This window comes from Lemur catta, chromosome X (assembly GCF_020740605.2).
Source record: "Lemur catta isolate mLemCat1 chromosome X, mLemCat1.pri, whole genome shotgun sequence".
NCBI lineage: Eukaryota > Metazoa > Chordata > Mammalia > Primates > Lemuridae > Lemur > Lemur catta.
This window is the reverse complement of record NC_059155.1, coordinates 59629965-59699913: the sequence shown is the minus strand read 5'-3', so window position 1 is coordinate 59699913 and position 69949 is coordinate 59629965. Positions and strand designations below refer to the sequence as shown.

Genomic DNA, 69949 nt, shown 5'->3' with positions numbered 1-69949 from the left:
TGATATTTTACAGCTTTGAATGCTGATAAGGAGATAAATGGGGAAATAGTGAGTACTAATAGGAGTTAAGATGTAGTGAGGCTTTCTTGAGGGTCCTAGTGTGTGCTAATGGCAATCAGGACAGAATGAGGAGGTTTGTGTTTATGGGAGCAGTAGAGTGTGATGACTGAGTTCTTAGTGGTTGGTGTAGTATGGAGTGGCAAGTATCCTTGAGTATGAGAGTAGTCTGAGGATGGTGTGTGTCCTTGGGGATCAGGAAGGGCATGTGCCCTTTTTGAGGTGAAGTTGTACGTCCAGCTTCTTCCTCCCTCCTTATTCCGAAATCCAAAAAACTCAGACAACTGAAATGATAATATTTAAAAATCTTGCTGCATATAAATGTTCAAGTGTCTCTGTTCACAGGGGCTTGGCTGGGCACCCCCTGCCCACTGTGAGTGTTTAGTGGTACACAGATATTATACCCCATTTTCCTAAAATCCCCCCAAACTGAATTCTGGAACACATCCCACCCTTGGAGTTTCCAGTTAGAGATCATGGACCCATGGCTCCTTCTGCTTCTCTCCCCATCTCCCATTCAACTCTACTTACAGTACCCCGCAGCCTCTCCTCCCATTCCTTGTCACAACATGCAAAGCAACTAGGTATCTATGCCATATGGGGGCACAAGGTAATCTTTGGGAGCTGGCCATGCTTCACCTTCCTCAGCCTTAGGTCTAGTGTTCAGCCTCCCAGGTTGGAATTTGTTCTTCTTGTTATTCTGGGTTCTTTGTAGATGACCTCATCCTGTATTTGAGGTCTTTCTGCTATACTGGTCTCTCTACCCCTCCTGGGGGCAGTGAAGCCAGGGGTGGGAACTGCTAGGGTAATCGCCTGATTTCATGGTAACAGATGACCCATTTCTCTCCTCGAATCCAGCCCTAAGCCTCATCCTCGACCTCCTATCTAGCTCTACTTCCCTTGGGCCCAGGGCCATCTTAGGCCCTGCTGTGAGTCCAGATGGTTCCTGGGCCAGGTCTTTCCCCCTCCTTGCTGGCCCAGTGCCCAGGAGGAAGCAGAAGAAGGCCAGCCTAAGCCTTTTAGTGGCCCCATTCCCTCCAGCAGCCCATCTAGGTCATCTTCCCGTTCATGCCAGCATCACTGGGCCACCTTGTTTGGGGTCATTCATGAGTAGCAGGGATTCACCACCTCAGCAGAGGTTAGTCCTAGGTCCTCAGTCCCCTGATTCACTCATTTCTGCCATGAGCATTTTTTGAGCATCTGCTCTGTGTCAGGTCCTCAGGATATAGCTGTGACCTAAACAGAAATCTACCCTGGCAGAGCTGATCTTCTAGTTGTGGCAGTGAGGAGATAGACAGTACAGAATAAAGAAACCAATAAGTAGGTGGTGTCATTTCTGAGGAGGTGATGAGTGCTGGGGGGATAATTGCCAAGGTGAGGGATGGTTGAGTTTTAAATAAGGCTATTTATGGGGACCTCTTAAAAAATGTGACCTTTGAGCAATGGCCTAAAGGGGAAGAGGAGTGAACTATTTTGAAATTTGGGGGAAGGATGTTCCAGGTAGTGGGAATGACCAGTGCAAAGGCCCTGAGGTGGGATTCTGCTGGGTGTGGTTGCATAACAGCAACTAGGAATGATCAAGGGGGAGGTGGGGCTTAGAGGTAAGAGGGGCCAATGGGGTAAAGACCTGTGAGCCACATGAGGACCAGGGCATTTATTTGGGGTAATAAGGGAGATCTGGTACCTTCTCAAGTAAGGAGAAATGTGACCTGGCTTGTAAAAGTCTCGGCTAGACCCTAGGGGTTCTAAGCCAATCAGACCCTTCCAGTAGACCTGAGGACAGCTGATGTGCATTGAGCCCCCCCCACAAATCCCACCCAGTGGTTGGGTCTGGACAGGACCCTCCCCCCGGAACCCCCTACCTGGCTAGACCAGTGGGGTGGTCCACTAGTTGCCACAACGATGGTTACTGGGGAAGTTAAGAGGGTCCTTGTAGGCACTGCTTAAGCAGTTGGGGGTGATGTGGGGCTGGTGCCAGCGGAACGTGCCATTCTATGGCTGTGCCCGGGGCCGTATCAGTCGCCCCACGGTTCTCAGTGAGTCCGCTGTCCCATCTATGGCTGGGCCCATCCGTGTTACACCCAAGAACACCACCTCTGGAGTCCTCTGCTCCCACGGTGAAGCTGCCCCACCAGAAACCAACAATCTACCACCGCCCTTGCCCTCAGCCAGCCACCCAAGTCTGAAGACCCAGGTGGGCTACTTAGGAGCAGGGTCCCAAGGGGCTGGCTATGGGTTTCCAGAAATCCTGAGTGGTTCCAGGGGTCCATAGTGGTTGGGTGGCCCCTGACATAAGTTCATGTCAGTACCCCCCACTAAGTTGTCATGGGTTTTAGGGAACCCATGGTGGTCAAGCAGATGCTCATGTGAGACCCATTCCCATTCATGCCCTTTGATCAGGTCGCCATGGATCGGATGAAGAAGATCAAACGGCAGCTGTCAATGACACTCCGAGGTGGGCGAGGCATAGACAAGACCAATGGTGCCCCTGAGCAGATAGGCCTGGATGAGAGTGGTGGTGGTGGTGGCAGTGACCCTGGAGAGGTCCCCACACGTGTTGCCCCTGGGGACCCTCGCTCTGGACGAGGCCCACTCAGCTCTGCACCAGGTGAGTCCACTAACTGCTCCCTCTCCCCTGCCCCCAGGCTGGTTCCCAGGTGCTACCTCCTGGCCAAGTTCCTTTGACTTAGACTTGTGTTATTTTCATTTTCCTTTATTTTCTTCCCTTCCCTACCCCCCATGTACTCTGTTCTTTCCTTTATCTCCCATGCCCTCTCAATACCCTCTGTCTGTTTGTCCATCTGTGCCCCTTTCCTTGGCTTTATGCCCAGGCCCTAGGGGGAGGAAGGTGCCTTGACTGTCTCAGCTGCCCCAAGGCTCCCTTTGCCCTTCTCCTGTACTCTGCAGGGGTCCCCTCAGGCCTTCCGGGCCTTCCCAGGCCCATTAGCTACCTCTGATACCACCTACCTACTGGCTCTGGGTCAGCTACAGCCTCAGCTTGATCTTGGAATGGGGTGCTCCACTGGGTGCCTTTTGTTGTCTTGAGCTTCCCTGGGCCCCACTATCCTCTCTCTGAGGGACTCCAGGCTGCTCCGGGGGCCATGTGCACACATGTATGTGATGATGGAATGTGTTGTGTGGGGGTGGAGGTGTCCTGGGGTTCCTGACCCCATGTGGCCTGCCCTCCCCCTCTCCCTGCCACCAGAGATTGTGCACGAGGACTTGAAGATTGGGTCTGATGGGGAGAGTGACCAGGCTTCAGCCACATCCTCGGATGAGGTGCAGTCTCCAGTGAGGGTGCGCATGCGCAACCATCCCCCACGCAAGATCTCCACCGAGGTGCTTAACCCCCTGTCCCAGTGGTAGATGAGGTGGAAAAGGGGTTGGACCTGAAGAGTTGGAGCTCATGGTCCTGTTTCTCCTGTCTTGCATGCTAGGACATCAACAAGCGCCTGTCGCTACCAGCTGACATCCGGTTGCCTGAGGGCTACCTTGAGAAGCTGACTCTCAATAGCCCCATCTTTGACAAGCCCCTCAGCCGCCGCCTCCGGCGTGTCAGCCTGGTGAGCATATTCTGTTCCTGTTCTTTCCTCCACCTCTCCCAGTCCCTTCCCCTGAGCCTGCTTCAACCTGCCTCCTTTAATCTACAGTCTGAGATTGGCTTTGGGAAACTGGAGACCTACATCAAGCTGGACAAGCTGGGTGAGGTGAGAGAGATAGCCAGGAGGCCCATGGAGGGAATGGGGGTCAGTAGAAACTCCCTGCAATCTCTTAGCACCTCTCCTGTCATACTTCCTCACACTCTAGGGTACCTATGCCACAGTCTACAAAGGCAAAAGCAAGCTCACAGACAACCTTGTAGCACTCAAGGAGATCAGACTGGAACATGAAGAGGGGGCACCCTGCACCGCCATCCGGGAAGGTATAGACCCATATCCCATGTGCCCCAGGCTTCTCGGACTCTCCCCATGGTGCACACACACATACACACACACACACACACACACACGCACTCCATGGTGAGAATAGAGACTGGGGGTTCTGAGATCCCCCCACCCTCAATACTCTGGCCTTCATGAGAGTGTCTGTCACCCACATATTCAGGTAATGATCAGAGTAACCAGAATTTCATTCCTGTTTGGAGAAAAGGCAGATGAATTGCAAACCAGGTACTCGCTTTGGTTCTGGGAACATCCCTGAAAGTGCTCACCAGTTACTTGCCACAACAGTTTCTAGTCAGAATATCACATGGAATGGATTTGAATTGCACAGAATTTGAGTGTGCCAACCCAATTTCACACAATGCTGCAGGCCCGTGTACTGAAAGTTGGAGCAAGGCCCCTTCCCAGAAACTAAAAACAGACTGAAGATCAGGTGTCACGAGCCTGGGGCTGTAATCCCAGGTTCTTGCTTGATACTCTGAGCCTTATTTTCCACGTGTAGAACACGGAGACACAATTTCTTTCTGGCATAGGGTGGGTTAGAGCCTTTGGCTGTGAGGCAGTACCCCAAAGTGCCTGGGAAAGAAAGAAACCCTGGGCTCATCCCTATTTATGCTGAGGCTGGGACCTTGACTCTTCCCTCATCCCACTCCCATGCTTCCTGTAGTGTCTCTGCTCAAGGACCTCAAACATGCCAACATCGTTACGCTGCATGACATTATCCACACGGAGAAGTCCCTCACCCTTGTCTTTGAGTACCTGGTAAGGTTGGGTAGCAGTGGGTCCCAGGGTGGGAGGTGGCAAGATGGCCAGGAGCCACAGGATGTAACCCTCGTTGCTGTACCACCTCTTCTCTCCTCAGGACAAGGACTTGAAGCAGTACCTGGATGACTGTGGGAATGTCATCAACATGCAGAACGTGAAAGTGGGTATAGGGCAGGGAGCAGGGGCAGAAGGGGGGCCCTCACCCACTCCACCTCACAAATCTCCCAGAAATGGACTTTTCCCATTTGGCTTTTTTTTCTGGGAGCCCTTGGAGGGCACTGGGACCCTGTCCTCTTGTGTGTGTAACAAGGCTCTGGGCTCAGTGTCTGTGTTTGGGAGGGGAGCAGTGCCTGCTGGGGGTTGGGCTCGTGGATACTCTTTGACCTCTGCCTGCCATTCCTGGGTCCCCAGCTGTTCCTGTTCCAGCTGCTCCGTGGCCTGGCCTACTGCCACCGGCAGAAGGTGCTACACCGAGACCTCAAGCCCCAGAACCTGCTTATCAACGAGAGGGGAGAGCTCAAGCTGGCTGACTTCGGTACTGCCAGCCTCCCCCTTCCAGCCTTACTATCCCAGCCTTCCTGCTCCCCGTGACCACTTAGTCTCATTCCCCTCAGCCTTTCCAGACTTTTCCTAGGATGCCCTCAGTCCCAGCTGCACTTTCCCCAGACTTGCCCACAACCTCCTCATTCTGGTTGCCTCTCCTCTCTGCTTCCCAGGCTTGGCACGGGCCAAGTCAATCCCGACAAAGACATACTCCAATGAGGTGGTGACACTGTGGTACCGGCCACCTGACATCCTGCTTGGGTCCACAGACTACTCCACCCAGATTGACATGTGGTGAGGACAGGTGGAAGTATGGCAAGGGATGTGTGATAAAGGGGGTGGTTTGGTCATAACAGCCACGCAGCCAACTGCCTGCCTTTTGACTGTGCCCTCTCTGCCCAGGGGTGTGGGCTGCATCTTCTATGAGATGGCTACAGGCCGGCCGCTCTTCCCAGGCTCCACAGTGGAGGAACAGCTGCACTTCATCTTCCGCATCTTAGGTGAGGAGGCATGAGCCCTAGGAGCTGGGGGTACATGCAGGGAGGACCTGTGACATGTTAACTCCTCTTCCTGCCAGGAACCCCAACTGAGGACACATGGCCAGGCATCCTGTCCAATGAGGAGTTTAAGACATACAACTACCCCAAGTACCGAGCCGAGTCCCTTTTGAGCCATGCACCCCGGTGAGGCTGGTGGGTGGGGCACATGGGCATTAGGGGCCAGAGTGCCCAAACTCAGTTTAAAGCAGGTTCTCCTTGTCCTTGTGGTAGAGTTGATAGCGACGGGGCTGACCTCCTCACCAAGCTGCTGCAGGTGAGACCACCTTCCTGGGTCAGCCTTGGGGGTAAGGGATTCCAGGTGTGGGGGAACAAAGACCCCCCCACCATAGGGTCTGAGATGGGCAGGAAGAGAGACCTACTCCTTGAAGATTCTAATACTCCCCTCCCTCTCAATTCAGTTTGAGGGTCGAAATCGGATCTCTGCGGAGGATGCCATGAAACATACATTCTTCTTCCATCTGGGGGAGCGGATCCACAAACTTCCTGACAGTGAGTGGAGCTAGGGAAAGGACCAGCCAGTGCAGGGACTGTGGGGAACAGGATTGCTGGGGACAGCTGGGTGGGTTGTGTAGGGTTCTGGCTATGCTGTCTCAAGCAGGGGGATATCCTCGATCACATATGTGATGGGTTGTGTTTATTATGAAAAACTTAATTTTTAGTTTTCGTTTCCTTTTACCTTTCATGAAAGTTTTCAAACATACATAAAAATAGATGCAATAGCCCTTTATCTTTTTTTAAGTAGACATTTCCTTATATATGCTAAATACGTACAAATCTTAAGTATACAGTACAGTGAATTTTCCAAACTAAACACACCCATGTAACCAGTACACAGATCAGGAAACAGAACGTTAGAACCCTCCTGCCCCCAAGCTCCCTTGTATCTCCTTTAGTTATTCCTGGTCACCTCAACTACCATTTTGACTTCTAAAAGCATAAATAAGTTTTCCCTGTCCTTGTACTTTATAGGAATAGAATCACACAGAATGTTCTCTTTTTATATCTGGCTTTTAAAAACTTTTTAATATGGATATTTTCAAATTAAATATAATGGACAAAATAATGAGTCCCTAAATACTCTAACAAGTCATCAATTTGTGGCCAATCTGGTTTTATCTATATTCTGATTATTTTGAATCAAATCCAATCCCATATATCATATTTATCCATAAATAATTTCAGCATATACCTCTAATAGATTTTTTAAAACATAACAGTATTATCACACCTAAAAAAATTGGCCCACTTTCCCTGTCTCCCCACTAGATTAATATATAAATCAAATCCCAAAACATCGTCCCTCACCTAGACTTAACAGGTGGTAACTGCAATACCATTAGCATACTTGACAAAATTAATAATGATTTCTTTGTATCATGTAATGGTCCATATTCCATCTTCCCTAGTTGTAGCTGGTTTGTATGTGGAATTATTTGACATATGAAAGTCAAGCCTCTCGAAGGGGCAACTTTTTCTAATTCCCCCAATGGGATCATATGGGGGCTGGTCCTGGATGGCTCCGTGGGTCATTCCACTTCTGTGTCTTCTCCACTCACAGCTACTTCCATATTTGCACTAAAGGAGATTCAGCTACAAAAGGAGGCCAACCTTCGGTCTTCGTCGATGCCTGACTCAGGTAGGTGTGACCCCTTGTCTTCCCCCTGCCCTCTCCACCTACCTGCTTGCCCAACAACAGCCATCCGCTCTGCTTTCCCCCGCAGGCAGGCCAGCTTTCCGCGTGGTGGACACCGAATTCTAAGCTGAGTTCTAAGCCACAGACCGAGGCCCCAGCAAGCAGCAGCTGGAGGGATGCCACACCCCTCACAGGGCAGCCCCCAACTGTATCATCCCTGCTTGCTGCCTGCCTACCTGCCTGAGCCATGTTCGCCTGCCCACTTGTCCCCTGCTGCCCACTCGAACACCCGACCACTGGCCTGTCAACCCACCCATTGGCCTGTCTGCTGGGTGCTAACAAAGCTCTCATCACTCCTTTACCTGGTCTGCCTGTCTGTTTGTCTCTGTCTCAGTAGTTGCCGGCGGACAGCATGGCCGTGCCAGCCTCCCACACTGAGGCCAGGCCTACCCTTCCTCATCAGACCTTACCCAGGACCACTACCCCACGGCCAGCCAGGGTTCCGGAGCTAGCCCAGGCTGGGGATCTCAACTCAGACAAGATGGTGGTGATGCCTTGGGTCTGAGGCATCCCCTGTGCCTGCTTTCCTGCCTGCCCCACCTGCCTCATGTTGTGTGAGCTTTTTTGTTTGTTTGTTTGTTTGTTTGTTTCATTCATTGTTGTTTTTTTTTAATTATTTTAAATGAGGTTTTCATTTTTTTAAATGCAATATCTCTGTATACAGACTGGCTGGGCCCCACCCCCTGCGTGTGGCCCTCCCACAGTATTTTGTGCAATGAAGCCCCGCTCCCAGCCTTTCAGAGGCAGGGACACAGCCCCTATTTGGAACCCTGACCATCACCAGACCCTGGGATCGGCTATGGGAAAGCATGCCACAGCCACTCGCCTTCCTACCCCCGCCTGCCATCCTCAGCTGCAGGGGGATCTGGGGACTACCGGAGACTCTGGGAAATGGACAAGGTGGGGGGCCCCACTCTTTCCCTCCTGCAGTCCCATAGCCGGGGCCTCCTTCCTTCTCAGGGTCTCCCCAGCCCAGCCCTCCTGCTCCCATCCCACTCGGTGCTGTTGAGTAGGGGCCCTGCTAGGAACTGACCAACTCAGTGAGGAGCCATAGTGTATATATGTACACAAGCAGGGTCAGAGGGGTATGTGAGGGGTTGTGCCCAGGTGTTGCTTCCTACCCCTAGGGAGGGTGAGACAGGGCAGGGACAGTCTCTGGGGTCAGTTCCTGGATGGGTGGTTACCTCCCCTTGCTCCACCCTAAGCCCTGGGGCCCTGAAATGGGGTGGGAGGGCAGGGGTGGGAGCCCTCCTAGTGGGGTTTGGTGGGTTGGGTTCCTGAATGCACCATAATCGCTGTATGAAATATTAAAAAGTCTAAAGTGAAAAGCCTGATTGCAAATCCCTGTGGGGGGATGTATTAAGGAGTGTATACTTCAAGCTGGGGTGATTACTGGGACCTTGGAGAATTCATACCTGGTCCCCATTGTCTAGGAGAACACTGGGAATGGGCCCAGGGACACATGAGAAGTATGAAAAAGGCATCCATCCAAGGGATTACACACGTAGCAGTGGAACATCAAGTTGAAGCAGGTAGGGCAGGCTGAATAGTGATGAGCTGAATCAAGCAGAGAGGGAAGTTAGATTTACCTTAGAATATGAGGAAGCCAGATAGAGGGTGTAGAGAGGCTGTTTGAAAGATACCAGAAGGTCTAATAGAACCAGGGGCAGGCAGATGAGGCAAAGAGACTCAGTATGACCACCACATATCTGACCAGAACACCACGAGGAGGTCTGATTGGAGAGGGAATGTGAGAGAAGGGTAGAGGGCAGATTTTGGACCACTTAGTGTAGGTATCCTTTAATGCATAGATCAAATTCAGGAGTGGGGCCATAGATGGAGCTGAAAGTTTGCATTATTGGTGTCTAGGAAGTAATGGAAACCTTGGGTGTGGGTGACATGACCCTGAGAAGGATGGAATAGTTAGTGAGAGACCAGAGGTCAAATGGCACAGCCTAGGACTTTCCCTCAGGTATGAGGATAGTTGAGGCTTTGAGTTCCTTTGTCATAATGAGTTGTAGCCCTAGTTCCACCATCTTGGGCAAAGCCAAGGATAGCCTTCCAGGCAGAAGAAGTGAGGTGTGCAGGGCCAGGCAAATGCTTGAAGTAATAGCAAGCCTAATTAAGTGGCTGTTTACTAAAGCCCCATGGTGGTGGCCCATGGACCTCCAATCACTCTACTGTGTCCCAGTAAGCACTTTGGTGGTGTCTCAGCTTGCAGCCTCATGGTGCCACAATGGCTGCCATGTCTGCAGAGATGGAAAAGCAAGCAGGGAAAACAGGACACCCTTCACGACACCCTCCCTATTTTTTTGTAACAGGGCTAGAACTTTCACAAGCTCCTCAACAGACTTCCCATGCTATATCTTGGCTAGAATCAGATAGTATGGTCACCTCTGGCAGCAAGGGAGGATGGGAAAATGAGGGCCTTGCCAAGGGGAACAAGATTGCCAGGCTGGACTTAGAAGACTAGAATTCGCACAGCTGCTCTGGGAAGTGGTAAGGTCATTAGCCTGGGCAGAGGTTGACCTCTGTAAGGTGAAGAAACAGTCTAGGACTGGGGAGGGAGGCCTCTTGTTGGATTTACCTGGCTGTCCACGTAAATGGGGAGGGGGAGTCTGCAGAGGGGAAATGAGAGTCAATTCAGAGAATCTGATAAGATTCAGCTGGGCTTGAAGAGCAGGTATCTGCCATGTGCCAGACCCAACTCAAATACCACTTTATTTGGGGACTCTTAAGTCAAAGGTCTGTTCCCCTTTTTCCCTCAGGGCTTACACAACTGGGTTGTAACCCCTCATCTGTGCCAGGTCTGGGCTAGGGGCTGGAATCACAGTAATAAAGACACAATCCCTGCCCTGCAGAGGTTAACTGAAAATAAGAGGTAAATTATAAGATTGGGGGCAGGGGAGAAGGGAGGGTTGAAATTATGCAGGGAGAGAGATCTGTGTGTGCATGGGCCTAGGGGTGTGGAAAGGCAAGGTTTGTTCTTGCCTGTGGGCAAAGAACCACTGGGTGGTGATAGCAAATGAAGTCACTGAAACAGCCCCAGAATCATGAGCCTGTCTATGGGTTATAAGGATAGTACCTGAGGCAACTATTTAAGTCCAATAAAACACTTAAACTGGGTGGACTGTTATCTTTGCCCTGACTCAAACACACAGGGCCTGGGGCTGACTTGATTCAACAGGTTTGTGGAGGAAATGAATCTAGTTCTGGAAGGGAAAGAATGGCCTGCAGGCCTAGTTGAGTCTCCCAAGGTAGAAATCGCTTTTTACATTTTTTTTTTGACAGTCTCACTCTGTTGCCCAGGCTAGAGTGCCATGGTGTCAGGCTAGCTCACAGCAACCTCAAACTCCTGGGCTCAAGCGATCCTTCTTTTTTTTTTTTTTTGAGACAGAGTCTCACTTTGTTGCCCGGGCTAGAGTGAGTGCCATGGCGTCAGCCTAGCTCACAGCAACCTCAGACTCCTGGGCTTAAGCGATCCTACTGCCTCAGCCTCCCGAGTAGCTGGGATTACAGGCATGCGGCACCATGCCCGGCTAATTTTTTCTATATATATTTTTAGTTGTCCATATAATTTCTTTCTATTTTTAGTAGAGACAGGGTCTCGCTCTTACTCAGGCTGGTCTCGAACTCCTGACCTCGAGTGACCTTCCCACCTCGGCCTCCCAGAGTGCTAGGATTATAGGCGTGAGCCACCGTGCCTGGCCTGCATTTTTTTTTTTTTCTTATTTCAGCATATTGTGGGGGTACAAAAGTTTGGGTTACGTATATTGTTAGAACCGGTTCCCTGTTCCGCCCCAGGAACAGAATGGCAGAGTCCAAGGCTGCAAAAGGCAAAGGAGTTTATTGGCTGGCTCGAGCCAGGGTCCAAGTCCCAGAGCACCAACGCAGTGGTCTCTTTACGAACTAGGACCCCGCTCAATGGGACATATGCCCTTTTATACTTTTGCTATAGCTTGTTACAAAAGATTGTCCAATATTGATTGCCCAAACCCACACACACACACCCCCTGCACAAGCCGTCTACGTGCGATTAGGAACGTTGTCCTGGCTGTTAGGCTGTTTACGTGCTGATCATGCCTCGGCCCCTTTATCAGTAAGTTGTTTGTAGTCACCCCCCCCAGGGCCTGGGCCTTGTTTACCAAGCATTTGAGTAAGCAAGCACCGCTTCTAGTCACCCCCCCAGGGCCTGGGCCTTGTTTACCAAGCATTTGAGTAAGCAAGCACCGTTCACAGAAGCGGAATTTGGCCGTTAGCTATAAGCAAATTATTTTACTTTTCAACACACTTAGTTCAATGAAATAGCATAACACACTTGAAATAGCACAACACACTTGTAGGAGCTGCAAATTATTTCTGCTCTTCATTCCCCCCTTTTTCTTGTTCATACGAGCACTCCTGCTCGTATTTGGCTTATGGGCCTCTTATGTCTCTCATTTGTAAGCTCTGGTACTGCTGTCGCAAAACCATTAATTGTACAGTGTTAACCCGTTCTTTTACAAAGGCAACCAGCCTATTTAGGATACATGGCCCGAGAGTGAGAATGAGCAGGATTACAATTAGGGGTCCTAGTATAGTGGAAAGCAAAGTAGTTAGCCAAGGGGAGCTATTGAACTATGACTGAAACCATCCTTCTCTTTGTTCATGCTCACGCTTTCGCTTTGCTAGTCCCTCTATGACTACTCCAGTGTGGTTAGCGTAAAAGCAGCACTCTTCTCCAAGGGCCGCACATAGCCCTCCCTGTTGGAGGAATACAAGGTCCAGTCCCCTCCGGTTTTGCAGCACCACCTTAGACAGTGAGCTTAGGGACTTTTCTAAAAGAGAGATGGATTTTTTAATTCTGGTTATGTCTTCATCTACGGCAGCCCTTAGATGGTCAAATCCTCTATGTTGCATGGCTAAGGCTGAGATGCCTGTCCCTGCTCCTATTATAAACTTCATGGGTTTCTAAGTTAGTGATTTCTCAGGTGAGGTTATAAGGCACGTGGGGATTTGGATCAGTCACTAGCGTTCCCACAAGAGTCACAATTATAACAGTCACCACAAGCATCTTTGTTCTAGGTACTTCTATTACTGGGCCACACGAGTCAGTCTGGTCTTTAGAGGATTTGTTGGGTCCATCGAGGCCTTTCACTGGTCGCGCTGCTGCTCTTGTTCGCCCTTGCTGGCAGGTCTCACGTGAGAGTGGTGTATCCAGGTTGCCACACCATCAACCTTTAGGGCAGTGGGGGTGACAAGAATAATCTGAAAAGGTCCCTTCCACCTGGGCTCTAGGGTGTTGTTATTATGCCTTTTCACCCATACCCAGTCTCCCGGCTGGTAGAGGTACCCGGTATCCTCTCCCCCTCTTGGGTTGTCTGGTAAAAAGCTCAGAGCGCAGGCCAAATTTGGCCCTGAACTCCCTGTAGAGCCTGTACAGCCTGTAGCACCTCTCTTGGGGCTTCAGGCGCAGCCCCAAAAGTTATTTTTGGCACTACTGGTGGAGGAGCACCATACACAATCTCAAAGGGGGTTAGGCCTAAATGATAGGGGGTGTTCCGTGCTCGGAACAGGGCGAAGGGAAGGAGGGTCACCCAGTCTCCGCCAGTCTCTAGGACCAATTTAGTCAAAGTCTCCTTTAGAGTTCTGTTCATTCTTTCTACCTGCCCCAAGCTCTGGGGATTATATGCACAATGTAATTTCCAATCTGTCCCCAGCGCCCGGGCTAGTCCCTGACTAACTTGACTTGTGAAGGCTGGTCCATTGTCAGACCCTATGCTCTCTGGCAGCCCATACCTGGGAACTATTTCCTCTAATATTTTCTTTGCCACTATTAAAGCAGTTTCTCCTTTAGTAGGAAAGGCCTCTACCCACCCTGAGAAGGTATCTACCATGACCAGTAAGTATTTGTACCCATTTTTCCCTGGTCTTACCTCTGTAAAATCTATTTCCCAAAACAACCCTGGTTGCCTCCCCCGTTCCCTGGTACCTGTATGGGTCCCTCTGACCTTCCCCGGCTGCATAACCTGGCAGACACGGCAGTTTTTTACAATGTCCTCTGCCGTCTTCTCTTGTGATTTGAATCTGAGTCGTGCCGTGGCCAGCAGCTGTAACATCTTCTTTTTGCCAAGATGCGTTGTCTGGTGCAAGTGCCCTAGTAGGTGATTCCCTAAGGCCTCAGGGACTATCAGGCGATGTTCTCCGTCTTGGAACCAGCTGTCCTTGTTCGGCATCGCCTGCAGCTTTTCTGTGGCCCACCTTATGTCCGTGCTGGAATAGTCCGGTTGGGGGGGCATCTTTCCCATCCCAGGGGGCGGCAAGCTCAGATGCAAAACATCGGTTAGTACCGGCCCTTCCGCAGCCCTTTTTGCCTCAATGTCCGCGGCCCAGTTGCCCCTGGTCTCAAGGGAGTCCCCCCTCTGGTGCCCCGGGGTATGGACTACAGCCACTGCCTTGGGTAGCAGGATGGCTTCCAGTAATTGGAGTATCTCCGATTTGTGCTTAATTTCCTTGCCTTCAGCTGTAATGAAGCCCCTTTCCCTATAGAAGGCTCCGTGTATATGCACTGTCCCGAAGGCATAGTGGCTGTCAGTATACACCGTCAGCCTCTTCCCCTGGGCCCGGCGAAGGGCTTCTGTCAATGCAACCAGTTCAGCCTTCTGGGCCGAGGTCCCCTGTGGAAGGCGTGTGGCCCAGATAAGCCTGCCTTGCTCATCTACTACGGCCGCCCCTGCGTACCTGTGTCCGTCCCGGACGAAGCTGCTCCCATCCGTGAACCAGGTCAGGTCGCTGTTTGTGAGGGGGCGGTCTTGCAGGTCACTCCGGGCTATCTGGGTCTCGGCCAGGATTTCAAGGCAGCTATGTTCAGGCATTGTTGGCACCGGATCTGGCAGAAGCGTGGCTGGGTTCAGGATGGCAGGAGTCCGGAATCCGATGCGAGGGGCGTCTAACAGAAGTCCCTGGTAGTGAGTCAGCCTCGCGTTTGTGATCCATCGTCCCGGCGGCTGCTTCAAGATCCCCTCTATGGCGTGAGGGGTGGTGATGTGCAGACGCTGGCCCAGGGTGAGCTTGTCGGCGTCTTTGACCAGCAAAGCGGTAGCTGCAATGATTCGCAGGCACGCAGGCCACCCTGCTGCCACCGGGTCTAGCTTTTTGGACAGGTACGCTACTGGCCGTTTCCAAGGTCCTAATGTCTGTGTAAGCACCCCCTTGGCTATTCCCTTTCTCTCATCTATAAACAGGTGGAACTCCTTTGTGAGGTCAGGGAGCGCCAAGGCCGGGGCCTCTAACATAGCTTTTTTTAGGGCCTGGAAGGCGTCTTCCATCTGCATAGTCCATTCCCATTTCTGGCCCACTTTACAGCCTTCATATAAGGGCCGAGCTTTTTCTGCAAAACCTGGGATCCAGAGACGGCAGTACCCTACTGACCCCAGGAATTCTCGCACTTCTTGACATGAAGTTGGGGTGGGAATCCCTAACACAGTCTGTTTCATTGCCTCAGTCAGCCATCGCTGACCTCCTTTTATTTTATATCCTAGATAAGTGACTTCTTCTTTGCAGATCTGGGCCTTTTTAGCACTGGCCCGATATCCCCGTTCACTTAGCACCCTAAGCAGGTCCTTAGTGCCTTTCAAGCAGGTCTGTGGGGTTGGGGCAGCTAGTAGCAGATCATCTACATACTGCAGCAAAGTCACTTTTGGGTGGTTGGCACGGTATTCACCCAAGTCGTCATGAAGGGCCTCATTGAACAAGGTGGGTGAGTTCTTAAACCCTTGAGGCAGCCTTGTCCAGGTCAGTTGCCCCTGAATTCCCCTTTCCTCATCTTGCCATTCAAAGGCAAATATTTCCTGGCTGCTCGGGGCTACTGCCAAACTGAAGAAAGCATCCTTTAAATCCAGAACAGTGTACCAGGTTTGTGTCGGGGGAAGGGTGCTTAGCAGGGTATAAGGGTTGGGAACCGTATGGTGGATGTCTAGGACCCGCGCGTTGACCTCCCTGAGGTCCTGCACAGGCCGATAATCTTTCCCACCCGGTTTCCTCACTGGCAACAACGGAGTGTTCCAAGCTGACTGGCACTTTCGGAGGATTCCAGCATCTAGAAGCCTTCGAATGTGGGGCATTATGCCCATCTTGGCCTCCTGGGGCATAGGATATTGCCTGACCCGGGCTGGTTCAGCTCCTGGTTTCAGTTCAATATAGAGAGGCGGCCGATGCTTTGCCCATCCTGCTCCCCCTGTCTCAGCCCAGGCTTCAGGAAACTCATGAAGCCAGTAGCTCATTTCCCCTTCCTGATTGATCTTCATGGGCTGATACAGTCGGTACTCGTCTGCCTGAGCCAAGGTCAGGATTTGAGTAACCCGGGGGCTACTGATAAGATTGCCTTTATTATCAGTTATTATTATTCCTTCTTCTTCAAAGTAGATACGGGCCTTTAATTTTGTGAGTATGTCCCTTCCTAATAATGGGGTGGGGCATTCTGGAATGACCATAAAAGCATGACTCACTTGCCCCGTGCTCAAATCTAACTTTCGTTGAGTGGTCCATTGGTAGGGCTTAGTTCCAGTCGCCCCCTGTACCCAGCTAGTCTTATTGGATAGTTTTCCAGTAGTTTTGGTAATCACCGAGTATTCTGCCCCTGTGTCCACCAGGAAGCTAACTGGGTTCCCCTCCACTTGCAAAGTTACCCTGGGCTCGGGGAGGGGCACCGAACCCCGTCTTCCCTATTCACTATCTTCTTCTTGCCCCACTAGTAAGACTCTCTTAGGCGATGCTCTCCTCCCTGGGCCCCCCTTTTTCTTGGGACATTCTCTAGCCCAATGTCCATGCTCCTTGCAGTGGGCGCACTGATCCTTGCCTAGTCTTTCCCTCCGGGGTCGTTCTTTGCCATCTGCCCCTGACTGTCCCCTTCCCATGGCTGCAAGTAGGATCTTAGCCATCTCCTTATTTGCCTTACGTGCCTCACCCATCTGCAACTTACTATCTTCCTGTCTCATTCTTTCTAACTTCTCTTCCGGCGTCTCCCTATTATTATAGACTTTTTCTGCCACTTCCAACAGGTCCTTTAAAGTTTTCTCACTCAGCCTTTCTATTTTCTGCACTTTACGCCTAATGTCAGGGGCTGCCTGGTTAACAAAAGCCATCATTACTGCCGCCTTGCTCTCTTTTGCAGTAGGATCTATGGGAGTGTACTGTCTGAAAGCCTCCATAATCCTTTTTAGATAAGCCGCTGGACTCTCCTCGGGCCCCTGCCGAATATCCCTTACCTTAGCCAAATTGGTCGGCTTCCGTGCCGCCGCCCGGAGACCGGCCATCAGAGTCTGGCGGTAGACCCGGAGACGCTCCCTACCTTCAGCCTCATTGTAGTCCCATGGCGGCCGTTCCAGGGGAAAAGTCTGGTCGATGACCCGAGGGTTGACAGTAGGCCTGCCGTCCTCTCCAGGAACTAACTTTCGAGCCTCCCCCTGGATTCGCTCCCTCTCCTCCGTGGTAAAGAGAACCTTAAGTAACTGTTGGCAGTCGTCCCATGTGGGCTGATGAGTGAAAAGGACAGAATCTAAAAGGTTAATTAGATCTCTCGGATTATCAGAGAAATTTGCATTTTGAGATTTCCAATTATAAAGATCACTGGTGGAGAAGGGCCAGTACTGATGTGCCTGCTCCCCATCCACTCCCGGGGGTCCCACGGCCCTCAAGGGAAGCGCCCTCACTGGTTCAAGATCTGGAGTTTGTCCAGTCCGTTGTCTAGTGCCGTACGCCGGCCCCCCCGTCGGAGGCCCCGTCTTCCCCTGGGCCGCAGGAGCCGCCTGGGCCCCCTGGGCCACCCTGGGATCATAAGGTGGGGGTGTATGCCACTCTAGGTCTATTAAATCTGGATATAGATTAGAGTCTGGCAGCACAGGTGACCCTGTGGGCTGAGGATCCTGCACCCCACTCTTCTTTATCTCTTTGGTAACTAGGGCTTGTGTCTTCTTCCTTGATGCTGGCAGGAGGGCCCTTAGCCAAGGTGGCGGATCCTGGACCAAGTCTTGCCAGACTATAATATAGGGGGCTTGGTCCAGATGACCGTGATGACCAAAGACTATCCCTTTTATTTTTTCAATAAGCTCAGCATCAAATGTTCCTTCCTGTGGCCATCCTACCCCGAAGGCTGGCCACTCTGCCTCACACAAAGTGATAAATTTATTTTTCTTTATATCCAAGGAAAGACTGTGTGCCCTTTCCTTAACAATTTTGAAATGATCAATGAGGATAGATAGAGGCGTTGTCTGAGTCTGACCCATGCTCACAAGGGTATCAGGGGAGGGAGTTCTTTCAGGTGTCCGCCTGGCTGCGTCCCTCGCGGGAACTTAGGCGCGTCTTGGCTAAGGTGTACCCGTATAGAGCCCGGGCCCGGTCACTCCTTTTTAGGGGAGTGAATCACCGTTATGCCGTACGACGTCGCCACAGAACCGCAGGTTAGGACCCACTCAGATTCCGTAGCCGTGGCCGTGGAACCTCATACAGTCACACTTCATTCACTCAGTCAGACAGACAGACTTTACCTCTTAGAAGGGAGGGTCGATCCGGAGCCACGCTAGGACTCCCACTACGACCCAGTAGAAGAATGTAAATGCACACTTCTGTGGAGTACTCCAAGACTGGGGTGTTACAGTGTATAGACCGACACCAAACACCAGGGCTAGTGAACAGAGGAGGAAGAGCTGCACCCAGAACACTGCACCTTCCAAGACCAGGCGCGTCATAGAAGCGAAAAACACAGACGAGACGACAAAGTAACGACAACGGGGAACAAAGACAAAATGACAGACAGCGGCCCCAGACTTATCCCCGCTTGGGGAGCCTCCCGCTAGTGACAGACAAAAGACAAACAAGGAAACAACAGACAACTTAGCCGGCTACCGTTTGGATTCCTCGTCAAACGGATCCACCTGGTTTCGCCTTTCCAAACACTGTTTCCACCTAGTGGCCCCGGACTTATCTCCCCTCTCGGGAGTGCCTCCCACTGACTACCGAGTGGCCCCGGACTCATCTCCCCTCACGGGAGTGCCTTCCACTGACTGCCGAGTGGCCCCGGACTCATCTCCCCTCTCGGGAGTGCCTCCCACTGACTGGAAACAAAAAGAAGCGAAACCAACCGTGGGGGTGACGGACGTCTCCTGTCACTCCCGACCGGCGACCCACCAGCGCGTCCACCTAAGTCTTCTGCCGGTCTCTTCCCAGGGCCCAATCACCTACACCGTACGGATTTTAAGAGTTCCAACTCCTCCTTGGCTCCGGATTCTGTTCCGGGGGTTTGGGGATCCCGGACGAGCCCCCAAAATGTTAGAACCGGTTCCCCGTTCCGCCCCAGGAACAGAATGGCAGAGTCCAAGGCTGCAAAAGGCAAAGGAGTTTATTGGCTGGCTCTAGCCAGGGTCCAAGTCCCAGAGCACCAACGCAGTGGTCTCTTTACGAACTAGGACCCCGCTCAATGGGACATATGCCCTTTTATACTTTTGCTATAGCTTGTTACAAAAGATTGTCCAATATTGATTGCCCAAACCCACACACACACCCCCTGCACAAGCCGTCTACGTGCGATTAGGAACGTTGTCCTGGCTGTTAGGCTGTTTACGTGCTGATCATGCCTCGGCCCCTTTATCAGTAAGTTGTTTGTAGTCACCCCCCCCAGGGCCTGGGCCTTGTTTACCAAGCATTTGAGTAAGCAAGCACCGTTCACAGAAGCGGAATTTGGCCGTTAGCTATAAGCAAATTATTTTACTTTTCAACACACTTAGTTCAATGAAATAGCATAACACACTTGAAATAGCACAACACACTTGTAGGAGCTGCAAATTATTTCTGCTCTTCAATATTGCCCTTGCTCCCCACCCCTCCGTCAGAGCTTCAAACGTGTCCATCCCCTAGACAGTGCGCATCGCACTCATTATTTATGTATACACTCATCCCCTCCCTCACCCATATCTGCCTGACACCAGATTAATGTTATTCCTAAATGTGTTCTTAGGTGATCATCAGTGAAACCAATTTTATTGTTGAGTACATGTGGTGCTTATTTTTCCATTCTTGGGATACTTCACTTAGTAGAATGGGTTCCAACTCTTTCCAGGAAAATACAAGAGGTGCTATATCACCATTGTTTCTTATAGCTGAGTAGTACTCCATGGTATACATATACCACATTTTATTAATCCACTCATATATTGATGGGCACTTGGGTTGTTTCCACATCTTCGCAATTGTGAATTGTGCTGCTATAAACATTCAGGTGCAGGTATCTTTGTTATAGAATGTCTTTTGTTCTTTTGGGTAGATTCCCAATAATGGGATTGCTGGATCAAATGGTAGGTCTACTTGTATCTGTTTAAGGTATCTCCATAATGCTTTCCACAGAGGTTGCACTAGTTCTGCATTGGGTTTTTTTTCTTTTCTTTTTTTTATTTCAGCTCATTATGGGAGTACAAAAGTTCAGGTTATATATATTGCCCATGCCCTCCCCCCCCCCGCATTGGGTTTTGATGGATAAGAAGGGTACTGCAATGAAGGAAGGGCATTCCGGTCAGGCTAACAAAAACGCTGCTCCCAGTGTAGTGGTTCTCCCCCCTCCCCTCGGGAACCTCAGCCTCCGCTGAGGTTTCCACGCAACCTTTTGCCCTAACTCAACGTAGCGTTAAGATCTCACAAGGCACTTTTGTCTGTCTTAGTTCCCACCGAAGGTCCTACCCCACCTATTAGTCACAGACATCACTGCCCACCACCCGATGGCTGCTTAGCCCTTTGATGCATTTGAGTTCGGGGCCCATTTCCAATATGGCAGCAGCCTCGTGGCTGTTTAGGGGGCTCTGCTTCCGTTTCCGGGACCAGAATCCGGAAGTGGCAGTGGGGGGCGTCTTCATATCTCCAGCTGCGCTGGCTGTGAGAAGAGGTCAGACGGCGATGGCTGCGGTCGCGGTGAATCCAGCCGCTCTTGTGGTTGCGGCTGAGAACAGACAACCACAACGCGAGATGGTGCCAAACCTGGACAACCAGCGGCGCCAGATCGAAAACGGCGAGAGTGGGCGAAAGCGCCCACTGCGGGCTGGCGAGAGCTGGTGAGGCTGGGCTGCAGTGGAGCGTCAGCTTAGGGGACAGTAGGGGCGTTGGCGACGGCAGGGGACTTGTCGGCAGAGGTCTGAGGGGGAGCTACCGTGGGGCTAGGGACCGGTTGGTGGGACCGAGGGCGAGAAGGGCGGGGAAGTCCCTGTGAATGAATCGCAACGACTCGGAAAGAGGTGGGGTCTGTGTGGTGCAGTCTGACGCCGGAGAAGAAAATGGGGTTCGCTGTGATCTCGGGGTGTGGGGCCTGCAAGGAAACTGCCATGGGGATGGGGCCGGGGCCGGTCCTGCATGGTGGAACTTGGAACCTGGGAAAGAGGCGGGGTCTTCGACTTAAGCCGCGGGGCGGGGCCTGCGCTGCGTAGCAGCGTCTGCGACCGGGGCGAGCCTTTTGACGTCAGCAGAAGAGCGGACTGGGAGCCAAACGGCTGTGGGCCGAGGGAGGGCGAAGGGAGCCCACGCGGTGCCGGAGTCTGGCGGCTGGGAACGAGGCTAGGCCGTGACGTAAGGCTGGGGGCGTGGTCTGAGGCTGAGGGAGGATGGCGAAGGCAAGGTGGTTGGTGCCTATGAGACAGAAAATGGCGCCTGCGGATGAGCAAAGTTTGTGAGGCGGCGCGGCTTTGGGCTGTGGCGGAGGCCTTCTTCCCGGGTGGGGAGAAAGTGCAGGTGATTAGCACGGGAGGGGCCTTCAATATTTTGTTTTCTGTTTTAGTACTGTTTTGTTTTTAAAATGAGAAAAAACTCGTTATTTTTAAAAATCAATGCATATTTTGATAAATCGCCTTGTTTTACTGATTTCTTTGCTGACCAGTGCTTCTTGAAATTTATTGCCTCTGGGTTCATTTTATTTCTCGCCGAGTTGCATCTCGTTTTTTAATTGTGAAATAAGTAAGACCTAAAAAGAGTTATAAAACGTTTAAGCTGCCCAGATTGACGGACATCCTATTAAAATAAACGGCCTGTACTCTTCAAAAATGTCAAGGTCGTGAAAGACAAAGGCTGAAGAACTGTTCCAGATTGAAGGATTTAATGCGATTTACCGAGTCATAACTAAATGCAACGTGATCCTCGATTGGATCCTGGAACAGGAAAAAAATAAATTATTTTAAAAATCGGGTTTTTTTCTCGTAAAATTATTATTTTTTTATTTGTTATGAAAAACAATGGAAAATCGGTGAAATTTGACTAAGGGGTAGATTAGATCTTAGTACTGCCAGTTTCTTTATTGTGATCATTGTAGTGTGGTTAAGAAAGAGAATATCCTTGTTTTTAGGAAATACGTACTGAAAAATTTAGGGGTAAGGAAGCATCATATAAGCAACTTATTCTCAAATGGTTGAAAAATTAGCATATGTGAAAATTTACATGGGGGGTGGAAGGGGAGTTTGGGAGATGTTGGTCAAAGGATACAAAATTTCAGTTAGACGGGGAATGAGTTCAGGAAATCTGTTGCACAACATGATGATTATACTTAATATATACTTGAAAATTGCTAAGAGTAGATTTTAAATGTTCTTACCACAAAAAAAGATAAGGACTTGAGGTAATGGGTGTGTTAATTAGCTTGATTTAGTCATTCCATAGTGTATACCTATATCAAAACATGCTGTACATCATAAATACACATAATTTTTGTCAATTTTAAAATAAATAAAAATGCCCAAAAATGCATATTAAAAAACAACAATTGAGCAAATGAGTAAAATGTTTGATTTGGAGAATCTGGATGAAGGACAATATGGGGAAATTCTTTGTATTTTTGTGAGTATTTCAAAGCAAAAAAAATTAAAGAATAATAAAAACGTGTGAATTTCCCACCCAGGTTAAGATATTACCTTAAGAAATTCTTCTGGTACCCCTCTTAGATGGAGATTCCCCTCCCTGCTCCATGGGAAACTGGAAACTGTTATCCTGAATTTTGAGTTAATGGTTTCTTCCTTTTGTTTAATGTTTTACCACCATTGTATGCATCCCTAAATAATATTTGTTGTCTAAACTTTCACTTCATATATATGGAACATGTATATGAAATCATACTTTATATATAAATATGAAATCATACTGGATGTATATATACTGTGAGCCTTTATCATATTAGTTGGTATCTGGTATCCACATGACATGATTGATCACTTGGTTATGGTGATGTCTGCCAGGTTTCTCAACTGTAAAGGTACCATTTTCCTCTTTACATACGCAGTAATTCTTTTTAAAACATAGATCATGTCCATCTATTCCTCAGAACATTCTCACAGTTTCCCGTCTCCTGCTGTGTAAATGCTAAAATCCTTACAGTGAGTGACTAGCAAGGCTTTACGAAGCTGGTCCTGTGCTTCCATTCTGATTTCTTCTCTGATTACCCACTCCCTCCCTCTCTCCATCCTGGGCCAGCCATATTGGACTCTTGTTGTTCCTGAAACACATCAAGCCTTAGAGCCTTGTTGAGTGAGGTTTGCTCACTTTACAGAGTTCTTTAATAACACTACCAGTGAAATGTGTATCCCTGTTACTGGGAAGATAAATTGAGATTCCTCAAATTGGGAATATAAACCCAAGCCATGTTTTTCTACCATTACGTCATAGCTTTCCAGCAAGGAAAAGCCTCATTCCATCCTGAGAATAAACAGTAACTGGAACGTTTTATAGCCCATTGGGAGATATTCAAAAAGGCCTCCAGGCTTTGGTTCTTGCTTTTTCCTACCTTTACAGCCTTGTCATGATTGTATCATTGGTAGATAGGACATGAAATCCTGTCATCCTTGATAGTACCCTTTAAAATTACCCCACCCGTGCTGTTTCCTTTTGGGGTGATGAAAATGTTTTGGAACCAGGTAGAAGTTGTGCTTGTACAACATTGTGAATATACTAAATGCCACTGAATTGTTCACTTTAAAATGGTTAATTTTATGTTATGTGAATTTCACATCATTAGAAAAAATTACCACACCAGTGTTGGTTCAGTACTGAAGCCAGTTTGTCTCTGCTATGGTGGGTATTATCGTGAAGCATTTTTGCTAAACTCTACTTTTTTAATTCTTACCTATTTAGATAAGAGCAAACCATCTCAAGGTTCTTTAATTTGCTGTTCATTTTATAGAGATTTGCTGCAGTGGTCAGGAAATAAATGTTTATAAAGCATTTTGAAGTCACAGACTAACCCCAAATCATATACTTTGTCTCAGTATTAATATTTGCACCGTCTGTCTTTTGTCAGCTGGCAGATCTGGGCAAGGGCAATTAATTAATTTGGTCATCTGAACTGATTTATTAATAATTTCTGGGAGAGGCTTATATTTAAAGAGTAAATTTGAATCTGTGATAATATAGCCTCCTTGGAAATTTTTAGTTTTTATGGATGAATCATCCACAAACATAATTCAAAAACAAAAGCAAAAAATACAAACACAGTTAAATCAGGGAAAGCCAAGGGAGTCTCTAGCCGGTCTGCACAGGATGTGAATAGTTTCCTAACAGAGGTAAACTATCATGGGTTCTCCCTGTTCAGGTAAAGGAAGGAGGGTGGCTGGGTTCAGAGTTCTGCAACAATGGATAAGTGGTATGTGAAGGAGAAGCAAGAATGTGTTGTGGGAGGTTAAACCTAGATGTGTTGAGGAAAGGGATACATATTAGCATATCTAATTATATGTGATTAATCTAGGAAGTTAAACTTTCTTTTTGATTTGTCATGTTTTTTATATTTGAAAAATGAAAGTTCTTAGAAAAATCTTAGACTAGCTAAAATTTGGAGAATTTTGGGTAAATGTGATCATTTCTATTGTCCTTTTATGGGTGAAGGAGCAAATCTCCAAAAAATAGTTTAGGCATGAAAGACCATTTTAGCAGTGTTATCCTGAATTTGAGGCCTGAATTTAGAAGACAAATCAAGAATGGTTAGAAGAGACAAGATGTAAGTTGTTAGTAAAGACGAGACATTTATAGTGAACTTTGTAAAAATAAAAACACAGCAGTAAACAACAAAGGTTATTAGGACTTTTAAAGCAAGAAATCCCTTCAAAAATGAGTTAAGATATTTTAAACAATTAGTTAAGAGTATATCAAAAAGCACCAAGGATTAACAGAATAGAATAATTCGGTGACAAAAAAGGAGCATAGTCATTTTAGAGAAAAAGACCCAAATTCTAATTATCCTCCTTTGGTACATAATTCATGTAACAATTTACAGTAAAGGATTTACTAATATGTGTTTAGGCTTATATAGATATATAAATAATAAATTTAATAAAACATTGTTATATTACATTTACTATCTGACCTGACAACCTTTTAATAAACAAGTAGGAAATCATATTTCCTAACTTCTACCCATATTTCTATTTCTCTATAATTGTACGTGGTATAATTAATCATTTGTGTGAATTATTAGCATAATCAAAATAACCAGTTTTCTCCAGACACAAGAGAAAAACTATAGAAGACAGAAAATAATTGTTTAGTAACTACTTTCCATAAGCCCATATTTCATATCATTTTAACAAATTTGAGGAAGCGCAAATGTAAGTGACTTTATCAAGATCAGTTGTGTTTCTATATGGTAGCGACAAGAAATTAGAAAATTATATTTTAAGATACCACTTATGATAGTATCCAAAAAATTGAATACCTAGGAGTAAATATAATAACCTAGGTGTTCTTGGTAGAGACAGTGGCAATTTTTTCATGACTGCCACCTAACAGAGACTGTGAGACATCTTGATTTCTGAGATAGTACAATGTTTTGGCTTTTTAAAAGTATCTTTGGGCTGGGGAGCAGTGGGTCATGCCTGTAATCCTAGCACACTTGAATACAGGCAGGAAGATCGCTTGAGGTTAAGAGTTCAAGACCAGCCTAAGCAAGAGCAAGACCCAGTCTCTACTAAAAATAGAAAAAATATTACCCAGGTTCAGTGGTGTGCAGTAGTCCCAGCTGCTCAGGAGGCTGAAGAAGGAGGATTGCTTGAGCCCAGGAGTTTGAAGTTGCAAACCTCAATGACAACGCCACTGCACTCTACCCAGGGCAACAGAGTGAGACTCTGTCTCAATAAAACCCAGAAAGTGTCTTTGAATTTGAAGCAATATTGTAATAATATTTTGTGAAAATTTGTGTAAAATTCAGTTCTCCCTGAAATCTTTAGAAATTCAGGTTGTAACCAGGTCTGGACGTTTTATCACTATATAGGGTAATGTTAATGTTAATTTTTATTAAAAATCTGCTCTTAAAAAGAAATGGAGCAGTACCTCCCTTTGCATTGAAGGTACCATTAACTATGAATTAGCTTTACTGAATAAATTAACATCATAGACTGGCTATGAAGGCAAGTATAGCCACCAAGGGGAAGGAAGGTGTGTTTGGTTGCAGGGCAGGACTGGTGATGAGGGGCAGTGGTGTAGCAGGGTCTGTGGGGGTCAGTGCAGCCAAAAACAAGCAACCAGCAAAACCCCTGCAGAAATGTGTGCCTATTCAGGTGACTTGTGACTACTCAAGATTTTTCTATGCGTCCATCCTCCCACCTCTGATCCTTTTATGAATGAGGGAAAGTTGACATTTTAAAGAGTTAATGTTTATGAGGTTAAATTGGTGGAAAACCAACCAGTAGGATGTTATGTATATTTCATCAATTCAGTTATTTTTTTAATGTTTATTTGAAGTACTTAAATAATTGGGACAGCCTTTTATTTGTCAGAAATACCATAGCGGAACGGGTTTGTATGTGTGAGAGGCAGGGGGTCGTGTGTATGTGAGCTTTTGTGTCCAAGCCCTAGGATCAGAACAATAACAGGCAACATACGTTTAGCACTTACTGTATGTTGAGTATTTTCCAGACTAAGAATTTCTCAACCTTTTACAAAGGCATAGTCCTAAATGTTTATCCTTGGAGTACATACGTTTCTCCTTTAAAAGAGGGCTAGTTGAACTGTATGCTAAAAAATGGTTAAGAGAGTCAGAAGCTCAGAAATCTATTATAAAGCCAAAACAAATTCTAAATACAAAAATGGTGGAAAATGGTGATAATGCAGTTTTTGAAGGAAAATCTTATGATTCTTTTTAGCATTTTGAATTCTTATAAAATCCAATTTTTAGCTGAAGAATTATGCCTCCATTGATATATGCTTTAGAAATGGTGCTCGCTTAATGAATGGCTAAAGCCTTTTAACAGCTGCAGGTGACAGATACCATGAGCCTGATTTAACTGTGTTATCTGATAGACTAATACAAATAAATTATTTTTTATTCTGTAATAAAACCTCATGTTTCTTAGCACTGTGGGTGTGGGTTTTTTGTTTGCTTGCCATTGTTGAGCACATTTTCTGTTTTTAATCGAGTCTCTTACAGTAACCTAATATACAAATCTGAGTTTCAATGAATCAATTTTGCTTCTAATTTATTTATTTTTATATGATGCTGAAATTTTTCATCTTGAATTATAACGTATTGATACTTTTAGTCTCAGATAACAACGTAACACTTGTGTTACTTGTCTGGGCCCCAGGTTCCTTGTGGAGCAGCGCTGGTATAAACAGTGGGAGGTGTACGTGCAGGGAGTGGACCAGGATTCCAGCACTTTCCCTGGCTGCATCAACAATGCTGCGCTCTTCGAAGGTATCGGGCCTCTGCCTCCCCACATCAACCTAGCCCTTGAGTTCTTGTCTCCTCTGTCCCTACAAATGGTCATAAGCCCGTTCTCTGTGCTAGGTCATTGGGGGGATGGCCAGAGTTATTCATCACTTTCTTTCTCTGATTCTTCCTCTGCCACCCCCACCCCTTCCCCACAGATCAGATAAACTGGCGCCTCAGGAAGGGACTGGTGGAAGGCAAAGATTATGTGCTGCTCCCAGCAGCTGCCTGGCATTATCTGGTCAGCTGGTATGGTCTAGAACATGGCCAGCCACCCATTGAACGCAAGGTACAGTGGGTGGGGAGGGTGCTGGGCAGTGTAGATTCCATGAGCTGTTGGGTGAGGTCAGGTAGGAGGAAAGCTTTGTAGGCCCAGAATGGGTCCAGATCCGTGTATACACGTGTCTCCGTGTGTGCTGGGTAGATACGCCTATGTCTCTGTTCCTCCCCACTCACAGCTCATTATACAGGTATCTTGTGTGTTCACGTGTGTGGCTCCTTTTACAAGTCATTGTTTGTGTGGCTTTGTATGCTATGTGTGTTAGCCAGTGTGTGTGCTCCTCTAATCTCAGAGGTCATAGTGCCTGTGTCTGTGTGAGTATACCTGTGTATGCACCCCTCTGCCCTTACAGGTCGTTAATCTGCCCAGCTTCCATAAGGTTGAGGTGTACCCAATAGAACTGCTGCTTGTCCAGCACGGTGATATGGACACACCTCACACTGCTCAATTCAGCCGCACAGATTCACTTGGTGAGTCTGAGGGTCATGGAATGAGTTGGTGTTCCCAGCAATGGGTCACAGCTCAGCGACCTGAGGATGCATGGGATTGGGCTTTGGCCGGCTGCAAAGGCATCAGCCAAGTTGTGCAGAGGCACTGAGGGTGTATGTGAGCTGCATTCCAATAGCTTCGATGGTGTGGCAGAGGATGTTTGTTGGAGGGCTTAAGTCCTGAGTGCAGGTCAGTCATTTGGAGATTGATTGGGAATACAGGTGTTGACCAAGTATGTGAGGTCTGTGGGGATGAGTCAGGGATACCAAGATGGGTCGATCATTTTGAGCCTCAAGAAGACCTTGAATGTGCTCCATCACCCTCCACAGGCCTAGTATTGCGCACGGCTCGGGAGCAGTTTCAGGTGGACCCCAAGGAAGACACACGGCTTTGGAGCAAGAACTCAATAGGCTCTTTGTATCGCTTGTGTGACATACACATCACAGTGCGTGACGCCGGCCTGGAGAGTGGGCAGGTGAGGGTGGGAAGGGTTTTTTTGCTAAGGTGGACTGGCAGTAGTCAGGTTGGGGGAAGTGAAGTCTAGGTGCCCATAAGGCCCTCAGGTAATGCCTTTCCTTCTCTTCTTTCTCTTCCTCCAACCCAGGTGGTCATCATGGAGACCCGAAACAGAGATGGCACTTGGCCCAGCACACAGCTGCATGCCGTGTGAGCCTTTGGGGTATCTGGTCCAGGGTTGGGGTATCCCACAGTAGGCAAAATGAGCCTATGAGCACATCACACCCACTTGTATTTTATAGTAGGCCCTCAGCTAATAGTTTCTCATCCAACTCTAGGAACAACAACATGTCAGAAAAGGATGAGGACTTCAAGGGCCAGCCGGGCATCTGTGGCCTCACCAATCTGGGCAACACATGCTTCATGAACTCGGCTCTGCAGGTTGGGCCATTAGAGCTGTGTCTGGTAGAGATGCGGGGATGGGCTTGAAGAGCTGTGGATTGGGGACAGACCCAGGGGACCTGGGGGGACTGCAGGGCAAGGGGTTGGGTAGAAAGCTAAGGCCCCACAAGTCTGAAATGACATGCTCACATTCATTCCTGAAATATCAATACCTTCTCCCTCTGCTTGCCTTCACTTTCCCTCTTCACTCCTCTGCTTCCACATTCTTTCTTATCATGAAATACTAATACTGTCTCTTCCCCACTCTGCTGATCTTTTCTCTTCTGCTTCCCTCTTCTCTCCCCCATTTTACTTTCTCTTCTTTCCTCGATTCCTTTTCTCTGTCTGTCCTCACTTTGGCCACTTTCTCTCTCTCCTTCTCTGCCCCGTTCACCTGGCCCCTGCCCCGTGCAGTGCCTCAGCAATGTGCCGCAGCTCACCGAGTATTTCCTCAACAACCGCTACCTGGAGGAGCTCAACTTCCGCAACCCACTGGGTATGAAGGGTGAGATCGCAGAGGCCTATGCAGACCTGGTGAAGCAGGCGTGGTCTGGCCACCACCGCTCCATCGTGCCTCACGTGTTCAAGGTGTGACTCAACCCTGGGCACTCCCATGACCCCCACTTCTCTTGGTTCTCCTAACCCCCTCTCACTCTGACGGCCCTGCCCATCTTCTCAGACCAAGGTCGGCCATTTTGCGTCCCAGTTTCTGGGCTACCAGCAGCATGACGCACAGGAGCTGCTGTCATTTCTCCTGGATGGGCTGCACGAGGACCTCAATCGGGTCAAGAAGAAGGAGTATGTGGAGCTGTGTGATGCCGCTGGGCGGCCAGATCAGGTGGGTTGCTCATGAGAGTCCTACTGAGACCACTAAGGCCTTAGGGATTCTCTGGCTACCTTGGATATCCAACACCCAATTTTCTGTTAAGTTCCTCTCACCTCCAGCCTCAGTCCCAACCTTAGCTCCAGTACCACATCTGCCCCCACACCCAACCCAGTGAATCGTAGCCCAGTGTCCTGCCCACATAAACCCCAGTCCTGACAGTGAACATAGTCTCCAGGTATCCCTAGCTGTCACTGTGCCTCTGGACTTAACCCCATATGAACCCACCCCAAACCATAGTTTCCCCCTGCCCTGGGCAAGCCCCACCCCCACCCATGACACTGTCTGTCAACAGGAGGTGGCTCAGGAGGCCTGGCAAAACCACAAACGGCGGAATGATTCTGTGATCGTGGACACTTTCCATGGCCTCTTCAAGTCCACGCTGGTATGTCCCGATTGTGGCAACGTGTCTGTGACCTTTGACCCCTTCTGCTACCTCAGCGTCCCACTGCCTGTCAGCCACAAGAGGGTCTTAGAGGTCTTCTTTATTCCCATGGATCCCCGCCGCAAGCCAGAGCAGGTATGAGGGGAATGGGGACATAAGTGAGGGACATGTAGTCAGAGTTTGATTACTCTGGCATACCTCAAAGTTTCCTGCATTAACTCACTGCAAGCCCTTTTGATCTTTTGTGGATGCTGTTTCTCCCTCAGCACCGGCTTGTGGTCCCCAAGAAAGGCAAAATCTCGGATCTGTGTGTGGCTCTGTCCAAACACACGGGGATCTCTCCAGAAAGGGTGAGACTCTGTTGATGGAGGCTGGGTGGGATTCAGGGGCTGGGGAGACCTTGCAGACTGACCAGCCCCCTCTCTGGATCCTGTTCCCAGATGATGGTGGCTGATGTCTTCAGTCACCGCTTCTATAAGCTCTACCAGCTGGAGGAGGCTTTGAGCACCATCTTGGACCGTGATGACATCTTTGTGTGAGTGAAGGGACCAAGGGGAGATGGTGATTCCTTTTGTACAGCCCTGCCTCAGCCACCTTCTCTCTTCCCTCCTCTGCCTCATTCACTGGGCACCTGCCCTGCACAGAGCTTGAGCCACGTGCCTTGGCAGGGTAAGGGGCTTGGGGTTGTCAATGGGTGAGGTGACAGAGCCTTATACAGAGTGTCCTTGAGCGTTACCTTCCTCATTACCAAAGGGAGGCTACTGTTACTTATTTACTTCCTTCAGCACTTACTAGGCCCCTCCTGTGTACCAGACGCTGAGCTGAACTCCTTCCTTTATCGCAGTCCTCAAAAATGAAAAGGGATTTTTGAAATAACGCTAAGACACTTTCTGAACTTAGGAACATTCAGAAAAATCGTTCAATCTTTGGGTAACTGAGAACTAGAATAGTGCCTTATGAGTAGAAAAGGTCTTTGTAAACCAAGCAGTGTTTTCCAAAAAGAAAACGGTTTTTAAATCCCTTTGTCATTAAAAATTTTTTAACCCCCTCAGCACTCTGATAACACCGAAGTACTTTTATAAAACAGCACATAAACAAAGTGCTGTACAGATCATCTCACAGTTTGGAAAGCACAAAACATACGATGACTTTTCAGACCCTTTTCAGGGTGTGAGGGGTGAGTGGGTGGAGCAACGGGGGCAGTCAGGGAGTCATCCTGGGGAGGCCTTGATCAGGCATGACCTGATGTGTACCCCCACAGCTATGAAGTGTCAGGTCGGATCGAGGCTATTGAGGGCTCGAGAGAGGATATCGTGGTTCCTGTCTACCTGCGGGAGCGAACCCCTGCCCGCGACTACAACAACTCCTACTATGGCCTGATGCTTTTTGGGCACCCGCTCCTGGTGTCGGTGCCCCGGGACCGGTTCTCCTGGGAGGGCCTGTATAACATCCTAATGTACCGGCTCTCGTAAGTGTCTCCTTCTCAGGGACTGGGGAGGGGAGGGTCGGAACTCAGACCTGGGTGTTTAGGCACTTACTTGACACCTCCCCTTCAACGTCCAAAAGACAGTTCAAACTTAACGTGGTCGTAGAACGTGTAGGGTTTTTCTTTCTCTCAACCTCTGGCTTCGCTGCTGCTTCTCTTAGGTGCCGGGGTCACACAGGGGAACAAGACACACAAAACACACACAGCTTCGCCTTGTATTCAGTTGTTTCCTCCTGGGAGAGACTTGGTTATTTGTGTTTTTGCCAATAGATTTTCATTGTGCCTAAAATCTAGAGTCCTTACCATGGCAGACAAAGCAGTGCCTGTCTGGATTAGCCTCTCCTCCCTCATTTTACACTCAAAAATTCACCCCCCAGAGGCCTTCCCTGATGGAAAGTTACAGCTGGTTGTGTGTCCACCCACAGCTGGTTAGACTGAAAGTCCACATTCCTGACTGGCACCCGAGATCCTGCACTCTAAGGCCCCTGCTGACAGCCTTGGCCCCTTCGTGCATTTACACATTGCCCCGTAAGACCTCCCAGGCCCATAATTAAGAACTGTTTACATGCGAGTTTACAAATGGCTTCCGATCATCACCAAAGTAAAATCCTGGGCTCTGTCCCTACTGTCCTTGTGCCCCTGCCTTGGGAGTCTCCTCTGCTCTGTCGCAGACGCTACGTGACCAAACCCAACTCAGATGATGAGGACGATGGGGATGAGAAAGGTGAGGGAGAGGAGGGAGAGAGGGTTGACAAAGGATGATGAGGGTCTGTACAAGTAGTCCTGTGGCCTGAGTGAGGGTGAGGGGCTGAGGGTCAGTGGGTGGGGAGCTGGGATAGACCCGACCCACACAGGGTTTGTCTAGGTGTGTGTTGCAGCTGAGCCCTTTGGGGCTCACATCTTTCCATCTCTGATATGCTCCCCATCCTAGGAGATGAGGAGGAGGAGGAGGATAAAGATGACATGCCTGGGCCCTCTACCAGGGCCAGCCTCCGAGACCCTGAGCCAGAGCAGGCTGGGCCCAGCTCTGGGGTCACCAGCAGGTGCCCATTCCTGTTGGACAACTGCCTTGGCACATCTCAGTGGCCCCCGAGGCGACGGCGCAAGCAACTGTTCACCCTGCAGACGGTGAACTCCAACGGGACCAGCGACCGCACGAACTCCCCTGAAGAAGTCCATGGTATCTGCTTTGGCTGTGAGCCAGGGTTGGGGAGGTGGGAAGCGGGTTTCCTAGCAACAGCGGGCCCCATGACCACCTGCCTTCCGCTCCCCCCCCCCCCCAGCCCAGCCGTACATTGCCATCGACTGGGAGCCGGAGATGAAGAAGCGTTACTATGATGAGGCGGAGGCTGAGGTAAATAGGATCCCAGGGAGGGGGGCACTTTCAGCTCTTGCCCCTCAATTCTTCACACATCCTCCTCCCAGCTCCTCTAGCCGGGAACAGAGCCTCAAGATCCAGGTCCAGGTCCAGCCTGGCCTTGGAACCTGGACACCCGCTGACAACTCCAGGGCCTCAGGTTCCTAGCTTCAGAGTCTGTGCTCTGACCCACTCGGCATGTCTCCCACCCCCACGCCCCATTCGTCCACCCCTCCTCATACCCGGCCATCCGGCCTCTGCTCACCCAACCCCAGGGCTACGTGAAGCACGAATGCGTTGGGTACGTGCTGAAGAAGGCTCCAGTGCGGCTGCAGGAGTGCATTGAGCTCTTCACCACTGTGGAGACCCTGGAGAAGGAAAACCCCTGGTGAGGGGCCAGAACGGGGTCTGTGGGGGTTTCACTGGGTGGCACTACCTGCCCAGGCCCCTGTTAGCTCTCTAAATGTACCTCCTTCCACTGCCCTCTGCCCTCCCACCCTCCCTGCCACCCTGGCTGACGACACCCGAGCATACTCTCAGCTCAGAGCCTTTGCCTGGGCTGTTCTTCTCTCAGCAGTGTCCCCCTGGGTATCTACAGACTTCACTCCTTTGCATTGCTCGGGTCTCTGAGAAAACGTGACCTCATCAGGGAGACCTCCTCTGACTTCCCTGTTAAAAGTCACCCTTCCGCCTCCTCTCCATCCCCTCCATGCTCTTTTCTTCTTAGCCGAGCATTCCTTTCTTTCTAGCTCAGTTAATGCCATCTGACGTCATGTCCTATGTGTTGGTCATGTCCTGTACACGTGTTGTCGTCTTCATTAGAGAGTAAACTCCTGAGGGTGAAGACTTTGAAGTTACTGTGTTTCGCTTCTGACTGCCTATAGTAGTGTTGGGTGTTCAACAGATGCTCAGTAGAACTTGCAGAATAAACCAGAAGAGAGAACCAAAACCATCAAGCCAATCTCAAAAATAAGAGCAGCATCTCCATGGGGCAGAAGTGAAACAGAAATATAAAATAGTATGGCAGGATTAAACCGTGGGCAGTCAGTAAATACCTGGTGAATGGTGAATGAATGACTGAAATATGAAGAGAGGAAACTACAGGGACAGAGGCAGATTCTAAAATAAGACTAGCATCTCGTGGACCAGAAATCAAGCAAAAATACAAAATAGTATGAAAGCACATAAAAAAGGCAATGGATAAGTACTTGATGAGTGAATGAAAGGATTTTAATGGGAAGAGAGCAAGCTAGAGAACCAGGCAGGCTGACGGTAAGAGCAGCATCTCTGCGGGCCGGACACGGCACGCGAAGGCCCGTCAGTACACAGGGCGTGCAGTAGGCGTCCAGGCAATGTCTGCTGACTCGGGCTCTGTCTGTAGGTACTGCCCCTCCTGCAAGCAGCACCAGCTGGCCACCAAGAAGCTGGACCTGTGGATGCTGCCCGAGGTTCTCATCATCCACCTGAAACGCTTTTCCTACACCAAGTTCTCCCGAGAGAAGCTGGACACCCTTGTGCAGTTTCCCATCCGGTCAGGGGCCAGGGGAAGGATGGCTGAGGGCTGGCAGGGGAAGGGCCATGGGCTGCAGGGCACCAGTATTAACCCTCTTCCCCACCACAGGGACCTGGACTTCTCGGAGTTTGTCATCAAACCGCAGAACGAGGCGGCTCCAGAGCTGTACAAATACGATCTCATCGCGGTTTCCAACCACTATGGGGGCATGCGTGATGGACACTGTATGTCCCAGGCAGTGGGCAGGGGCGCGCCCTGGGTGGGGGTTCTGGACTGGGAGGTCAGGACATCCCCAGTAGGTGACTAGGTATGTGAGCCAGTGGCAAGGTTATCAGCTTGGGAGGAGTGAGAGAGTGGGTCTGGCTGGACATCTTTTAGGGGCAGGAGCGTGGGTAACGATCACTCCCCCTCCGTTTCAGACACCACATTTGCCTGCAACAAGGACAGCGGCCAGTGGCACTACTTTGATGACAACAGTGTCTCCCCTGTGAATGAGAACCAGATTGAGGTGCGACTTCTGTCCTCCCTTCTCCCTTTTTTCCCTTCTCCTGACTCCAGAAACCGACACTGATTCCTGTCCTCTCCCCGCAGTCCAAGGCAGCGTATGTGCTCTTCTACCAACGCCAGGATGTGGTGCGACGCCTGCACTCCCAGCCCGGCTCATCTGGCCCCCCAGCCTCCTCTGCTTGCGGTTCCCCACCCAACTCTGAGTTCATGGATGTTAATTGAGGGGCCCTGGGTCTTGCCCCAAGGAAGGAAGCCCTCTCTGCTATCTTGCTTCTTGTGTCCCCACCCCAGTTCTCTTACCTGTGTCAGGAGCCCCTGCCAAGCGTTGCAGGCTTAGTCGTGGCTGCTGTTGTTCTCCTGTGCCGCTGCATTGCTCTCTCCGGGAAGATGAGGTCGTGTCTCCCGGCAGTGTGCTCCCCGCCTGTGTTTGCCCCTTAGAGCAGCAACCCTCCCTCGTAGTCTTAATTTATGGTGGTCCCTTCCCTCTCCTCAGCTTGAAGTGTTCTGCGTGAGTGACGTTGGGGGTTCACCTGAACACAGAGTGTATTTTCTTATTGAGACTCTGTCCCTTTCACTGTGTGTGTATATAAAGTGCCAGTCTAGTCCTCACTCAGCAGTGTGGGTTTTTATTTCCTGTGAACTTACGAAGCGCCAGTTTTCTTCCTGTGTTCCGTGTGCATATCGAATGCCAGGTGTGTGACGGATGCTGCTCTGACTGCTTTCTGGGAACCAGCCACGTGCCAGGTTTTGCTATTCTAAGTGCTTTTAAAGCATCATCTGTGTGCCAGGCATTGTTCCAAGCACCAACTGTGTGCCAAGATTTTTCCAAGGCATTTTGCAAATACTGACTCAATCCTGACAGCAGTCTCACGTGGGAGTTATCTCCAGTTTCAGATGGGGAAACTGAGGTTAAGGAGTTGCTTGAGTTCTGTCAGAAGGTCAGTATATCCCACGTATTACACTGCAGTCAATCCCTGGAGGAGGTGTTTGGCCTGTCTGCACACACCCAAGACTGCAAAGCTTTCTGTGGCCATGAGCTGCTCGTGTGGAAAGGGCACAGATGGGGCAGACAGGCATCTGTGCGGGCAAATGTGATGTCTGGGGACGTAAAAATACTCACCAGACCACCCCACAGACCCCCAATTGTGTCCTCTGAGGAGTCCCCCTGAAGAGAATTCCTATGGAGATGGTGCACACACGGCCAGATCGGCCAACCTGACAGGACAAATGTGCTGCGGCTGTGTAGCCCCTGTACTCGACCCCCTCTCCCACTATAACCCCTGCTCCCCCACCAGGGAGGGTCCCTCCACCTTCACCCCAGAGAAGAGTGAGATAGAGCACCTGCCACATGATGGATACTGAACACACACAGAAGCATGGTGTGAGAAAAAGCTGACATTTAAGCACTAAATGTCTCCCAACAGACCCCTTGCAGAGGAGCCAACTGTCACCTCCGAGAAACGGAGCCCCTGTGGGAACAGCTGTGGGGTGGAATAGAGTGGACGTGGCATCTGGACATAAATGAGCCACCCAATCCTGCACACTTAGGGAGGGAATCCTGCTCAGTGGCGGCTGAGGGACCATCCCCACAGTCAGGGCCTCAACGTCCCCCCAAGTCTGCTGCCTTTGCAGTGGGTCTGTCAAGACTCAGTCAGGGTCACTCAGCCCCAGCGTTGCCACCCACAAACCTCCCAGTCACTCTGTTGACACAGGCAGGAATCAAGGTAGTTGCTGTGAGGAACCTAGCTCAAACCAATTTAAGCAAAAACAAAAACAAATACTAGTTTTAGGTATGACTGGATCCAGGAACTCAGAGGCTGTCATTGACTCTTCACGAAGACTATATGATTGAAGCGCTGTTATCACCCCAGTTTGCACACGAGGAAGCAGGCCTGAAGAGCTGGCTCGGGACGGGCCTTGAGTACAGGCCTGCCTCGTTACCTACTGATAATCAGTCCCGAGCCAAGCCCATCCACTTCAGTGAATCCAATGACAGTAACATCCCTGAGCTAACCAAAGACATCTTGAATCAAGACAACATGTGTATGACTCAGGAGAAATAAGAGACAACAGACATAGTTGTACAGAGACTCCTCATATCAGAATGATCAGACATCCATGGGAAACAGTTATGCTTGCTATGCTCATGGAGGGGAAAATGATCAAAAGTGAACAAGAAATTTAAAACTTTCAAAAATGAAAATGGGTTGAGAAAGAAACAAGTAGAAGTGATAGACCTGAGATAAACAACAAAATTTGAGAAGACAGTGGATTGAGTTTAACAACACATGAGACATAGCAGAAGAAGGAATTTGTATGAACTGGAATACAGGTTAAAGTGTATTAAGGCTCTGGGAGGCTGAGGCAGGAGGATCGCTCAAGGTCAGGACTTGGAGACCAGCCTCAGCAAGAGCGAGATCCCTGTCTCTATTAAAAAAAAAATAGAAAGAAATTAGTTGGACAACTAAAAATATATAGAAAAAATTAGCCGGGCATGGTGGCTCATGCCTGTAGTCCCAGCTACTCAGGAGGCTGAGGCAGGAGGATCGCTTGAGCCCAGGAGTTGGAGGTTGCTGTGAGCTAGGCTGACACCATGACACTCCAGCCCGGGCAACAGAGTGAGACTCTGTCAAAAAAGAAAAAAAAAAAAGAAAAAGAAACGTGTATTAAGGTATCTTCTACAAGATTTTACATTATACTAATATTTTGTTGAGGGTATCAAACTAAAGAAGACAGTAAGTATAAATTTCAAACAAATGGGGCAACTGAATGATGAATAGTCAATCTAGAAGATGGCAAGAAGAAAGGAATCTAGAACAGGTGGGCAAATAGAAAGTATATACACAACTATTTGCCAAGAAGGTCTCCTCTGTTCCCCTCAGGTTCAGTTCAAGGGAGGGAACTGGGGACTGGGTGGTCACTTCCAGACCAACCAAGACTGCCACCATGCCAGGGAGATGGTGGGGCAAGGGCAAGTAAAAATGCCAGAAAACTCTCTTCCCATTTTGAAGATGGCTTTTTCTTCAAACTAGACACTCACTCGGTTGCGGAAACATTTGACTGTTTTCCAGAGCTCTGACACACTCTGACAATTCTGCTTATTTTTTTGATATTTCTGTTGGGGAGCCAGGGCCTGGAGCTTCCTAATCTGCTATTTTGCTGATGTCACTCCCTTTGTGTGTCATGTTTTTTTTTTTTTTCCTTTTTTGAAGATAGAGTCTCGCTCTTTTGCCCTGGCTAGAGTGTCATGGCGTCAGCCTAGCTCACAGCAACCTCAAACTCCTGGGCTCGAGCAATTCTTCTGCCTCAGCCTCCCGAGTAGCTGGGACTACAGGCATGCGCCACCATGCCCAGCTAATTTTTTATATATATATTTTAGTTGTCCATATCATTTCTTTCTATTTTTAGTAGAGACGGGGTCTCGCTCTTGCTCAGGCTGGTCTCGAACTCCTGACCTAGAGCAATCCACCCGCCTCGGCCTCCCAGAGTGCTAGGATTACAGGCGAGAGCCACCGTGCCGGCCCATCTTTACTTTCTTATTGGAATGCTGCAACATTTCTTCCTTTTGCCATAGTACCCTTCTAACAGCCCTCCTCCCTTCCCCCGCTTTTCCTCCAACAGTCTCCTGAGTAGAATTTGTGGCAAACCTGTTTGGTTGGTTTTGTAAGTTAGAATTTTATGAGTCTTCTCAAGAAATCAGGAGTTGTGTCTATTTTGGAAGTACAATTTTAAAAACCATAGCAGGCACTTATTAATTTCACTGAAAGTATAGCTTCAAAAAGTGATATTTGAACTTTTAAAGCATTCAGATGATAAAATTAAAGGCAACGGAACAATTCATGTTCCAGAGCTTGGTAATATATTCAAAATTGTGCTTTATGTGTGATAGGCATTAGCCTCAAATGTCATAGGGCACTTCCTTCATCTGAAGTTAGCATTCGCCAGGTGTCTCTTCCATGCCATGCTGCTCTCAGGAAAAGGACCACGCTTGAGCTCTAGTCAGACCCTGCCTGCTCCTGACTTCCACTTCTGGCCTTGTCCTCATTCTCTGCAGCTGTAAGAGGAACATGTTTTTTTTTTCTTTGAGACAGAGTCTCACTGTGTTGCCCGGGCTAGAGTGAGTGCCGTGGCATCAGCCTAGCTCACAGCAACCTCAAACTCCTGGGCTTAAGCGATCCTACTGCCTCAGCCTCCCGAGTAGCTGGGACTACAGGCGTGCGCCACCATGCCCGGCTAATTTTTCTATATATATTTTAGTTGTCCATATAATTTGTTTCTATTTTTAGTAGAGAGGGGGGTCTCACTCTTGCTCAGGCTGGTCTCGAACTCCTGAGCTTAAACAATCCTCCTGCCTCGGCCTCCTAGATTGCTAGGATTACAGGCGTGAGCCACTGCGGCCCAGCCAAGAAGAATATGTTGAATGATGCTCTGAACAGAGAGCTCTTGCTGCTCTCAGTTTTCATGGTTTCAAACACATGAATGAAATAACAGTGTCACCTAATTTTTATACGAATGTGTCGCTTGACTGTGTTTAGCCTGCGTGTGCATGTGCGCGTGAGTGTGTTTAGTATTCTCGGAAGAATGTAATTACAGTGAACACATTCCCAAGCAATGATAAACAATAAAACTGGGTACAATATGGCCGACTGTCTCTATGGCAACCTCTGGTGACTGTGTGTATGCACATATTTTACTCCTTTTGGTAAATCACATTTTAAAATATAAATAATCTTGTGTTCGTGATCATGCATTTGTGACCATCAGTTATTTGTGATGGTGGTGACTCTGCTATTGTTTCTACTCCGGAATCTTATAAAAGCTGTGGAGGAGGTGGGTTGGAGGAGATACCAGGAGAGAGATGACTCATTTTAACCTTTTCTAGAACAAACAGGTGATTACTTCAGAAAAAGATGACTTTAGTATCTACTCTACTACAACCCCCACAAACCTTTTGTGGTGATGTATAAATGCCCGTCTGCATTGACCCTGCCCTCCCAGCCCTGCGGTCAGGGTAGGGCTTCTGTGTGGGCTTCAGGGCACTTTGCATTTAAATGAGTCTGGGGGAATCGTTTTGGTAAGAGGCTCAGTTGTGTTATGCTTGTTGGGGACAACTCTTTGAGGGCCTCATTTGCTAACAACCCATCATGTGAATTTAGGAACTGCTACAGAGCATCTTCTTTACCCTCATGAAACCAGATGGCCATGGAAACTGTTACCATCGCAAATCTGAGGCTCGTCAGGGTCACAGTTAAAGACAGTCAGCTACGATTCAGGCCACGACATCTGCAAAGCACATGCAGTTGATAATTCTCTTCTTTCCGTGGCCTTCCACTAGTTTTTATCATGGTACTAGAAATGCATCCACGTTCCCTGGTAAATTAGCTGGATTCACTATCTCCCCCTGTGAGCTGTGAAAATGCATATTATAAGAAGAATCCAGATGAAGCAAAGTCCTCTGTGATCCATGGGCTGTGAGAAAGATGTCACGTTGGCCAAAGGAAGCATGATTTTGTTATGTGCAGGTGCTGTGGAGGAATCAGGGTTGAATGAGTGACCTGAACTGCTGTCACAGAAGGTGGTGATTTTGGGTGCAGTGGTGTGCACCTGTAGTCCCAGCTACTCGAAAGGCCGAGGAGGGAAGATTGCTGGAGATCAGGAGTTCGAGACCAGCCTGAGCAAGAGCAAGACCTAGTCTCTACAAAAAAAAAAAAAATAGAAAAATTAGCCAGGTGCAGTGATGCACACCTGTAGGTAGTCCCAGCTACTCGGAAGGGTGAGGCAGGAGGATTATTTGAGCCCAGGAGTTTGAGGCTGCAGTGAACTATGATGACACCACAGCACTCTAGCCCAGGCAACAGAGTGAGACCCTGTCTCAGAAATCAAAACAAAACAAAAAGATAATAACATAGTCAAGACTTTTCCTATGGCTTGAGGGTTCCAGCAAACATCTCTGCCATCTGCCTGCCTGCTTTTTCTGTCACTTTTGAAATTCTGATATCATGCCCCTAGTCAAAGCAACTAAACTCCTGTGGCTACTAGAACTTTCTTCCTGCTTTTCTCACTCTCTATTTTTTGTGCTGCTGTAAATTAAACTCAGTTTCTTATTCATAGACATTCTCATAGTGGGAATGAATAGGAGGTTTTGATTCTCAGGACATATAACTCAATTTTTTCTCTTGTTCTGACATATTTTTCCTTGTCCTTGTTACTACAGCTGTACCCAGATAAGTAACATTTTGTTTTGGATTTGTAAAAATCCCTTCTTTTTCCCCCAGAGCTATTTCACCATGGTTGGCTATTTTAACAGATAACATGTAGCATGTACCACATGTTCCTTTCCTTAGCCCTTGAAAATAATTTTCAGGTTTTGCTCTGTTATATTGCTATTCCCAGCTACTTTTTTTGAAAGGACAGCAAAATAACTTGCTACTCTTTTAAAGCCATAATGATAAAAAATAAAAAAAAAACCTTCTTTTTATCATCTCAAAAGCCCTAACGCATGCAACAAAGATTGTAAAATGGCCAGGGAACAGTTGTGATACAGAAACTGTATCCAGCAAAATGCTAGCACATATTTCTTTTTAGGATTTTAGTTAGGTTTTTTTTTGTTTGTTTGTTTGTTTGTTTTAGAGACAAAGTCTCGCTATGTCTCCTGGGCCTAAGTGTAGTGACTATTATTTATTTATTTATTTATTTTTTGAGACAGAGTCTCACTCTGTTGCCCAAGCTAGAGTGCCGTGGCGTCAGCCTACCTCACAGCAACCTCAAACTCCTGGGCTTAAGCGATCCTCCTGCCTCAGCCTCCCAAGTAGCTGGGACTACAGGCATCCGCCACCATGCCCGGCTAATTTTTTCTATATATATTTTTAGATGGCCAGATAATTTCTTTCTATTTTTAGTAGAGACAGGGTCTCGCTCTTGCTCAGGCTGGTCTCGAACTCCTGACCTCGAGCGATCCACCCGCCTCGGCCTCCCAGAGTGCTAGGATTACAGGCATGAGCCAGCACACCTGGCAACAATGAGCTCTAACTTTTGAAAGGGGAAAAGAATTGCAAACTAAAGACTGAGAACATAGGTGTGTTTGGTCACACCTCCTTACACAGCATGTGGAAGGAGCCCAACTTTTGGTGGAAGAAAGGGAAATTGTCAGTCTCTTTTTTACTTTTTTTTTTTCTTTACCAATTGAACATTGTCCCAGAGGGAAATTGTCAGTCTCAAGTCCACAACTGAGAATTTGGACGAGTCACCTTACAGTTCGGTGTCTCCGTTTCCTGAAGTGTCTGACAGTGTAGGGGCGAAGGGCAAGCTCCCCCTTCACTGGAAAATCAACTCACAAAAAGCAGATTAATAAGAGAAAAGGCATGCAGATGTCTTACTACCACACACCTGGGGAGAATCACCGAGTGATTGCTCAGTATCCCGGTGGGGTACAGATGCTTATATACCCTACTCTGTTAGGGGGAAGGCAGATGGGGAAGCGTGGATGATTTTACGGGGGTAGTAAATGATTTTTAGAGGAATTCAATGGGCTTGAAGATCATACAGTGGTCTGGGCCCCCAGAGCAGACAATGGGTTGTGACAAGTCTGTTCAGGTTTGTTGATAGGCTTTAGTCTTCTTTCCTGCGATATGGATTGAGTTAATAAAAGTAAAGGGAAGAGACCAGAGGCAATTGTTTTCTTCTTTGGTAGGTCCGTACTTCAGGCAGATAAGGGAACTTCAGCCTGCGCTTTAGGAGAGGTAGAAGATCGGGAGACAGGAAGGGGAGGAGGAAAAACAATGGTTCTCCTTGGTGGGTCTGTCCAGTGCTTAGGTAGAGTGGGGAAAGTCTCCTCTGGCATTCATTGATCTCTAAGGGTCTTGAATTCAAAATACTCATTATACCAGGGAGCCATGTTCTGGGGTGAAGTTCCCTGCCCCCCTTCAACAGGTGTAGGACTATATACCCATTTGATTTAGGTTTTTGGCCTAACTAGTCTCCAAATACCCTTTTCACTGTGAAATGTCTGTGATCTGCATTCTTAGATTATATACATGCATTAATTTCTTTTCATTGGAATTTTTTGCTAGGAAAGAAATGTACTGTTATAGTTTCTTATCTTTTAGAATGTCTTAAGTAACACTCTGCATTCAAGCTCCCAGTGGGTTCCCAATCACTAACATGGTGCAGAGTTCCGTAGTCCTCACAGGTGTTGGGGTGTTGGGGCAACGCGACACAGGAAGCTGATGTGGGAAATTGTAAGGTAAGGTGACACTGGAAAAATGTTTCATCAAAATGCCAAAGTGTGCGAAAGCACATTCTCCCTCGCAGCTCTGCACATTATGTCAAATGGTCAAGCAGTTCCTAAGCAACCCTGTGGAGGCGATTGCTAGGCTGGCTTGTCACATGTCCCCAGATCCAGCCGGCAAAGAGCGAGTGAGCCCAAATATATTCAGTTTATTGCTTAAAGAGACAGTACGACCAGCGTGGTGTCAGCTCCCATGCCCCCAGTCCCACAAGATGACACTAAATCAGAAAGGCCAGGTGACAGGCAGCACAGGTGGTGAGTCACTCTGTCATTGAAGAGCCCAACTCTGAACTACAGCCGAGCAGTTTTATGATAGGCTGTCACAGAAGCCTGCAGCTGTACCCTAAGTGTGGTCAGGGCAGAGAGACCCAGGCCTCACCAGAGCCAGGGAGGTGGAGGAGAAATTTTTACAAGGCGGCTTGTCTTGTCCTGTTCCGGGAAAAATCACAGGACGTTCTGCCAAGAGTCAGTCAGACTTGAGTCAGGCCTTTGCCTGTGTGGCCTATGTGGAGATGTGCAAGGTCCCCATAATGTCATGGCAAAGCTGATCCCCTACAACTGCGCCACCTGACCACCGTGTAGCCAGCTAAGAATTCATTCTAGAAGCATAGTCCACCCCACCAGATGCTCCAGTTAATTGTACTGAGAGGGGCTCAGATGAAATCCTTCTTGTGTGTCTTAGGTGACATCAGCTGAGAGTAATTGTGGTCCTCTACGGCCATATCACCCTGAACGTGCCCAATCTCATCTGATCTTGGAAGCTAAGCAGGGCCAGGCCTGGTTAGTACTTGGATGGGAGAGTGACTGTGGCTATGACCCCAAGTAGAACGGTCAGACCCAGAGGGAGGACAGACCACGGCCAGCTGAGTACGTCATTAACCCAGGTGCAGCAAGAGGTGCTGGCAGCTGCACACAGCCCGCCCTGGCTGCCAGCGGAAGCCCAGGCCACTGGGGAGTTTAGACTGGTCTGTGTGTGGCAGGCGAGTATAGGCCTGATGTCCACGTAAGAAGGGGTCCCCCCCTGGGGCATAAACTGAAACAGGAGTGTAAGTACCCTTTATTACCACAGGAATAAACCAATTTTGTGTCCCTTATGGCAGAGAGACTCTTCGTGCAGAGTTAAACTGCAGTGAGTTAGCTACACTCCCAGCAAAAGTTCGGGTCTCTCAGACAGGGGTCGTCGCAAAGGATAAAAAAATAGTAGGAAACAGAAATAAAAATAATACACAGAGCCAAAGATATAGTTTATAAAGATTTATGAAGATAGACAAAGCAGGGTGCCTGGAAGGTTTTTCGGTTGCCAAGGGTAATGGGAGTTACATAATGATAGGTAGTTTGCTTTAGGGTCAAAGTCTTCTAAAAGGCTACTACAGATCCTTCGACTAACTCTATCTAGGTGAACAATGAGTTATAAAATCTTCTTAGGGCAAACTTCTAAGTTTTATGATAAGGCTATTACTTTAGCAAAAACAGAGACATCTTTGCTCTGGTTATTGTGTATTAGAAGTCAACATGAGCTGTCCCTTATGTTATTTACTGTAACTGCATGGTTCCGTCTGGGCACCCCAGCTAGGGCAGCATATCTTATGATCAGCTCCCATCTCCGGTGGCCTGTCTTTGTTATTCGGCTCCGGCATGCCGTGGCTCTAGGCAAGACCTGCTTTGTCTTTCAAAGCAGGTAATAGCAGTGTTGCCTTGGAAAGCAGCTGGTACTGACCATTCAGACGCCCTCCTGAGGCAAGGCAGCTTTTGAAATGCGAACTAATACGTTTACATTTTCCTTTAGGGCAAAGCCTTGCAAGACTTCTGAAACCATTTCTGTCTCTAAAAATATATGGGGCATTTCTATAAATCAATATTTCTTAGACTCAACATTAAACAACTCCTCCAAAGCAGGCTGGAGAGCTGCTGAAGGGAACAATTAGGCTATTACTATGGTCTGAATATTATTGTCCCCCAAAAAATTCATGTGTTGAAAACCCCCCACCCCAAGGTGGTGGAATTAGGAAATGTGGCCTTTTACAAAGCAATTTGGGTGAATAGGGACTAGTGCTCCTATAAAATAGGCCCAAGGGAACACATCAGCCCCTCCCCCATGTGAGGACACAGTGAGAAGGAACTAGGAAGCAGGCCCTCACCAGACACTGAATCTGCCAGTGCCTTGACCTTGGGACTCTAAAACAAATGGACCTAATAGACATTTACAGGACATTCTGCCCCAACACCACTGAATACACATTCTTCTCATCAGTACATGGGACATTCTCCAAGCCTGATCATATCTTAGGCCACAAAACATGTCTGAACAGTGTCAAAAAATTGAAATCATACCATGTATCTTCAGACCACAGTGGAATAAAACTAGAAATCAATTCTAAGAGAAACACTCAAATCTACACAAAGTCATGGAAATCAAATAGCCAGTTAATTTTTCTATTTTTTATAGGGATGGGGTATCACTCTTGCTCAGGCTGGTCTCCAACTCCTGGCCTCAAGCGATCCTCCTGCCTCAGCCTCTCAAAAGGCTAGGATTACAGGTGTGAGCCACCACACCTGCCCATTGCACCACTAGGAGCTAAACCTTGGTTATGTAGTTTTTCTTTTACCAGTCCATTTGATTTATTTTTAATGGCCTTTGCACCTGTGGGTGAATGGGGGATGAAATGTTCAGTGACTGGTCCACTACTGGGTAATTTTTACTAAAAGGCAACCCCATTTGGTGAGGATTGGATGTTTGGAGAATCCAAAAATGAAGTATGGTCCGTCTAGGCATCCTTGAATAGCATGTCCCCACCTGCTGTGCAGACAGGGATGACGGTGCCATATCCTGAAAAGGCACCCACTGCACTGGTGTCTGGCCGACCTCATGAACAGGGGGTGCTAGAGAGAGTCTGTTTGTCAGGACTGGCCAGCTCCAGTGCCCTGGGACTCTGAAGTTTTCTTAGCAGTCGGACTGTGTAACTGGCAGTCAGAGCACATTTGCCAAATAGGCCTTGTTTTGGGGGCTGGTCCTGCATTGTAGATGGGTTACCACACCCCGCGCAAGGCTGTGTCCAGGGGCCAGTGCCCTTCCCTGAGCAGTGCAGTGTGTTGCTGCTTGTCCTGAAAGGGTTGTGTGCTATGGGCCATCCTCACTGGTCACAAACAGGGGCATGGGTCTTGTGCCATCTGCTGTTATAATGTTTGTGCCCAGGGAGGCTGAGACTTAATGATCCTCGCTGTCAACCTACTGCCCCCAGCTCCAGGGCAAGCCCTGGCGCAGCCTGCAACTGCGCCCACTGTTCCATTTTCCATGCAAAGTTTTTTTTTTTTTTTTTTTTTTGAGACAGAGTCTCGCTGTGTTGCCCGGGCTACAGTGAGTGCCGTGGCATCAGGCTAGCTCACAGCAACCTCAAACTCCTGGGCTTAAACGATCCTACTGCCTCAGCCTCCCCAGTAGCTGGGACTACAGGCATGTGCCACCACGCCCGGCTAATTTTTTCTATATATATATTTTAGTTGACCAGCTAATTTCTTTCTATTTTTAGTAGAGATGGGGGTCTCACTCTTGCTGAGGCTAGTCTTGAACTCCTGACCTCGAGCGATCCACCCGCCTCGGCCTCCCAGAGTGCTAGGATTACAGGCGTGAGCCACCGCGCCCGGCCCAAAATTTTTTAAGTTTAAATTTTGAAATAATAATAAATTCAGGCCAGGTGCAGTGGCTCAAGACCAGCCTGAGCGAGACCCCGTCTCTACTAAAAATAGAAAGAAATTATCTGGCCAACTAAAATATATATAGAAAAAATTAGCCGGGCGTGGTGGCACATGCCTGTAGTCCCAGCTACTCGGGAGGCTGAGGCAGAAGGATCGCTTAAGCCCAGGAGTTTGAGGTTGCTGTGAGCTAGGCTAACGCCACGGTGCTCACTCTAGCCTGGGCAACACAGTGAGACTCTGTCTTAAAAATAATAATAATAATAATAATAAATTCAGATGAAGTTGTAAAAAAATTAGTATGAAGAGTTTCCATGTATCATGTATGCAGTTTTTGCATAACTATAGTACAATATCACAGGGAGGAAATTGATACTGTTACAATCCACCAATTTTATTCAGATTTCATCAGTTTTACGTGCACGATTTGTGTGTGTGCACTTGTGTAGTGATGTGCGATTTTACCACGTGTCGATTTGTGCACTGACCACTACAATCAAGATTGGAAACTTGGCCGGGCGCGGTGGCTCACGCCTGTAATCCCAGCACTCTGGGAGGGTGAGGCGGGTGGATCATTTGAGCTCAGGAGTTGGAGCCCAGCCTGAGCAAGAGCGAGACCCCGTCTCTACTAAAAATAGAAAGAAATTATATGGACAACTAAAAATATAGAGAGAGAAAATTAGCCGGGCATGGTGGCTCATGCCTGTAGTCCCAGCTACTCAGGAGGCTGAGGCAGGAGGATCGCTTGAGCCCAGGAGTTTGAGGTTGCTGTGAGCTAGGCTGACGCCACGGCATTCGCCCAGGCAACAGAGTGAGACTCTGTCTCAAAAAAAAAAAAAAAAAAAAAGATTGAAAGATTGGAAACTGTTCCCTCAGCACAAAGAGCTGCATGCCAGCCCTTCCCCCATCCCTGTCTCCTTGGCAACCACTAATCCCTTCTCCATCTCTATAATTGTGTTATTTCAAGAATGGTACGTACATGGAATCACACAGTAGAAAACCTTTGAGATTGGCTTTTTTTTTTCACTCAGCATAATGCCTTTGAGATCCAACTAAGCTGTTGCATTTAACAATAGCTCACTCCTTTTTGTCGCTGAATGTAATGTATGGAGCTACCACCGTGGGTTTTTTTTTTTATTTTTTTTTATATATAAAACCAAGAAAAATTTAGCAAATGTCAGGGGGATAAAGAACACTACTAGAGCTACAAAAATATATCCAGAAGAAAATTTCAAATGAAATATGCAAAACACATAAGAAAAATGTTAAGATTCCAAAAGACACAAAAATGACCTACAACTGTTTGAATAGAATAGAAAAACATCCTCAGATACCGATTCTAACACAATCAGTAGTTTGACAGAATAGGCATAAAGTTGACAAATAAAAGAAGGCGGCTCATAAATAAAAGCATAGTGAAAATGGAAATACACACTGAAACTAATCTATCAGTTGCCAAAAGCCCCACAATTTTCAGTGATGTAGAGAAATAGGCACTTGTGAACATTTCTGCTGGAAGCCAAAATTATATAATCAAAGTACAAAGAAATGCACAATGACATTAACCGTGGACTCTGGAAACCCAATTCCAGAAATGTACTGTACAATTTGTTTCTCTAACATGAAAAATATTTTCAAGGTTATTCCCTGTGGCTTTATCTGTCATAGCAAAATACGGGAAAGTTACAGTTATGTCCATTAATATGGCACAGGTTTATAGTCCTGTGACATCCTCGTATTAAAACACTCTGCAGCCATGAAGGTAAAAGAGAAAGGTGTCTGTATGCCTTTAAGGTGCAACTGACAGGACATATTATGGAGTGAAAAAGGCAAGGTGATAGAACACTTGATTCAAGTGCCTGTTATGCATGCATATTTATTTATTTATTTATTTTTACTTTTAAAATGGTTTTATTTTATGTGCAACTAATGGACAGATGTTCTACCCATAAACTCTATTTTCCAAAAACAATTAGGAGCTTTTATACAGAAAATCACACCAAAAAAATTTTAGAAGGCACTGGGATTCCTCTGATTTTAGATCACTGCTGGGCTAGAAAAATAAAGCTTGTTGTACCAGGAATCACAACTTAGGACTGAGTATTCTCCAAAGTGGAAATTATATAGTGTCATTTCAGGCAAAGATTATTCAGCTTTCATACTCAACATTCATAGTTAAACCAGGCCAGACCAGTTCAGTATGATTAGGCTTCACAAGATGAGGCCATTATGCTCTTCTTGTAAGATGCTAATAACCCCAAACAGGAAATACTGATCAAAATAAAAGATATTATTTGAAGCTGATAGTCACAAATTGTTAGTTCCTTGTTGTATCTCCCCTTCTAAAACAATAAAGAGAATTTTACTGCAAAGAAAATTTTATTTTACATATCACTAGCTAGAATTTTTGTCCTAAGTTATTATATAAATACTGTCTAGTGCCATTATCCAAATGGCATGACCATTTTGTCCACAATTCATTTCTGTATTTACAAAGAGAATTTTCATAATTTACATAAAGCACATCTATCAGTGAAGGTTTAACATTGAGATGCAATCCAACATCCATATTATCTGATGTTTTGCAGACAGCAACGTAGGAAATACATTTTTAATCACCTTTCATTTGAGTGACCTTATGTAAAAAATAAACCAATAACTTAGAAGTTATAGTCTCCAAAGGACACTTTCAAATGTACATATAGAAATGGTTACACTGTGATTTTTAAGAAACATCTTCCATGTCCACATCCTGTTGTAACTGCTGTACCATTTTCTCTTCCAGCTGCTTTCCTTTACCTGCAAGAGGGGCTCGGATAAGATGGATGTTTTGTTTAACTTCTTTGATGTCCTGAACTTTCTGTAGCTCTTTATTTTTCTTCAATCTGTTCATTATAAATTCGGCTTGGCGTTTCTGTTTGATCTCTTCAACTCTCTTCATTGCATCAATAGTTTGATTCCATAGCTCTCTCCGGTATTTGACAGGTTCATTTCTACGTTTTTCAAATTCAAATGAATTATCCACTGTAAGCTCTTTACCGGCTACTTTCCGGAAGGCTTTAGTCCATCTGACCTTGCGAGGATTGAGCTTCTTTTTAAAGTTTTTATGACATTTGGATTTACAAAATCTGAACACCTTGTAATCGTTGCGAATGAACATTATGCCGTAGCCAGGGTAGATTGGCCCCAAACAGAAATAACACTTCTCCATACACATGTTGAACCCGCGTGGGTCCCCACCCACCAAACGGCCAAGGGGAAGTCTATGCATGCATATTTTAAAAAGGAAACTAAAAGGCAAACCCTAAAACTAAAAGCAAACTCAAATAAATGATAATAACTATGTATTTTATCAACGTGACTAATATTTTTAGTTTAATGCAAACAACTATGCCTTCTGATTTATCAGCAAAATATGTATTTATTACAACTTTAAGGTTATTGCTTTTATGATACTTGTCTAACATACAGGAATATAAAAATGGTTAATAAAAAATTCAACTTTGAGATGATGGCTAGACTTATCTAAAGTCTCATGAGATTTTATAAACATAATTGTTAAGACTGAATAAATAGACATAAATGGATAAAATCTTATAAATCAAGTTATAATAATAATTATGTTTCATTATATGTTCACTTAAAAAAGTTTTCTCAAATATTTATGGTAACTGTACCTTTAGAATTTTGCTAACGTAAATTAAACAGTGGATATTTGTTGAGCACATAAATCATTTCCAAATAATATATAATGCTAAGACATTAATTACTAAATATGAGTCTGTATACTTTTGGCTTTTTATTTCAGAGAAAAAAGATATTTAGGTATGTTAGTAAATATGTACTATTCCACACTGAAAAATTATTCCATTACAAAGCCTACATTTCTAAAAATTATAAAATGACTATTCTTAAATTGTTACTATGTGACTCACACTTAAACTTCCCTACTTCTTAGGTTTTCACTATGAATTAAAGTTACTAAGACTTAAAATCTTGACTAACATATGGTAATTAAAACTAGAAAAAGAGAAACAATTCTACATACAGAGTATATCAAGAAAATAAGATGTAAGCCAGGTGTGGTGGCTCACGCCTGCAATGCCAGCATTTTGGGAGACAGAGGCCAGAGGTTCACTTGAGGCCAGGAGTCCACAACCAACCTGGCCAACACAGTGAGATCTTATCTCTGTTAGGGCAACCTCGAATCTCCCAATTTTCTAATAACAGCTAAAGATCAACTCTGAGCTCTCCCTACTCTTTACTGTCTCTCTCCCAAAACTAGTAGGCAACCTGCTGAGACTCTGTTTTCACAAACACCAAAAAGAGCCCAGAAAAGAAATGTAAATCTTTCTCTTCACATTTTCTGGGCTCACAGCTTTCAGAATTTGTTTTAAAGCCTCAAGGTGTTCCGGAAAAGGTTGTGGAAAGAATGCAGGGCAGTAAACTCCAGGCATTTGTTTCTGGCCCAAAAACATATCTCAGGGACAAAGATCACATCCCTTGCAATGGGCCTGACTGCATTTCAAAGATAACCAGATATCCCGGAACAGAAAAAACAAAAAGCAGTCAGAAAGAAAACAATGCCCACTTCACAATCTTTTTAATTTTTACTCATATCTTACCCTTCCTTTTCCTATGTGTATATAACAAAAAGGGTGGACTGTTAGGTTTGTTCCAGCTGGGAACCCAAAAATATATATAGGACACAGTGTGGTTATGCAAAACTCAGGCTTGTAAAACAACAGCCACGGGAGTCCAGAGAATCCCCAGACGTTGTAAATCTAACAGACAGCTGCAGCAAGCATTCCTTTCCACCCTCCCCACATAAGGAGGGAGTTTACCCCTCCCTCTCTCTCCTGATAGGGACCTCGCTGGAGCCAAAGGATGGCTGTGACTGGGGCAGGGGTCTTAGCTGGTTGTTAGAAAAAGAATTTATTACAAGCGGCTGTTTTGGCCCACTTACTTACTCCCCCCATCCCCCAGAGAAACCCTCTATAAAACCCAAGGGTCTCCCCTTTTCTCCTGTGGACGCTTTCTTCAGCCTCCACCCATCTGCATCCAGATGCTCAAAATAAACAGCATTTTGCTACACAGGAGTCTTTGTGTGTCTCTCTTTTGGCTCCGGACCTAACGATCTCTACAAAAAAACAGAATAATTATCCAGGTGTGGTGGCATGAGCCTGTAGTCCCGGCTACTTGGGAGGTTGAGGCAAGAAGATCACGAGACCTGGGGAGTTCGAAGTTGCAGTGAGCTCTGATGATGCCACTTCACTGTAGCCCAGCAACAGTGACACTCTATCTCAAAAAACAAACAAACAAAAAAGAGAGAAAGAAAGAAAGAAAAGAACAAACTTGCAATGTCTCATTCATCCAAAAACTATAATTTTTTTGGTGCAAATGGTTATAAAAATAGTCATGAAGATGTGGTTTCTGGTTAAAAAAAGTAACTTTGCCTTAGATTCTTTAAAGACTGAATTAAATTGAAAGAATAAAAGAAAAAAATTAAATAGATAAACTGAGTGGCTATAGAAAATTAGAGAAAGAAAGAGAATAGAAAAATTGTAAGGTTATAAAAGATGTATACAAACCTCACCTTGTGTGGTCAGGGCTGATTGAGGTTGGATAAATTTGTGTATAAGATTTCATTAAAATTAACTTTAATATTAATAATACAATAATACCAGAATAAAATTTGGCTTTTGCATTTTAACAAAATTTTCATCAAATATTAATAGGAGATAATAAAAAAAACTTTGGTTCACCTTTTTAAGTAAACCGTAAGAAAAAGAAAATGGGTTGATGCCAGGCGCGATGGCTCACGCCTGTGATCCTAGCACTCCGGGAGGCTGAGGTGGGAAGATCGCTTGAACTCAGGAGTTTAAGACCAACCTGAGCAAGAGTGTGACCCTGTTTCTGCTAAAAATAGAAAATTTAGCTGGGCCTGGTGGTATTCGCCTGTAGTCCCAGCTACTCAGGAGGCTGAGGCAGGAGGATTGCTTGAGCCCAGGAGTTTGAGGTTGCTGTGAGCTAGGCTGACACCATGGCATTCTAGCCCAAGCAACAGGAGACTCTGTCTCACTTTGTTGATTGTGCTTTAACTATGACCCTTTTAAGTCTTGTCCTATTCCTTATTGGAAATTACCCTATGACCTTCACAGAGACTGAGAAACTCCTTTCACTGGTCAAATAATTCAGTCTATTTGCAACATTTGACAAACTTTTCAGCATTTCCATTGCACACACCACCATCAATCTTCCATACTGGTGGTGTTATAGTGAGTGTTACAGCGAGTGGTCCCGAGGACAAACCGAGCGGCACACGGAGAGTCAGAGAATCAAGATTTATTTGTCGGCGGGCTCAGAGGGGGTCTTGCCACCAAATTTTGAGCCCCGTCTACCCAATTTTTTTCATTTTTATTAAGTTGGGGTGATCCAAGGGGAGGGGTCTCAGGTGACTAATGTCCACAAGGTAATAGGTTAGGTTAGTGTTTACACCAGGTAATAGTTTTAGTGTCTGTACCAGGTAATAGGTTTAGTGTTATGTTGATGTGCCAGATGTTAGGTTAGTAATATGTTAATGTGCCAGGTGTTAGGTTAGTAATATGTTAATGTGGGTCTTTTGTGAGGGGTGGGGGTCTCAGGTGGCTGTTGTGTTAAGTAATAGATGGGGGTTTTCCTTATCAGTGGAATATACAAATGGGATAATAAAAACAATTGACAAAGTTTACAGAAACTTTTAATCTTCCCTGGCCTAAAGCTCTTCTGTTGGTATGTTTAACTTATGTTCTAGCCCCTTTGGTAAACATCAACTTTCTTCCTTTAAAATAAAATTAGGAAGGCCTATGAGCCTGCATTAAGTAGCATACAAAGCAGATTTCCTTAAAGGTAATATTCTTCATTACTACCAAGGCCTTATAAAACTTCTCACTAAGAAATTTACATTTTATTTATTTATTTTTATTTATTTATTTATTTGGAGACAGAGTCTCGCTTAGTTGCCCAGGCTAGAGTGAGTGCCGTGGCGTCAGCCTAGCTCACAGCAACCTCAAACTCCTGGGCTCAAGCGATCCTCCTGCCTCAGCCTCCCGAGTAGCTGGGACTACAGGCATGTGCCACCATGCCCGGCTAATTTTTTCTATATATATTTTTAGTTGGCCAGCTAATTTCTTTCTATTTTTAGTAGAGACGGGGTCTCGCTCTTGCTCAGGCTGGTCTCGAACTCCTGAGCTCCAGCGATCCGCCGGCCTCGGCCTCCCAGAGTGCTAGGATTACAGGCGTGAGCCACCGTGCCCGGCCAAGATGCTTGCAGATCTTATATTTGGTGCTTCCCCTGGTTGCAATACTCCTTCACAATAAAGTCACTTCTCACCTAAATCTGAAATTGTTTTATTGCCAATGTCTAAAAACAGCCCCAGGACAATAACAGTTGCACTCTCAGAAGGGGCATCACACAGTCTTTCTGTCCCCATACCAACCAAACCTTCCTGTGGGTCCCAGTCCCCAGCTTCCCAGGGCTCTTGTAGCTTCTCTCAGTATAAAGTGCTCCTTCCATGGCTGGTATGAGCAGGCTGGGACACCTGCAGGGGAGGCCCCACAGCAAAAACTCACTGGGCCTTCAATGACCTCCTTTCGCAGGCTCAAGATTGGCCTTGGCTTGGAGTCACTGGTCTCATGCCTCTGCTTCTCATTCAGGGTAATTCATTTAATTGTAAATAAAAAATACCCAGTGTTTGAAGAATCTAGCAAAATTACTTAAACTCGGTGTTTAGGTTTATAGAAGGGAAGAAAATTCTGAAGGGAAAATACTCAAACTATGATGTTTTTCCTCTGCTCTCATACCACAACAATCAACACAGAAGATTTATGCGACCACATGTGTACAAATTTCTACCTACTAACAAACAAGCAATCAATCTTGCAGGGAAATGTCCTCAAATACAGCTCAATTCTGACACTATCTAACTGAAGGTAGTGTCAAATCACACATGTTTAGGATCCAACCCCAAAAATCTATCCCCTCTTTCAAACACCACTTGGAGGTCCAGGACTCCAAAACTTCTGATTGACCAGCGTCAAGTTGGAGTTCCATGACTTCCTCTGTATAGTTGATTAATTTCCTAGAACATCTCACAAAGCTCAGGAAAAAAATTTAGTATATTCACTGGTTTATCATAAAGGATATCTCGAAAGATATAAACAAAATGCCAGATGATGAGATACATAGAGCAAGGCATGGGGAAGAAGGGGTGCAGAGATTCAAGCCCTTGCCAGGCTCCCCACCTTCCAGGAACCACTTCCTGTTCAGCTATCTGGAAGTTCTCCAAACCCTGACCTTTGCAGTTTCTATGGAAGCTTCATTTATAAGCATAATTAGTTTATCTATAAGTCATTGACAATACACTTAACCTTCAGGCCCTCCCTGCTCCCCAAAGGTTGGGAGTGGGACTGAAAATTTCATCCCTCTAAGGAAATGGCTGGTTTCCCTGGCAACCAGCCTCCCACCCAGTGGTTTCTGTGAATTTTGCAAAAACTGCCTCATTAACATAAGCTCAGAGGTGTTTGAAAGGCTAATTGTAAACAACAAAAGACTGTCTTTCACCTTTACCATTCCGAATTACTTCAGGGACCAAGAAAAAAAGACCAAATATTTTAACAAAAAAATATTCTTATTGCTATAGTCATTTAGCAAATAACAAGGCTTACAGGAGCTGAGAGCCAGGAATCACGGATAAAAAGCAAAATATATCTATCATAATATCACAGAAATTGTAAGGCACTTAAATTTCATACTTCCACAGGAAAAACAAAAATATTTATCTCTTTTAGACAATAAGTAGGCCATTTAATTACTATTTTCATGACAACAATTCATTTAGTAAACAATGGCATGTGAACTCTTCTAAGAGTTGTCCTAGTTGTTAACTAGGATTTATCCTTGTTAAACTCCAACATCCAGATAACATGACACAAAACAGAATGATCCACTTTCACAAATTGTCCACCCTAAAAAAAAAAGAGAGAAATAGGTGTTTTGGTGAATCTTTGTCATTCACTAACTTTTTTCCCCACACTTTCTTGTGGAAATGTATTCATTTTTCTGCAATCAAAATGGAACAAAGATTCCTTTCTATTTCCCTTCCTGGGTATCCTTGCCAAACCAAAGCCCCGAAATTCTATTGAAAATCACCTGCAAATAAGGAATAGACCTGAGAAACCTACTACACTCACTCTGGGGAAGAAAATAGGTAAATAATAAATTTTAAAAAGGCAATATACAAATAGAGTTTTTCTGAAATCTACTTTTTTATGACTCCTTAAAAGTATTTTCTTATCTTTCAAGCTCTACTGCTAAAACTTATTTTACAGTTCATGAAAAGCTTAAGTTGAAATGAATAAAAAAATCTTTTCAAGGTTACAAACCCAGGGAGTAGAAGTGCTGACAGGAACACAGGCTTATCTGATTCAAGTGCCAAGACAGGCCCTCCTATCAGGTGGGACATCCTTCTAGAAAACCCCCATCCTGCTCATTGAAGTGCTCAAAGACCACCCTCACAGGAGCCACTGCACCTGTCTCCCTGTGTGCCTAAAGTGCACATTGTTTTGCAGATTCTTGCACCACCTTACTGCGGTGGCCTTCTCTTGTCTTTTGGGATAGTTTTTCTCCCTTCACAAGTGTGAGAAAATCCAGCGAACAGGAATTATTTCTGTCTTTTCCCCTCAATACCAGCATCCAATGGTTGGCTGACCACCAATGTGTCTCCAAAAAATGGAAACTGGGTTTTGGGGGGGGGAATGTTACAGCACAAACGGTTAGCCTTTTTCATGAAGGGTGTACTAGGGGACTTCTCTCAGCCCCAGGGCATCGAGCTGTTCCCCAGCCATGTTCCACAACCACACTTCAGGCTGTTCTCTGGGAGTACACGCTACAAGATATTCACCACTCATTCCAAGAGTTATGGTCACCATGAGCATCTTGGATCATCCTCAGACAATTCTGAAGCCATTTTGCGGCTTCCGTGGTGCCCAGGGATCCTTTCTGCAGATGTTTCAGAACCCGCAGGTCATAGGCAGACAAAGGCTTAGGGTTACCTGAGTTTCCCAAAGCAAAGAAGAAGGAGCACTGAAGACAAACTGCCACCATTTTTAAACCATTCACTCACTGAAAGACATCTGGGCTAATTCTAGTTTTTGGCTGTTACAAATAAAGCTGCCAAGACCATTTGTAGACAGGTTTCTGTGCGAATGTAAGCTTTCATTTCTCTGGGACAAACTCCCGGGAATGCACTATGGGATCCTATGGTAGTTGCATGTTCAGTTTTATAAGAAATTGTCAAAATATTTTCTCCCAGTCTGTAGCTTGTGTTTTCATTCTCGTTAAAGGATCTCTCTCAGGGCAAAAATTTTTAGTTTTGATGAGACCCAATTAATCAAAGTTTCCGTTTATCGATTGTGCTTTTCGTGTCACATATAAGAACTCTTGAGGTCCTGAAGGTTTTCTCACATGTCTTCTTTTAAAAGTTTTCAAGGTTTAGGTTTTGTATTTAAGTCGGTGATGCATTTTAAGTGAATTTTTGTATAAGGTGTGAGATTTAGGTCCTGGTAAATTTTTTTGGCCTATGGATGTCCAATTGCTCCAGCACCATCTATCCTTCCTCCATTGAGTTGCTCTTGCGTTGTTGTCAAAAATCCTTTGGGCACATTTGTGTGGGACCCTTTCTGGGTTCTCTACTCTGTTCCGTTGATCTCTGTGTCTACCCCTCTACCATCCCACACTGTCTTTTTTTTTTTTTTTTTTGAGACAGAGTCTCACTCTGTTGCCCGGGCTAGAGTGCCGTGGTGTCAGCCTAGCTCACAGCAACCTCAAATTCCTGGGCTCTAGCAATCCTCCTGCCTCAGCCTCCCCAGTAGCTGGGACTACAGGCGTGAGCCACTGCACCCAGCCATGATGCAAAGTTTTAACAGGGTGCTTTGTGTGTGCTGTGACATGGCTGCAAGTGGCCCAGGGTACCCCATCAGACTTTAACTTAGCTGATTTGTCTGTGAATTAGGTCCAGTTATCCTCAGGAATCTCTATGCACCAAGGCAAGAACCACGTGCAAAACCCCAGGGGGAAGTGTGGCATAGTGGCACCTTCTTTTTGCCACGGGCTCCAGTCTGCATAATTGTTCGTTCCTGGCATTTGTAGTTCAAAAGGTCCATGAGGTATGATTGGCCTAAGTGGGATGGCAATCTGTACAGCCCACTGGAATTTTTTGAGGGCATTTCTATCTCTATTAGGTTTTTGTTTAATACAATGATCTTGTCCCCACACACCCTATCTTGTGTTGTCTTACCGATACCACATGGCTGGGCTGGGAAAGCCAGGTGGGCTCCTGGTTATATTTTATCCCACTGCTACTGTTTGAATTGTGGCATCTCTCCATTGGGAACATCCCATATAATCAGGAGAAATATTACACATACCTAAATAATCTATTAATATTACTACAGTACTTTTAGCAGCATCAGTTCAAATCACTTGGATGTGCATCTATCAAGTAAAACATGACACAGTTTGAACAGGTATTAACTGTGGTAAGGCACCAATGAGACATGAAAGGCTGTCACAGGTCCAATGTAGTTGATCTTTTAGGAGCAGGTGAGGCCAGTGTCCGGTGTAATGGAAACTCTTTAACCACAAGACTAATGGACTAACAGTCTGACGTGCAGTGGTGGTTTCTGAATCATAAACAACATAGTGTCCTCTACTTTGTGAGAAACAGTAGGATTTTTTTTTCTTGGCTTCCAGAGGGCTGCTGTGAATCCACCCACACAGATACAGTATAAGACACTACTTGGCAAGCAGGACTGTTGATTTTGTTGGGGTTGACCAGCTACCCCTGCTGGTGGAGGTGAGATAACACCACAGTCAGGGCTGTCGAGATTAAGGCTTTTGATTTCCCAACCAACAGGACATCATCCATATAGTGAAAGCTTTGGGCATCAGAAGGTAGAGATACTTGCACTGAATCTTGATTCACCCACTGGTGACAAATAGTAGCGGAGTTATTCCCATGAGTGGTTTTTACACGTGGCAGTGCCCTGAAAAGAGAAAGAGTATGTGCTTATGGATCCCGGGGGGATCTCCTCATGTCCCCTAACTTGGCCTGTACAGCCAAGGCCCCTCTGTCTTATCTCTAAAAAGGCACTGTGACCTTATGTTGGGTGCCAATTTGTCAAGTGGTCAAGCAGTGCCTGAGCAGCAGCACAGTTAAGTTGGCTTGTCACATTTCCCTAGATTCAGCTGGTAAGAGACAACGAACCCATAAGGATGTGTTATGTACATAGGCAGTAAAAGCAAGGTCAGTATTGCCTCACTCCTCATGTGCCTCATTCCAGAGGATGGTATTGAACCAGAGGGACCAGATGGCAGAAAATGTGTTGTAGTTCACTTGTCATGGAGGACCGTCCTCTAAACCAGTGGTCCCCAACCTTTTTGGCACCAAGGACTGATTTCATGGAAGAGAATTTTTTTATGGATGGGGGTGGGGTGGGGGTGGGGGAGCGGTGGAGCTCTGTGGCCCTGTCCCCAACAGGCCACGGATGGGTACTGGTCCACGGACTGGGAGTCGAGGACAACAGCTCTTTTCCTTTTCCATTTATTTTTTATATGTATATATTCATGGGGTACAAGTGCAATTTTGCTACATTTATATATTGCATTGTGGTGAAATCAGGGCCTTCAGTGCATCCATCACTGAAATGACGCACATTGTACCCACTGAGCCATTTTATAGGCTTACACTGAAGTCTTCAGCTGTACCCTAAGGGAAAGGTTTTGGCAGAAAATCCCCTGCGTCACCAGAACCAAGGAGGCAGATGAGCCTCCGGCAAGACTGGGAGACTTCCGGGGAGATAGGGAGACAAGATCAGAAATGGCCTTGGGACAGCTCTTCACAAGATGGCTCTGTTCCAGGTGAGAATGACAGAGTGTGCCAGCAGGACTCGGTGACTGCGGTCAAGCTTGACTGCATGGCCTATGGGGAGAAATGCAAGGGTGCCAGAGCACCTTGCAGGAGCCCTTGGCCTACAGTTTCTACAAGACCACGCAGGCCTTGTAGTGTAGAATCTTATCAGTATTTTATAGGAAATGCCGGCCTAGCGTGAATGACAAGTGAATAGAGAATTTTAAGTGGTCCCTTTAGCTGTAAGATTATCTTATTAAGTCTTGATTAATGTGATTCAAATAGAAAATATTTTTTTTTAAATATTAGAACACGGGCCAGGCGCAGTGGCTCACGCCTTGTAATCCTAGCACTCTGGGAGGTGGAGGCAGGCAGATGGATCATTTGAGCTCAGGAGTTCGAGAGCAGCCTGAGCAAGAGCGAGACTCTGTCTCTACTAAAAAAAAAAAAAAAAGAAAGAAAGAAAGAAATTAGATGGACAACTAAAAATATACAGAAAAAATTAGCCAGGCATGGTGACGCATGCCTGTAGTCCCAGCTACTCGGGAGGCTGAGGCAGGAGGATCGCTTGAGCCCAGGAGTTTGAGGTTGCTGGGAGCTAGGCTGATGCCATAGCACTCAACAGAGGGCAACAGGGTGTCTAAAAAAAAAACAAAAATAAAAATATTAGAACACAAAAATAAATGTTTTCTTATTATTCACGTGCTGTGCCATTATCAAAACTTTGGAATTCTCCTAATAAAACTCTAGAAGCAAATAGGTAAAATAAGAATTCTAAGTGAGATAAGGCTCTAGATTTAGCTCTGGTAATACAATGAGGTTAAGTGCACAAGGCAAAGTCTTCCTGCCTTGGGATAGAATAATCTTACACATTTTAATGTAAAGGTCGTTTGTATGCTGACATTTATCCTTTGGACAGTTGCTGAGCGTTCACAGTCACTTTTTGTAAACCCTCAAGGGCTGTAAATAAAACAGCTTTCTGTTGCCAGAGACTTATATTGAAATCGACATTACTATCCAAACATCCAAATTTCTTTTGAACACATGGTTAGAAAAGGAAGAGAGAAAAAAGAAGAAGAAAGAGGTTTAGTTTGTTTATCTTTTGGAGAGGGAAATGTCCATTTTTCAGAATTCACTATTCCTGAAAACTATTAGGATAACTAATCTCTAAGAATCTTATTTTTAATCATTCAAATCATCATTGAAAAAATTACAAGTTGGGAAGGAAAATCATACTTCTTTATTGAGATTTTGGCTAAAAGAGTTTTTTTTTTGGTAAAAATCCTTGTCAAATGCTGGAGACCTTTCTAGAGATAATATCATGCTTGGTGTGCATTCATTGTAAAGATTTTTCTTTGGGCTGTAAGAGGCTATTAATATAGCCTTCCAAAGCATTAAAAAAATAACACCTTGTACCTAGAATAGAGTTATTAGAATCATATAAAAAACAGTAACAGTACTTTATTTAACTTAATAAGTTTAAACTTGACATATAAAATATAGGGAAGGATGGTGAAAGGCGATCGAGAGTGGGTATGTGTTTAGGGTCTACCCCAACTTGGGGGCAATGGCAGGGGGAAGGGGCAGGAAGGGACTCTACCAGCTACAGGCCAGGACGCCTCATGGCCTCCACTCTCTTTGGCACTCCTGGAGAAGCTGGGGTCCTCTTTTTAGCCATGGGTCCATGAGCTCTTCCTCCTACTACCCCAAGAAGATGGTTGTTCAAAGCTCTGCCCCTTGGCCGGGCGCGGTGGCTCACACCTGGAATCCTAGCACTCTGGGAGACCGAGGCGGGAGGATCGCTCGAGGTCAGGAGTTCGAGACCAACCTGAGCAAGAGCAAGACCCCGTCTCTACTAAAAATAGAAAGAAATTATCTGGCCAACTAAAAGTATATATAGAAAAAATTAGCCGGGCGTGGTGGCGCATGCCTGTAGTCCCAGCTACTGGGGAGGCTGAGGCAGGAGGATCGCTTGAGCCCAGGAGTTTGAGGTTGCTGTGAGCTAGGCTGACGCCTCGGCACTCACTCTAGCCCGGGCAACACAGCAAGACTCTGTCTCAAAAAAAAAAAAAAAAAAAAAAAGCTCTGCCCCTTGGTGTCAGCCAAGATACTTAGGTGTGTTTAGAGGACTGTCAGATACACAGTCTACGATGTTTAGAATCAAAGTGGTGAAATATTTCAAAGTAAAGATAAGATTTCAGCCAAATAGTATTTCAGAGGATCGTGTTTCAGTTCATGGAGCGAAGGAGGAGAGGGGAGGAAGTAATACATTTTATATCCAGGTTAACACATGTGAATCTCTCATACTGTGATGCAAAACACAAAATAGAAACAGGGTGCTCACCCCTGAGACCTACCTTAGGTACAGGAGTCTATGTAGTTATGAGGTTGATGGATGATATTGTTAATACTAAGCAAAGCCTGGGTGAAAAACCAAGCATATCTAAACCTGCAGAACGAGAGTGATTTGGGTAAGGCCACTTTTCTATCTCCAGGTTTTAAGTTAACTCTACCTTTTACAATAACTCAATGTCATTGAAGTCTCATCTCTAGCCATGACTTTCCCTGATGTTCCCAGCTACTTGCCAGTGATTAAAGAAATGTAAGAAATGCCTTTACAAATACATTTAACAATGTCAAGTCTTGGTTTGAATATGGAGCAATGGGATCTCCCACACACGGCTGGTCAGAGTCCAAACTGATGCAGCAACTTTGGAAAACTGTTAGGCATTACCTACCAAATTTTAACATATGCAGACCCTCTGACCCAGCTATTCCACTCCTAGACATACACCCAACAGAAATGCATTCATATGCACACCAAAGGACATGGAGATGAATGCTCACGTCCATGTGTTCTTTGTAAAAGTAAAAATCTGAAAGCAACCCAAATGGCTATCAACAATGGAATGGATAAGTTGTGGTATGTTCACAGGATGAAATACTATGCAGTGGTGAAAAGAACGGACTACAGGTATATTTGCAACAACAATCATGAGTCTCATAACATGATGTTGAGTGAAAGAAGCCGGACACAAAATAGTGCATACTGTGTGATTTCAATCATTCAAGTTCAAGAACAGACAAAATGGACCTATAGTGTTATGAGTCAGGAGAGTGGTTACTGTGAGGAGGTAGAAGGTGAATGCTTGGGAAAGACACAAAGGAAGTTTCCAGTGGTGCTGGTGATGATCTATTTCTTGACCTGGGCTTTGTTACATGGGGTGAGTGTGTATGTGTGCTCACTTTGGAATAATTCAGTCAGCTGGACACATGACTTGTACATTTTTCTGATAAAAGTTTCAATAAAAGCTTTTAAAAATCAGTTGAGGCTGGGTGAGGTGGCTCACACCTATAATCCTAGTACTTTGGGAGGCTGAGGTGGGAGGATTCACTTGAGGCCAGGAGTTCGTGACCAGCCTGGCCAACATAGCAAGACCCTGTCTCTACCAAAAATAGACAAATTAGCCGGGCATGGTGGTACACGCCTGTAGTCCCGGCTACTCGGAAGGCTGAGGCAGGAGGATTGCTCGAGCCCAGGAGTTCAAGTCCGCAGTGAGCTCTGATGACAACACTGAACTCTAGCTTGGGTGACAGAGCAAGACCCAGTCTCAAAAAAAAAAAAAATCTGAAAAAATCTGTTGAAAGAATAAAACATTAGGAGAAAAATGGCATGGGAAAATATGATTTATTACAGATCACCTACCCAGGCAGTCGTGTTTACTGGCTGTCCTAGAGCTTCCTTCCACTAGCCATCTAGGTGGCCTCCCTAATGCTCTTTCTTTCACCTTCTGGCTTTGTCTGCGGCCCTTTTCTTCTCACTCCATGGGCTCTTTATTGATTTCATCCCCAGGCCTTCCATTGCCATGGTAACGCAGGATGCTCCCTGAGTTGTTATTCCAGACTTTTCTCTCCTAAGCTTGAAACAAATATTTCAGAAAGGGTTCTTTAGAACACGAGTCCCCCAGGATACTCTGTAGGAAGAGAAACAGGTCCATGGTCAATTTTGGGAAAGGCCTTCACTCCAGGGAATTCCTCATGGATATTTGCATATTAAAGGCTCTGTACCTGCCTAACCAAAATGTTCCCCAGCTTCTACCCTGGAGGGCCCTCCCGCAGCTTTCCCTCATTCATTTGCTAGTTCCCTAGAGGATTATCTTTTTCAGGCAATCTCTTTGAGAAATGCTGTCCTTAATGTTTTTATCCAACTATTTGATGGGTGTCTCTACCCAGATGTCAAGTAGACACATCGAACTCATCTTGCTCAAAACAGATCTTATACTATCCCTGTAACCTTCAGTTCCTACATCTAATCAGTCATCTGATCCTAGGGCTTACTGAAGAACAGGAATTGATAGTAGGAAAATGTGTGCTCTCTTTGATTCTAACTAATGCTATTTGCTTCTGTAAATATGGCTTGCCGGCTTGGTGCATAGCTTAAGTGGAGCCATGACAGGCTTCACTAAAGTTAAGAAAAACAAGGCCCCCGGGGAGATAACCGTAAGTTACTTCCTGATAAAGGGCTGGACAGTCCCGGGGCCCTCCAATCAACTAATCAGATAAGAAGGGCAAGGCATGATCAGTGCATGAACAGCTTGTGCATGGCGTATGTTCCCAGTATCGCTTGTAACCAACCAATCAGGAGCCAGACCCGTGACTTGGAAACCAACCAATCAGGAGCTAGACCCGTGGCTTGGAAACCAACCAATCAGGAGCCAGATCCATGGCTTGGAAACCAACCAATCAGGAGCCAGACCTGTGGCTTGGAAACCAACCAATCAGGAGCCAGACCCGCGGCTTGGAAACCAACCAATCAGAAGCCAGTCCCGTGGCTTGGAAACCAACCAATCAGGAGCCAAGACGATCAGCCACTTTTGAAGGAGCAAATGAACTAAGGGAGGAAGGGGGGATGGTATGCCCAGTGCATGTAACCTGCTGAAAAGTATAAAAGCTTAGTTCTTACCCTAGGGCGGGGTCCTAGTTCGTGGAGAGGCCACTGCCTTGGTGCTCTGGGACTTGGGCCCTAGCTTGAGCTAGTCAATAAACTCCTTTGCCTATTGCAGCCTCAATGACTCTGCCTCTCTGTTCCTGGGGCCAAGGGGAACCGGCTCTAACATTACGTCCTTCAAATCTCTCTCAACCCCTACCCCACCCCATGCGCACTGCTTTCGTTACCTTTTTTTTTTTTTTTTTTTTTTTTGAGGCAGAGTCCTGCTCTGTCACCCTGGCTAGAGTGCCGTGGCATCAGCCTCACTCACAGCAACCTAAAACTCCTGGGCTCAAGCAATCCTTCTGCCTCAGTCTCCCAAGTAGCTGGGACTACAGGCATTCATTACGTTTTGCACCTGACTACTGCAGTAGTATCCTAAATACCCCTGTGACCACCTCTCTTTCCTTCCTTAAATGCACACTTCACACTGCCACCAGACCGACCTTCTTAAAATGCACAGTGACTGTTATTCCCACTAGTTAAAACTAAGAATTATTATTTCTGTCTCTCTCTCTCTTTTTTTTTTTTTTTTTTGGAGAGAGAGTCTTACTCTGTCACTCAGGCTAGAGTTCCGTGGTGTCATCATAGCTCACTGCAACTTCCAACTCCTGGGCTCAAGCAATCCTCCTGCCTCAGCCTCCCGAGTAGCTGGGACTACAGGCATGTGCCACCATGCCCAGCTAATTTTTTCTATATATTTCTAGTTATCCAGCTAATTTCTTTCTATTCTTTTAATAGAGATGGGGGTCTCGCTCTTGCTCGGGCTGGTCTCGAACTCCTGAGCTCAAGCGATCCTCCTGCCTTGGCCTTCCAGAGTGCTAGGATTACAGGCATGAGCCACCCGCCTGGCCTTCCTCATCTGTTAAAAGGGGATCATCATGGGCACAGTGCTTAGCAAAAACAAACAAACAAAACCCCCCAAAATGATACTTCATATTTTTTTAGAATAAAAGCTGTAAAAACTTTATATTTTAAGACTCAGTGTTTTATATATAGCCCCTTTTCTGACTTGGAACCTAACATTCAACCAAAAGTTATGCATCTCAAGCCAGGCTTACCTAGAATGCTGCTAGAGAGAATCACCAACCCCAACTCCTCTGAGCTGAAAGTTTTGCAAGGAGGCCCAGGCCTTGCACAGCCCTCGAGTGTGATGCTGCATGCAGAGAAGATGTGTTGTTGTGCATATGCCTGTCCCTTCACCCTGAGGTCTGATTCCCTGTCACCTCCCTGACAGCCTCTCTTTCTAGCCTCCCCCTGCCCCCTGCTCACTTCCCCCAGCCTCCCATAGGACCCAGTAACTTCCCACGTCAAGCCTTTGTGTTTGCTCTTCCCTCTTCCCCCAGTTGCCTCCGTGGCTTGCTGTCCCCTTCTGTCTCTGCTCCAACATCACCTTTGCACAGAGGCTCTTCCTTGGTCTTCTTTCCCCAAGTCAGAAAACCATCATCCTGCATTTTAAAATGATAGCTTTTCACTGGTCTACTGATTGCTGTGTTGGCAGTTACAATGCCCTCTAATACTTTCTGCCTGCCTGTTTATCTGCTTATTTCTGTGTTCCCCGCTGAACTATAAGCTTTTGTGGGCAGAGATTTTTGTCTGTTATTTTTCACTACTGTATCACCAGTGCCTAGCACACAATTGGTACCAAAATATTATATTCATTTACTCATCCAACAAATGGGAAAACAGATATTACAAATACTGTAAGCATTTGTGAAGGGAATGGAGTTTGTCTTCTCTGGGCAGTAGCAGAATCTCGAGGGGTTCCTAATGGGTCACTACCCCAGAGTTAACTTCTTGCTGCTGAAGACAATCCCAAGTCCTCACCCATTGTGTCCCCAGTGGGTGTCAACAGTCTTATGGATGACAAATATCAGTGGGCAGGTGTCAAGGACTCTAAGATCATGGTCACCACTTCCAAAGACTCCAGTTCCTGCCTCAAAATGTTTGTGAAGTCCTGGGTAGTTTTTGCCATTCAGGAAGAGGCCCACCCATTCTTTCCTGGAGGGGCCATGAGAGCCATGAATTCCTGTACCAGAGTTAACAGTGGCGTTCCCTGGGACCCCACATATGAACCACAGCCAGAGCAGGTTGGCACTCCTGCATGGGCCTGTAGTGCAAATGACATCAAGGACCTGCTGGTCCCCCAGGAGCAGAGAGGGATGCCTGGCAGGAGAGCAGGAGGAGAGAAGGATGGGGTCCGAGGATGAAGAGACAGCCTGAGGGAGAGAATAAAGGATATTTGTGTCCTGACTCCTAGTGTCCCTTGCATTGTTTCCTCCTCCTCCTCAAAGGGCCCCCAGCTGCCTTCCCTGCAGGTACCATGTCTCTCTGCTCAGTGTGCATGATCTGATCCGCCCAGGCAGGCTCGAGAAGACCACTGCTCATGACTCAGACACCAACACCGCCTGCCGTGGGAGGACAGGGGACATAGCCTTGGAGCCTTAGGAAGCCTTGAGACAAAGCCATGCAGCAGTCAGTGAGGGGCCAGGGCCAGGGGTTTAGAATAAACTCTTTTGAGTCTCACTGCCTGCCCTCCACCTCAGAATGAAGGCACGAGGCCACACGGAGGCTTGGACAGGGTTGAGAGTGCCACGCTAGGTGGGTCTGAGAGTGGAGTCACGTGGGGGAGTGCCACCGTATGTGGGCACCTAGTCGGTTGAAGGGCGCAGCTTGGGCTTGGTGATCATTTTGGGTACTGACATTGCACTTAGGCCTGGGATTTAGGGTCTTGTCTGCAATCAAGCAGCTTAAGTCCCCAGGCTGGAATTTAGTAATAGTGAAACTCCTAGCAACAAAACAGCCCCTTAGTTACAGCAAGGGCACTAGGGATGCAGGCCTGGGACCTCCCCTTGGAATGTTTGGGAGGTCACGCTGAGGCCTGGAGATCACACTAGGAGGCCCAATGCTTACAGGAGTACAGGCATCTTGGAGCCAGGTTGGGGGTGGAGGATGGGATTCAGACTCAGTGCATTTGGAGGAGGGGAGTCACTCCTGCTTGGGGTGGGCGTGGCTAACAAAGAGCCTCCGCGAGGAGGGGGAGAAGAACATATCATCCAAGATGGCTGCGCCCAAGAATAGGCCCCAGTGTGGGCGTCGCCATCTTTGCTGCGGTTTCGGGAAGAAGGATGCTGAACTATGGATGAATCGCAGTGCTGTGAAGAGGCCTTGTCAGTTTCCTAGATGGAGCCTACGGGCACTGTCCGAGAAGGGACAAGGTCCTCTAAGCAGCAGAGCCCACCGAGGCCAGTCCCCTCTTCCCTTGTTTCCTTGCAGCTCTACCAAACCTTCCCAATCTGCATGCCGGGTTCTGTCAGAGCTTCCCAAGCCCCACCAATAAAGCCCCTGTCTGTGCCGGAAAAAAAAAAAAAGAATACGGTAAATTTAGTAAAATCTCAGTGTCAGACCATACTTTTAGAGGGAAACGCTTTTATACCAATATGGGAAACCGGCCAGGCGCGATGGCTCATGCCTGTAATCCTAGCACTCTGGGAGGTCGAGGCGGGTGGATCATTTGAGCTCAGGAGTTCGCTACCAGCCCGAGCAAGAGCAAGACCCCGTCTCTACTAAAAATAGAAAGAAATTATATGGACAACTAAAAAGATATATATAGAAAAAATTATCCGGGCATGGTGGCGCATGCCTGTAGTCCCAGCTACTTGGGAGGCTGAGGCAGGAGGATCGCTCGAGCCCAGGAGTTTGAGGTTGCTGTGAGCTAGGCTGACGCCACGGCACTCTAGCCCAGGCGCAGGTGGAGAAAGATTTCTCATGCAGAAATTACGATATAAAAAGTAAAAAAGTTTATTTTACCCTTTTAGGAGAGAGAGAGAGAGAGAGAAGGAGGGGGGAGGAGGAGGAGAGCAGAGAGACGGCCTGGCATCCCAAAGAAAAAGAAGGGAGATGCCAGCAGCTAGCCCGACAGGCTGCTTTTATAGGAAGTAAGAGATAAATAGTTAATTGTGAATTGCCCTATCTGCTCCTTCTTTTTCTTAACTGCCAGCAGATAATGGAATCTGCTGTGTGAAACTGCTGCATCTGTTCCCTTTGCTTTAGGGATAAGGTGACCTTCCCTCAAGATATGATTTTGGGCTGGATCAGACGTCTGGAGATTGTCCCCCATGCTATCATCCAGGAACTTCTCAGGAACTACTCCAGGCTATAGAAACAGATGCTAAAAGGCAGTTTTAGCCAATAGGTCTAGGAACTGTAAAAAAAAATTGCATTTCCTTTTTGTCCGCTGGGCTCCTTTGAGATGTTTATGCTGCACGTTGCCTGTTAGCTAGATGGAGAGGGAGGAAGAGAGCAGAGAGAGCAGGGAGCTGATTTCTTTTGCTCACAAGACCCCCGCGTCTTTTCATTCTCTTCTGTTATCTTCTAACAATATTTTGTTTGCCTTTCTCGTTATTATGTTTGAGGAGAAGTGGGAATCAAATTGAATATTTTTCGATATACTGCAGCAATTTCGGTGACGCCCATTTCCCCTGCAGCGGCGCCCTCGGTGCGACGGGTGCAGCCTCAGGCATGCGCACAGTTCCCACCTTTCGTGCGGCCGGTGCAGCCTCGGGCATGCGCACAGTTGCTCTGGTGCGGCAGTGGTTGAGCAGGGCACTCTTTTTTTCCCTCAGCTCTCTGCAACTGTTTTCCTCCTTTGCTGTTATTCGTAGCCCATTTGGCTCCACCGATTACCAACTAATTGCTATTTTGTTTTTGGCAACGCCCTGGGGAATAAATTGTCAGCAATCTGATCCAGTTAAAGTCAGTCAGAAATAGTTTTTGAGGCCAATTTTTGAGGGTTTTTTTTTTCCTGACCCCAGGAGGGCTCTTCTTAACTTTTTCCCTGGTTCTCTCTGCTGAAATAGCTGGCCTATGGTTTCGTTTGTTCCTCTTAATTAAGAGGACCTGTGTAGTAAAGAATTTAACCTTGGCCGGGCGCAGTGGCTCATGCTTGTTATCCTAGCACTCTTGGAGGCGGAGGCTGGAGGATCGCTTGAG

The 69949-nt window shown here is 46.7% G+C and overlaps 3 protein-coding genes across 8 annotated transcripts in view; 2 read left to right on the top strand and 1 right to left on the bottom strand.

The window, feature by feature from the left end:
• CDK16 (cyclin dependent kinase 16) overlaps positions 1-8887 on the top strand; it is an 11162-nt gene extending 2275 nt beyond the window's left edge. The window contains exons 1-16 of one of the 4 annotated variants that reach the window (XM_045538507.1): positions 2086-2251; positions 2458-2665; positions 3263-3396; positions 3495-3620; positions 3708-3764; positions 3865-3979; positions 4666-4760; positions 4861-4923; positions 5175-5298; positions 5480-5600; positions 5709-5806; positions 5884-5989; positions 6077-6119; positions 6265-6355; positions 7425-7502; positions 7894-8887. In XM_045538507.1, coding sequence (XP_045394463.1) covers positions 2114-2251; positions 2458-2665; positions 3263-3396; positions 3495-3620; positions 3708-3764; positions 3865-3979; positions 4666-4760; positions 4861-4923; positions 5175-5298; positions 5480-5600; positions 5709-5806; positions 5884-5989; positions 6077-6119; positions 6265-6355; positions 7425-7502; positions 7894-7937 — 1641 coding nt within the window. In that variant the 5' untranslated portion in view covers positions 2086-2113 and the 3' untranslated portion in view covers positions 7938-8887. Of the gene's footprint in view, positions 1-2085; positions 2252-2457; positions 2666-3262; positions 3397-3494; positions 3621-3707; positions 3765-3864; positions 3980-4665; positions 4761-4860; positions 4924-5174; positions 5299-5479; positions 5601-5708; positions 5807-5883; positions 5990-6076; positions 6120-6264; positions 6356-7424; positions 7503-7587 lie in introns of those variants that run through there. The other 3 variants (XM_045538508.1, XM_045538509.1, XM_045538510.1) reach the window with 3 other exon arrangements.
• An 11430-nt stretch (positions 8888-20317) lies between these two features.
• On the top strand, positions 20318-35655 carry USP11 (ubiquitin specific peptidase 11). 3 transcript variants are annotated; one of them, XM_045538503.1, is made up of 21 exons: positions 20318-20632; positions 27125-27234; positions 27408-27538; positions 27882-27999; positions 28348-28493; positions 28623-28684; positions 28813-28915; positions 29330-29503; positions 29595-29753; positions 30094-30318; positions 30450-30533; positions 30624-30718; positions 31445-31651; positions 32341-32393; positions 32601-32849; positions 32953-33023; positions 33302-33414; positions 34408-34557; positions 34648-34763; positions 34959-35047; positions 35131-35655. In XM_045538503.1, exons 1-21 carry the CDS (start codon positions 20322-20324, stop codon positions 35266-35268), a joined length of 2904 nt encoding a protein of 967 aa, XP_045394459.1. In that variant the 5' UTR covers positions 20318-20321; the 3' UTR covers positions 35269-35655. The 3 variants fall into 3 exon arrangements, with proteins under 3 accessions (XP_045394459.1, XP_045394462.1, XP_045394460.1); XM_045538506.1 differs by lacking the exon at positions 20318-20632 and adding an exon at positions 21124-21140; XM_045538504.1 differs by lacking the exon at positions 20318-20632 and adding an exon at positions 21192-21302.
• Positions 35656-49389: 13734 nt separating this feature from the next.
• Positions 49390-50280, bottom strand: LOC123628644 (probable ribosome biogenesis protein RLP24). The gene has a single exon (XM_045538502.1). It carries the CDS (start codon positions 50238-50240, stop codon positions 49749-49751), a length of 492 nt encoding a protein of 163 aa, XP_045394458.1. The 5' UTR covers positions 50241-50280; the 3' UTR covers positions 49390-49748.
• Between the last annotated feature and the right edge of the window lie 19669 nt (positions 50281-69949).

Coding starts and splice junctions, on each gene's coding strand:
- USP11 (XM_045538503.1), top strand. CDS start 20,322: ATGCATTTGAGTTCGGGGCCCATTTCCAATATGGCAGCAGCCTCGTGG. Junction 28,000..28,347: donor CAGCCGCACAGATTCACTTG/GTGAGTCTGAGG, acceptor CACCCTCCACAG/GCCTAGTATTGCGCACGGCT. Junction 29,754..30,093: donor CCGCTGGGCGGCCAGATCAG/GTGGGTTGCTCA, acceptor GTCTGTCAACAG/GAGGTGGCTCAGGAGGCCTG.
- LOC123628644 (XM_045538502.1), bottom strand. CDS start 50,240: ATGTGTATGGAGAAGTGTTATTTCTGTTTGGGGCCAATCTACCCTGGC.